Raw genomic sequence first — 72,089 nt, forward strand, 5'->3', positions numbered from 1 at the left:
TTATCGCATATTTCAGTGTCTTAGGTTGGGTTCAGACAGGGCGAAGGCAAGCAAATCCAAAGGGCCGTGGAAATTGCGTGGAGCTCAACCATTGGAGCTTCTTGATGCCTTGATTTTTTGACACCCCCCGCCCCCCTTCCCCAAAGAAACAGACTTTCGCCTGCAATCAGCAATGGGGAAGTCGTGTATTTGTCATCAGTTGAGTGGGTGCTAGTACTAACCAATCAGGCTCTGCTCATTGCTATTTATCCTTGTCGCTGGCCTTCGTGAACAAGAAGGGTGCGGATTGCGGGATAGAGAGATACAAGTTGGAGATGACGTTGCCCTTGAATCTCTAGTGCAGATTCCGACAATTACATAGGATTCAACCTTAAAGACAAAATCGTAGAGATATTAGGAAAAGGAGAAATCACTTGTGCTTCAACGTCCTCCCATTTGAAGGTCCATCAAGTAATTATATATGTTAAATTATAGATTATAGAAACTAGTACGGCCGGCCACCTTCGACGGCCTCTCTCTCTCCCCCTCTCTCTCTCTCTTTATCGTGTGCAAAGGGGCTTTTTTTTGTTTTGGACTTTAGCCTTCAGGTCGCAGATTGCAACACGTGTAAAGGGGGAGCCCTTTCGCTATATTACACGCGTGCAAATGGACTTGTTTTTGTTTTGGACTTTAGCCTTCAGATCGTAGATTGAGACACCTGTAAAGGGGGAGCCCTATCGCCATATTATGTTAGTAGATGTTAGTAGATAGTAGATGTACGAATGTGTCCGTGAGGCAAGCCTCTTGACTTTATCGCGTATATCAGTGTCTTATTACGTGTAATTGCCCACTTCCTTGACGACCACTCGTCCATCTGATTTGGCACTCCATATATATTAGCATCTTGGTATGCAAGTGTCGCTCAGCACGAGCTAGCTAGCGGGCAACGAGAACGTCATGACCCTGCATTTCATGATGAGGGTAGCAACAGTTGTGGGCGGCTTGCTGCTGTGGAAAGCATTTAGAGCGGTTTTGCTAACGCCATGGCTAATTAGCAGGGCTTTAAAGAAGCAGGGCGTGCAGTGCGTGCCTTACCAGTTGTCGCTGGAAAAGCTTCGATTTGTCGAATTTGCGCCCACAACAAGCTCATCTTCTCTCGCCTTGCGGCCTCCCCACACGGTTGCCCCTCTCCTAGCTCCACACTACTATGAGTGGAAGAACTTATATGGTAAGTTCTTTTCTTGTGAATTATCATGTGCGGTGAAGAGGATAATTGAATGAACTGTTGAGTTTAGTTTTCTTTTATGGTGAGGCCTGTGCTTCGTTGTTTGAAGGGTGTGGATGCACTACACCTCCCGTTTTGACTCTGCATGAAGAAACTAACACCTAAGTGAAAGTGCTTGTGCCCTTGAGTGCATAAGGGATCCTTCCTCCTTGGGCGGATCATTCAAGGAGGACGATCGTGTGGTTCTAGCATGCTTAAATCCTAGTGGTCGTGGGGGATATGGTAGATGGCCCGTGTATACCATGTCCTATTGTAGAATAACCTTATACACGGTAATTCTTTAATAAAGATAGTCATTGGGACAGTGACTGCAATTGATTAAAGTTTAATTTTTTTTCTCAAAACTACTCGTCTCTGAAACAGATCTTATGTTTTGAAAATGGGGAGGGCATGCTTGAAACGTTTTGCGTAGAACTTTCTTTCAAGAGGTTAGGGGAAACTGGTCAATTGTTTAATGGTGCTCGATAGGATGTTGTTTTTGGGTCTGACTTTTATCCGATTGCAAAGATCAATACTGCTCTCAAATCGTATTGTATCAGATGGAACATTGAGAGGGAGCAAAGGGGTTATACTGGAGCTTTGTTTTGGTGCAAAACAGGTATCTAGAAATCTTTAAGCAGAAACTGAGGCTGGGGTTTGTGATGTGATGTTTGAGGATGCCACTTTCTATTTGTGGGCCAATAAATGGCGGGTCTATAAGGGGACATCACCACATCGTGAAACCCCCCGCCCCCTCCCTCTATTTAGAAGAGAGTAATCGCCTGCGATTACACATGCAAAAAGAAATCCGGCTTTTGAGCAGACACTGATTTCATGCATACATGTCACTGACCATGCCCACTAGACAGTACACACTCCAACATGCCGCTACACAAAATTTAGTTCCAGTCAGAACCAATGACCAGCCCAAGTAGATAGTACATTCTCCAACATCCATTCACACAACATACAATTCCACAGTGCCATTCTACCTAGTCATCTTATCCTTTTCAATTCTCTAGATATTCCTGAATAGTGATGATCTTAGTCATCACATCCAGTTCTCACCGATCTTTCACAGATGTCTTGATGCAGTAAGATCACTCATGTACTTTATCTCATCCAAGTTGGAACTCTCGATGCACTAGAGATAAATAAATGCTTCACAAATGTGATAGAATGCCATGCCAATGCAAATGGCCACAGATGCATTCACAAAAACATGAATGCGTAAAGCTCCTCCAAATTTGTATGGTACTCAGATTGTAGTCCATCCGCATAGAAGATTTTCAACTCTTCCACATCTGTGTGGTACTCAGACTTTTGTTTGTCCGAACTCTTTCATATATGTATAGGACTTAGACACTCATCTGTCGGCCCAGAAGATATCAATCAGATCCAAACAAGTTCAAGCAATATCGAACAAGTTCAGACAACACCAAAACAAGGTTTCTCGTCAGTTTCCTTCCCCCTTCCTCTTTTTTTGTCTTTGTTTGATCTATTGATCGTTTGATTGGGTGTGCATCATGTGCATTTGTCTTCTATCACAACTTGCATTCGGGTTTGAGTTTGTGGGTTGGGTGTGGTTGAGTGGGTGCGTGAAGCATGTTTTGATAGTGAGTCGGCTGCGGGCACCCAACTTCATGCTGGTGCCCTTGTTTTTGGAGTACAGATGCAGACTATCTTGCTGTGAAGTGCCTATTTTTCAGAGGGAACTGTTATTCTCTCTACTTCCTAGGTGGCCACGGCAGTTTTATTGGATATATATTTTTTATAATCCTGTCCTTTTGTCAGTTCATACAGTTTTTAACAAATTTTCTTGTTTTTGCCTTTGGGCTTGCTTTGTAAACAGCACTAAGAATCGGCACCATTTGGCTCTTCTGAGGGATTTTCTAAGTAAGAAAGGAAGAAATCGTATTAACCTTTGGAGGCCAAAGCTAACCCATAGGATGAGTCAGATACATCCATGGTTACAGTCAGCTCTCTTGTATCTTGTAATATCCAAGGGGGTTTTTCGCTATCGGTTAGCTTTTATGTAATACATAAGGGTTTGTCTTGCCTTTGGACTTTTGTAATTTCATATGTAATATCAAGGGTTCAAGCTCCACTTTTTTTCTTTCCCCAGAGAGAGAGCTAATAAGTGAAGGTTTATTTTCAGGGAATCTTTTTGTCTTTTGGGTTGGATATCGTGCAGTCTTGCCTATAACTAACCCTGAAGACATGAAAGAGATTCTTTATAATAAGTCTGGTCACTTTGAGAAGCCCACTCTAAGGGCGGATGCAGGAGACTTGATGGGGCAGTCGGTTACCTCATTAAAGGGCGAGAGGTGGGCACTACATCGTCGGATTGTTAGCCCAGCCTTTTTCTATGAGAAATTGAAGGTTTGCGTTTGTACACAAGTTTTCCTCTTTTCTCCTTGATTGAATTCCCTTAATGCATCTTTTTATTTGCTTTAACAATCTAGGGCATGACTCCAGCAATAATAGCTTGTACTGAGTCTATTCTAGATAAGTGGGGAAGCCAACTCGAAAACCAGGGTGGCAAAGAATTTGATGTTTATGAGGAGTTCAAGATGTTAACAGCAGACATTATAGCGCATTGTGCTTTTGGAAGCAGCTATGAGGAAGGGAGGCAAGTCTTTAAGTTGCAACAGGAGCAACAAAACGTTGTGCTTGGGGTTTTTCGGTCAATCTATATCCCAGGATTCAGGTCATTCCACTTTCTTACAGTAAAAGTATCTAAAACTTTACTTTGAATGATCACATTTATGAGTGGTTTAAGTTTTATAGTGTTGTATTGCCTTTTTAAAAAAAAAGAGTAGAGACCACACAACTTGTGTTGATGCCAGCGTGACCATGCAATGGCCATATGTGTGCGAGAGAGAGAGAGAGAGAGAGAGAGAGAGAGAGAGAGAGAGAGAGAGAGATTTCATTATCATCCTTGAAGGTTAAGACCAAAAGAAACATATCATGTGGGGTGTATGGAGCTGATAAGTGGCTCTCAATGCTCACAAATTGTGGAAATGAGCACTGCCATAGAGAGTCCACATTGTGGTTGGGAGAGGAATGTGTGTAGGGAGAGCTCATGACTGAAAATGTCTGGAAAGCAAGCTCTAAAGTGATCAGAAGCTGAGCACTCAAGTATAGTGTGATGCTCAAACTCTCGAACTTTATGGGGCATAAAGTGCACAATCGATGAGACTCCTTTCCGATGCCCCAACACCCTTCCTCGCATCATAAAGAATGAGGTTGGAGGCAATAGTGCGGATCAGGTGGGCTCGAGTAGGGAAGGGTGGGTGTGGCTCTCTAGAAGAAGGTTATGTATGTGGGTGAAACATATGTGGTGGAATGTATGAAGCGTAGACCCCCGAACTTCTCCCAAGCCATGATACATTGGCGTTGTGAAAAGCATTATGAAACGAGTGTAATGCATCCCATCTTTCAAACCACTTCTTCATTTTTTGCATCCATTTTGAACTTAAGATTTTTCTTTTGTGCGTCTTTTGGACTTTTTATGTGCTGCCCATGCAATCCTTGGAAGTCGATGTGTTGCTAATTGGACTATTTTCTTATTTTTAATGATTAATCTCTTTTTTAGGATATTTTATTATGTGCACTAAGAACTGTTAAAAAGATTGTAGCTACCTGAACTGCCATCAGGAACGGACAAACTCTGATGCGTCATTTGATGGGTGACGGTAAACATTGCGAAGGAGTTTCCATAAGTTCGATGGAAAGGGCCGGGTTACGAGTACCCCCGATGCGTCACATGATGGGTGACGGGTGCATCAGTAAGGGGGTATCCCGTAGGCTAAGGAGGAAATCCGAACTGAGTAAGAAAATACGCGTAAGAACGCAAGCACAAGAATAAAGATGGGTTCAATGAAGCTTTTTTTACGAAAAGCAGGAATGCTCGCGGGAGGGCAGATGCTTCCCTGTGAGAAGTCTGTGTCTGCATTGCATCTGTGCCCGTAAACTGCACCCGGGGACGCCTCGTATCGCATTGGTTTTTATCTAACTGAGTGGTTTTTAAAGTTTGAACAGGTTCACACTTTATTTAATAAAGTGGCCAGTCACTTTTAATTGACCGGCCCTTTTAATAATTAAATAAAGCAGTGCACTCCAAAAACTTACGTAGAAATAACTCTACGCAAAAAGCACTGTACGGGCTGGCTGAGGGTAGCGATCTCTCTCTCTCTCTCTCTCTCTCACTCTCTCTCTCTCTCTCTCTCTCTCTCTCTCTCTGTGCGCCCCAAAAGCTTTTGCTTTAAGCTGCTATTGTTGCCGGATCTGGGGGCCTATAAAAGAAGTGCCAGCGTTCCAGTTTTCTACACAGCGCAAGGAGCAGAGAAGAGCCAGCGCTGAGAAATTTGGAGCCAAGTTTGACGCGAGAAATCTGCAAGTGTTCGTGCTGACGGAGTACGAGGTCGCTTTTCCGAACGAGGAGCGGTAGGTATAATCTATTGATTACGCATTGCGTGTTGTTGCTTTGTGTGGTTTGTTTTGCAGGAATTCTCCCTTTACGGGAGGTCCCTCACGGGAAGTACGGCTTCGTGCCTAAGTCCCTTTACGGGAAAGTAAGGCTTCGTGCCTAAGTCCCTTTACGGGAAAGTATGGCCTCGTGCCTAAGTCCCTTACGGGAAGGAACGACCTTCGGGTCTAAGATTACAGAACGGAGGGGTTTCCTCGGGTTCTCGTGCTTGTATAAGAATTCTCCCTGAATAAAAGAATACTCTTAATGGGGGGGGGGGGGGGGGGACCAGCCCATCTTCTGGTCCCCAATACTGTGTCGATCTTCTCCCTTCTCTCATGTTTTCAAAGAATTATAATTTTCAGATTTTGTTAGTGCTCGTGTATGCACCCGTTTTGTGACAGTGGTATCAGAGCTCGGACTCCTCTCTTTCTCTGCAAAGAAGGACGATTCCGGGAAGAACGGGAAGAACCATGTCAAGCCAAGGGAGAAGCGTTGAAGAGGAGCTTCAACAAGTGCAAGCTCAGCTTGCGGAGTTGCAACAAATCTTACTGTTGCCAGACGTCCAAAAGCTCTTGGGTGGAATGAAGAAAACGAATGGAACTGATGCAACCAAGCATCGAGACAACACTGTTGGCATGAGACCATAGGAGGCAAGAGAAGAAGAACGTGCCGAGGTGCACAAAGGATCTTCGGATCGAAATGAACGGCCTACTTCAAGGAAAGGCCAAGAAAAAGCGCTCTCTCTGCTAGACGAGAGCAAGGACTTCTCTATCTCATCTCCATCTTACTCTCGTGATTATACTTCTACTTCTCGATCATCTCGTTAGAAGAAGGAAGCCGCTACTACTGCCACTACCCTACATCAACCTAAAGATAAGCCTCGATTCAAGAAGCAAGGTCGCAAGTCTCAACATCGCATGAGAGTCTTCAAATTAGGCGACAAGGACATCAAGTTCGAAACCTACAACGGACGGAGAGACATCTCCAAAGCACTGTCCTTCATCAGACAGTTTGAAGTCGCCTTTACCAATGGGCACTTCACAGAAAAATCCAAATTACGCCATGTGGGGATGCACCTCAAAGAAACGGCAAGTAATTGGTGGTTAGCCAAGATTCTGGAAGGTTCTCATGCCAGAACTTGGGAGAGCTTCAAATCTGAATTTTATGAACAATTTCTTCCGCCTGACTTCGAGCAGGACATACGGAAGGAATGGGAATGGCTTGCCGAGAATGAACATGAAAGAGTGACGACTTATGTGGACAAGTATTGGTCGGTTCTTCTGAAGGTCACTCCCTTCATGAAGATTGCCGACGAGGAAAAGAAAAGAAAATTCGAAGCGGGTCTCCAACCGCAGCTTCGAAAGAGTATGAAGGTGTATCCGCATGATACTCTTCGCCCAGAAAGATGGAGCATAGCACTTACCGTGCAAGGCAAAGAGGGGTCTACGATGACCATGGGGGCCAAGGAAGAAAACGTCCTCCATCTAGAGACGATGATCATTCTAAGAAGCCAGAGGGCACTGGCAAGCGAACTAAGTATCTTTCTCCTACTCAACTTCAAACTTTCAGAGAGGAAGGAAGATGCTTCTACTGTGGCGAGAAAGGACATATGAAACCGGATTGCCCGCTAAAGCAACAACGGCAAGAGCAAGCCTCTATGAGGCAAGAGAAAGCAAGGAAGGAACCCGCACCACCAAGCTCGAACTCAATTCCAGATGTTCAAGGAAACACAGAAACGGGGAAAGGGAAGCGTCAACTTCTGAAGGGCGGGGGGTCTTTGAACAACCAGCGAGTATTGATTCTTTATGATCCAGGATCCACGGATAACTTCATCTCCCTGGATACTGCAGAACGTTTGTGCCTTACACCGGCTCAGCTTGGCACACCGGTTACATCCGGATCGGCATTCGAGGGGTTGACAACCAATGCAACTCCCGTGCAAGGACAGCTCAATCTTCGGATTGGCGAGTACAAGGACCGCGAATCATTTTTGATGGCACCCATTGAGGGATGTGATATCATCTTGGGTATGCCATGGCACTTTCACATGACACCTATTCCCGATTATGTGGAAAAGACCCTCACTTTTGATCATGGGGGTAAGAAAATAAAGATTCAAGCTGATGCAGGAGATTGGCAGTTCCCAATTGTAAGCCATATCTCCATTAAGAAAGAAATGAAGAAGTGTATTTCTGCTTACTTGATTTTTGCACAGGATAAAACTAGTAGGGACTCTCTCTCTAGCCTGGAAATTAAGCATCTTCAATTTATTGAAAAGTACAAGGATTGTTTCACGGAAACACTTCCTGACGAACTCCCTCCGGTACGCCCGGAAGATCACCGCATAGATCTCATACCGGGTAGCTCGCCTCCCAATCAACCCCCTTATCGGGTGAGTCTTGCTCAGCAAGAGGAAATTTTGAAGCAAGTCAACGAGCTTCTAGAGAAAGGGTTAGTACGGCCAAGTGCTTCACCCTACTGCTCTCCAGTTCTACTGGTGCAGAAGAAAGATGGCACGTTTCGAATGTGCATAGACTATCGGTCTTTAAACAAGATCACAATCAAGAATCGCTTTCCGATCCCTCGGATTGATGATATACTTGATAAGTTGCAGGGTGCAAGTGTCTTTAGTCGCATAGACTTAAAGAGTGGGTATCATCAGATACGGATCGCCCCTGAGGATGTCCATAAGACTGCTTTCCGCACAACCTTTGGACTATATGAATTCTTGGTAATGCCTTTCGGCTTGACCAATGCTCCTGCAACGTTCAATCGCATGATGGACCGCATTTTCAGCCCGTATCGAGCTTTTACGGGAGTATTCTTTGACGACATACTCATCTTCTCTAAGTCAGAAGAGGAACATCGGAAGCACTTGGACTTAGTGTTTCAAGAATTGCGAAAGCATGAATTGCATGTGAATGCAAAGAAGAGCGAGTTCTTTCTCTCAGAGATACACTATCTGGGCCATATAGTCTCTCACAATCAAGTGAGTATGGATCCTGCCAAGATCCGAGTGGTAGAAGATTGGCCTATTCCCACTACGGTACATGATGTACGTAGCTTTCTGGGATTATGTTCATATTATCGAAGGTATGTCCGAGGATTTGCTCATGTAGCAGGACCACTTCATGATTTGACAAAGAAGAAGATTCCTTTCAGATGGGGATCAAGACAACAAGGAGCTTTTGATCGGCTCAAGTACTTGCTAAGCCATGGACCTATTTTGATAGTGCCCGACTTAAGGAAACCATTTGAGGTTCACTGCGATGCTTCAGGCGATTGCATCGGGGCAGTGTTAAACCAAGAAGGCCATGCAGTGGCATACGAAAGCAGACGGCTTAAGGATGCAGAGTTGCATGCATCAATCTACGAAAAGGAACTCACGGCTGTGATTCACGCCTTATCTAACTGGAAGCACTATCTTCTAGGAGCGGATTTTGTGATCAAGACTGATCACCAGAGTTTGCGGTATTTTCTTACGCAAAGGAAACTATCTGAGAAGCAGATGAGATGGACAAACTTTTTGTCTATGTTTCACTTCCAGATCCTTCACACGGCTGGGAGTAAGAATGTAGTCGCAGACGCATTGTCTAGGCGGCCAAGGGTGAATGCTATCACTTCGGTGTATCACCAAGAATTAGAAGCACTACCGGAGTTGTATCCGAATGATCCAGATTTCTCCACCATTTGGGGAAAGCTACATCGTGGAGAGAATGAGTTTCCCTATTCCATCCGGGACGGTTATCTCTACCACCACCAGGCCATATGTGTGGCGGAACCATTAAGAAAGAAGATCATGGATGAAGCACATGCTTCGCCTTATGCGGGTCATCGGGGTATTCTCCCTACGACCTTAGCAATGGAAAGATATTTCTTTTGGCCTAGCCTTAAAGCAAACATTGATAAGTATGTCAGGGAATGCTTGGTTTGCCAAAAAGTGAAGTATGATCGGCATAAGAGGCCTGGGTTGCTACAACCTTTGCCTGTGCCTAATGAACCTTGGGAAAGTATTGCCATGGACTTCATCATGGACCTCCCTAGAACTCAGACTGGAAATGACGCGATCTGGACCATTGTGGACAGGTTTAGCAAGCAAGCACACTTTATACCAGTCAAGAAAACGATCAAAGCAGATCATATGGCTAGGGTCTTTCTAGCACAGATCTTTAAGCATCATGGAATGCCTTAGTCTATTGTGAGCGATCGAGATCCTCGCATGACAGGAAATTTTTGGCGTGCCTTGATGGATAATCTTGGTACAAAGCTGAATTTTTCATCTGCCTACCATCCTCAAACGGACGGGCAAAGTGAGATAGCCAATTCCACAGTATTGGATATGTTAAAAGCTTATGTGTCAGACCGGCAATCTAACTGGGAGAAATATTTGCCTCTAGTCGAGTATGTGTATAACAATACCATACACTCATCGACGGGGAAAGCACCTTTTTAGATTCTCTATGGTAAGCCTTTGCTTCCACCGATCCTTTTAACTAAGGATAAGATCTTTGCAGCAGATGAATTTGTTCGGGATTTGGACACCGCCTACGGGCAAGTTAGGAGAGCTATTCTACGCTCTCAGGAAAAGCATAAGAAAGCTGCAGACAAGCACAGAAGGAATCTAGACTTAACAGTTGGACAGTTAGTCTTACTCAAGTTTGAGAAGGCAAAACTTAAGAAACAAGCGTCTCATAAGGGGAAAGTGGTAAAACTTTCTACCCGTTATTATGGGCCGTTTAAGATCACTGAGCGAGTGAATGATGTCGCTTTCCGATTAGAGCTACCGCCTAATTGGAAGATCCGTAACGCTTTCCATGTCAGTTTACTCTGGCCGTATGTGGGACCGCCTCCAAGCTAGCCTAGCGCTGAGGAACCTCCTGAGGTTGACGAAACAGAAGAAATACTCCAACCGGAGCAGATAGTAAGTCATCAGGAGCGGTCTCTCAAATCCGGAAAGATCACACGGAAGTATTTGGTTAAGTTTAAGAACTATTCGAATCTAGATGCTCAGTGGATGACGCAGGAGGAATTAGCAGCTTATCCCGAGATACTGGAGGTATATGTCCAAGCACTACAGTTGAGGTCAACTGTTTAGAAGCCAGAGGGATGTTGCTAATTGGACTATTTTCTTATTTTTAATGATTAAATCTCTTTTTTAGGATATTTTATTATGTGCACTAAGAACTGTTAAAAAGATTGTAGCTACAGGAACTGCCATCAGGAACGAACAAACTCTGATGCGTCATTTGATGGGTGACGGTAAACATCGCGAAGGAGTTTCCGTAAGTTCGGTGGAAAGGGCCGGGTTACGAGTACCCCTGATGCGTCACATGATGGGTGACGGGTGCATCAGTAAGGGGGTATCCCGTAGGCTAAGGAGGAAATCCGAACTGAGTAAGAAAATACGCGTAAGAACGCAAGCACAAGAATAAAGATGGGTTCAATGAAGCTTTTTTTACAAAAAGCAGGAATGCTCGCGGGAGGGCAGATGCTTCCCTGTGAGAAGTCTGTGTCTGCATTGCATCTGTGCCCATAAACTGCACCCGGGGACGCCTCGTATCGCATTGGCTTTTATCTAACTGAGTGGTTTTTAAAGTTTGAACAGGTTCACACTTTATTTAATAAAGTGGCCGGTCACTTTTAAGTGACCGGCCCTTTTAATAATTAAATAAAGTAGTGCACTCCAAAAACTTACGTAGAAATAACTCTACGCAAAAAGCACTGTACGGGCTGGCTGAGGGTAGCGATCTCTCTCTCTCTCTGCGCCCCAAAAGCTTTTGCTTTAAGCTGCTATTGTTGCTGGATCTGGGGGCCTATAAAAGAAGGGCCAGCGTTCCAGTTTTCTACACAGCGCAAGGAGCAGAGAAGAGCCAGCGCTGAGAAATTTGGAGCCAAGTTTGACGCGAGAAATCTGCAAGTGTTCGTGCTGACGGAGTACGAGGTCGCTTTTCCGAACCAGGAGCAGCAGGTATAATGTGTTGATTACGCATTGCGAGTTGTTGCTTTGTGTGGTTTGTTTTGCAGGAATTCTCCCTTTATGGGAGGTCCCTCACGGGAAGTACGGCTTCGTGCCTAAGTCCCTTTACGGGAAAGTACGGCTTCGTGCCTAAGTCCCTTTACGGGAAAGTACGGCCTCGTGCCTAAGTCGCTTACGGGAAGGAACGACCTTCGGGTCTAAGATTACAGAACGGAGGGGTTTCCTCGGGTTCTCGTGCTTGTATAAGAATTCTCCCTGAATAAAAGAATACTCTTAACGGGGGGGGGGGGGGGGGGGGGGGGGCAGCCCATCTTCTGGTCCCCAATACTGTGTCGATCTTCTCCCTTCTCTCATGTTTTCAAAGAATTATAATTTTCAGATTTTCTAAGTGCTCGTGTACGCACCCGTTTTGTGACACGATGTGAAGGGTTTTAACCATGTACTCCATGACTCTCTCCATATACATAACCTCAATGGAGAAGTAAGAGCATGTACGGTGTTTGTGTCTTTTTCAATGATAATTGGCCGGAACCTCAAGGGCAAGGTACTTGAAGCTCTCCACCACTTCAAGCGGCTCTTTACTCTAGATAATGCATTGCTTCTCCTTGTTTAGAGTTTTCACAAGCATAGCCATTGTTTTCGAGCCAACTTTGCAAGCAAAAAAACTCCCAAGACAATCATAAGTCCTTTGTGCATCTGCTAAAGAATGAGCCAAAAGCACTACATCCGCATACAACAAAAGCATGATCACCACATTTTCAATCATAACCTCTTCATTGCCTTCTTGTTGCATAAACTCAAGTACCATGTTCCAATTCATCAATGAGTAGTCCTAAGAGAGCTGGTGAAAGTGGGCATCTTTGCTTGAAACCAATAGTACTTTAGAAAAGTTTTGGAGTTCCCGCGCTCCCGTTTGCACCTCAACACACCTTCTTGTAAATACAAGAAATCGCATGCATATATTCCTCCATACGTCTCCAAAGGTTCTCCCGGGGAACCCTATTAAAAGCTTTCTTGAAGTCCACAAAGCAACATCACAATTCTTTACCTTTTAACCGGATTTCCTCCATGAGAACTCAAAGAGTGACAAGGTGATTGATGGTGCTACGATGATTTCGGAAACCCGCTTGTCCATATCCACGTTTGCCATTCTTTTTAGCTAATTCACTTATCTTCATTTCTATGACACATCCAAACAACTTTGCCATACAAGAGCCAACTATTATAGTCTGGTGGTGGTTTACATTGTTCACATCTACATCTTGATGTAAAGTTTGATCCAATTTGTACTCCAATCATGAGGAATGCGATGCTGAAGTGCAAGGTCAAACACGTCGGTGTTTCCTCGCTTGTCCATTTGAGCACTTTGGGCTTGATACCTTGACGACTTCTGCTTTGTGAATGGCCAATATCTTAAACCCTTTGCATACATCTCCGATGGTAAAGCAGGAAGGCATACATGAAAAAGAACCATGGCATGGCATCTTTTCTACATTTGGTTGCTCGTATAGATCCTTGCAATGCATACACAGGTCCATAAGAGTCCGACCGTCAAAACCCTCAACTTGTTTGCCCTTTATATTTCTCCAAAATTCATCAAATGCTTGAGAGGAGAGAGAGAGAGAGAGAGAGAGAGAGAGAGAGAGAGAGAGAGAGAGAGAGAGAGAGAGAGAGAGAGCCCTGGCTGCAGTGCCTAGGGTTGAACCCCAGAACACAGTTACCCTGGCCTCAGCAGGTTCTACTCCCTGCCGCGTCCAGCTCTGCCGTGTGTCGCTACCCAGCCCTTCCCTTTGTACCAGGTAGAAGGGGGCAAATGAGTTATTACCCAATGGGTAAAATGGGGAGGTATCAAAATATTCTGCTCTCAGCCCTTGGATCTAGACTTTCGTTTGATGGCCAAGATGAGGTGACACATCAAATCAAACCCTCATGCATTTTTCATTGCAAGCTCTTCATTCTTTCTTCATGGCCCTTTCTTCCTAGGTCTATGGGTCCCCATGCTTGTCTTGCCAAATTCAATCGAACCATTAAACCTTTGCAGGTTTAATGGATGAGATTGAAGTACCTCAACTTCAAGAGGCAACCTTGTGATAAAAGTGGCATAGAATTTGCTATTTTAAGTTCTTTTTTGTTGTAAAGGAAAACCTTAATAATGACCATGGGGCCTGTCCCAATTAAATGCTTTGTCATTTTATCAGGAGGTGCTGGTTCCTATTATTTTCATCCATTTTCTTACATAATTCTCTTTATTGTACTTCAATTAAGAAAACATGTTTATGTTTTATTATCCGTGAGTTTCACTGTTGCTGTACAATGCTTCAAGTCTTTGTCCCTCGCATGATTTGTGTCCAGATCTTTCTCACCTTGTGGAGGTTTTATGTTTGTACTTGAAGCAGGCATCTACCTACTTCACAAAACCGGTATGCTTGGCAATTGAAGAAGAGGATCGAAGCAATTGTGCATGACATCATCATAAGACGGGGAAACGATTACAGTGGGAATGACTTGCTTGGGATCCTAATGGATGCAAATAGGGAAGAGCATAGAGGGTCACAGAAAAACTCAACATTGACCTTGCAAGAGATTGTGGATGAATGCAAGACTTTTTTCTTTGCAGGCCAGGAAACAACAGCAACCCTTTTGACATGGGCTTTTTTGCTCCTAGCAAGGCACCCTTATTGGCAAGAGAAAGCAAGAGAAGAGGTGCTGCATGTGTGTGGCAAAGAGCTCCCAACTCATGATTCTGTCCACAGCCTAAAACTAGTAAGTCACTCATGTTCTGATTCTTTCCGGGCAAGTCCTTATAATGCTGCTCTTCATGGTCCTGCATTTACTTACTACCTTTCTGTTCCACTATGCATACTTATGAGTTCACCTCAAGTAGTGCTCTGAATACTATTATAACAGATTGTTATGCTTCCAGGTGTGTGTTTCTCCATGCTGAGGCTTCCATTTTTGTTCTCTTGTATCCCTACTTATTCACACATACATACCACCCATACATGGATCACAGTGTGGGCTGTTCGCCTTTTTGAGGACACTAAGGACATACATCACCATATGGGGAGTTTGTATAACAATTTGTTTTGGACTAATTGCCATTGACATCTCTCTTATTGCCAGGCTGGCATGATTCTTAATGAAGCGCTGCGTCTTTATCCACCTGCTCCCTACCTTTTAAGAGAGGCAACAAAGAAAACAATGTTGGGAAGCATTTCTGTGCCAGCTAAGACAATGTTTCTCCTCCCCATAATTGATTTCCAGTATGAACAGGCTTGGTGGGGTGATGATGCACAATATTTCAATCCACGACGCTTTACTGATGGGATGCGTAGCGCATGCAAGACACCTGTAGCTTTCTGCCCTTTCTCTGTGGGGCCTCGAAACTGTTTGGGACAGAATTTTGCCATGCTAGAAGCAAGAGTAATACTTGCCATGACACTTCAAAGGTTCACTTTTATACTTTCACCAGGTTACATCCATTGCCCAATAGCAAGCTTTACCCTGAGGCCTCAACATGGAATGCAAATCATCTTCAAGAAACTCGAGTACTAGCTATCCTTAGCATATTGCATGTATAGTGCCAGAGACCTCCTAGACACTCCAGTACTGTGCTCGTGATGGCTCGTCCTTTTGATCTCCCTTGGCAGATTTCTTGGTGATGACAGTTTGCATCCTATCTCTGAAGTTCGTCATCGATTTGCTAGTCTTCTCCAGTGCCTACCTCCATGGTTGCAGATGGTATTAGATGGTGGGTTTTGACCCGACCTTGAGCAGCTTCAGAAGCTGGTTCATTTGTCGTTGATACGGCTGATGGCCTTCTGTTCATTGTGAGATTTTGGAGTACAGTCACAAAGAGTCTTTTTTTGGGAAGTTGTCATCCATCTCTTCCTTAGGTGGCCAGGGCACTTTTTACTCTCTTTAGGAGAGCTTTTTTTCCCTGGCCTTTTTCAGTTCATACATTTATGCCATGTGGCTAGTTGTATCAGGTTTCCGAGATATTGCCTTTGGGCTCAAGATGTATGTCAGTTATGTACTTACCCTAATTGGCACCATTTGGGCATTGTGAGGGTTTTAGAGTGATCTCCTTTGCGTTGAGAGAGAGAGAGAGAGAGAGAGAGAGAGAGAGAGGAAATGAAAATGAAATGTTATATTAAACGTCTTCAAAAAGCCAAAATGACCTATGAGACCAAATTGATACAATCTTGGTGGATCTAATACGATGTCTGGGTACAAAAATAAAAATGAAGTAAAGTGAAAAACTAAAAATATCATCATCATCAATGCCCGAGGATGCCCAGCATTGGGCGTTATCCGAGAAAGTATTGCATCGATCGCTGAAGAGCTTCATCAATGTCCGCCCCTGTAAATAGTCGTACTGCACGTCTCCCATGTCGTGCCAGTAAATTCCTGATCCTCTGATGGAGCCTCCGTCAATGTCATGGTTGCCCTCGTAGACGTGGGCGTCTAGCTCTCTTGAGCTCAACGGCTCTGTCAACTAATATTTCTCTGGTATAAGTGGGCTTTGAAGTCTGCTGTGAAGCATGCTCATCTGGTTGTCGAGTCCCTGCTCGTGGCATGTGTAGTGCAACTCTGTCTCTGGCTCCATGTGACATGTCCTGGCCTCTACTGGTACTCCGCTGTATCTACCAGTCTCGACCCGAAGCTGGTGTGAAGATGTACGTATCTGGCCAATATTGCATCGTATCCCATGAGGTAAGTGGGTGTTCATGTATCTGGGCCTCGTCACAAAAGCTGGAGAAGATGCTCTCTATAGAAAGCCATCTTCGTGCCCATTTCTTGCGTCGGCTGCATCCAAGTCCTTTTGGTATCTAGCTGGTCATGGCAGATGAGCCTGTTGATCTCGGACTGTGTAAGAGCCAGAGATAGTGCATCCAATAAGTACTGGAAAGGGGGCAATCTATTCATGCTGAACCCATGTCCCTGAAACCACAATGTCATCTCCCCATACCAGCATGCTGTATCTTCTTGCATAGCTAACTGTCGAGAGGACTCTAGTGCTAGGCGGGCATATCTATTTGGGGAGGTTCCATAAGCAGTGTATAAAGGAGATTGATCTGGTGAGCGCCTCAACCACCAGTGGGGGGGGCAGCTAGCTCTGCTTGAATAATGTCGTGTGGTATTGAAGCCGTATCTCTAATAAGCCACGAGATCATAGAGACCAGAGGCTTCTCCATGCCTCTCCGTCCATCAATGCGACCCGACCTGACCTCCCATGATGGACCGAAGAGCGCCCCCATATCTGAACTCCATAGAGCAATGCGGAAGCCAGGTGAGTGTCAAAAATCCTGAGCTTTGTCCAAGGCTCCTGAAAGTGAATCCGTGAACAAATCCTCTCCAATCCCCCCAATGTTGCATAGGCTCTAGTCAATCTGGTCTCTTCTGCTCCATAATGAAGATGCTGGTCCACCAAAGACACACCCCCAGTTAGGTGTAAGCATCTGTATATTCCACTGTCGCATGGCTGTATGTGAATGCGGGTGCTGCTCTCCTGATCCACTGTGGGGTGGTGTTAAACACCATAACCTTGGTTTTACCAAGGTTGACAGACAAACCACTGTCGTGGGCAAACCTATGCAATGCATCCAAGTGACGCTGCATACCCTCCGGAGAGTCAGAGATCAACACAATATCATCACCATATAGCAATAGTGGAATCCATGTCCCTGCCAGCTATGCCCCTCTATCACGATCTCTCTCAATATAGTTAGAAACCCCATCTACATACATACCAAATAGAGTAGGAGAGAGCGGGCAGCCCTACTTCACCCCGATAGTGGAGTGAACCAATGTAGATAGACCCTCTGGAGTGCATACATGTCCCACTACTGTCGTGTATAATGCCATAATTCCCCAATGGCCAAATCAGCTCTGTGGGTACTTCTGTCACAAACTGGAGCGCATAACAATATAAAATATACTCGGATAAATAGAATTTCACTTAATACTGAAGCCAAAGGATATAGAGAGAAATAGATAGAGAGAGAGAGATAGAGGGTGAGAAGATCGACACAGTACTGGGGATCAGAAGATGGGCTGGTTGTAAGGTGCAGCGGAATGAATGTTGTATTTTCTCAAGATTAGTGATCTTTAAGGTTCCTTTTTAGTTCTTAGACTTCGTGGCTGAAAACTGTGATCTTCTATGGGCTGAATTCGGTGGTTGTTTCGGGGTTGAAAATGACTGTTTCCTTGCTGTGGTTATGGCTGAAAATGACTGTCTTGATCGGGGTTCATGCTGAGGACAAAACGCTGAGAATCTGTACTCCTTTGGCTGCGTTTTTTAAGGCTGATGTACCTGTTGAAAACTGATGTAAAAACGCTGAGGCTCCAGGTCAAAATCTGTGTTCTAATGGGCTGAACATCTGCTACCAAAACGCTGCCATGGCTGAGGTTCTGCTGGCTGGAAAATGCTGCAGATATGATGCTATGTGGCTGAAATTCACTAACGCTAGGCTGTCCTTTTCCTTGCCAAAAACGCTGGTGCTGTGGAGGCACAAAAACGCTAATAGGCTGAGGTTGGGGATCATGGGAAAACGCCAGAGAAAGACACTGCTGGCGAGGACTTGCTGTGGAGGATAAAACGGCAGGGAAGTGGAGTGGGTGGCGATGGTCTACTGCTGCGGGGGGGGTACTGCTGAGAAGTTGCCTGTTGAGCGGGAAGCTCCTGCTGCCTCTTCTGCCAGAAAGTGCTAACTTGGGTTTGCTTATATATTAACTTAGCAAAATTGCCCTACCTACTTTTGTTGGAAAGTCACTTAAAAATAATAAGTGAAAAGAACCAAAAATAGAAAAATAGTCTAAATGCACTGGAAAATTCCCCTAACTGATGCTAATGGTTTCTTATGGGAATTCTGATGATCATGCTGTGTGCAACCGGAGGATATGCATCTATGCTAAGTGACTGGGCATGCACGGTCTACGAATAGACTCACAAAAGTGCTAGATCACTGCTAATCTAAACTTGACTTGACTGACAGGAACCCTGCTATGGTGTAGCTTGTCCACGGACACATAGGGTTGGGATGTGTCACGTGACATCCCCTCCTTTTCAAAGTGAGGTACTGGTAGCGAACTGTATGTCGTCGAGGGAGATCGCCAACAGCATCCGGAAGCGTGGAAGGGACTCTTCGCTGGCCCACTCTGCTATGTGGGTCGAGCGGTACTTGAACTTCATAAAGGTCTGCAACGCTTGCTTCTTTGGGCTGCGCCGAAAGCGACACAAAGTCTTCTGTGGCTTTTTTGATGCTTCAACTTCGTCTAGAGTCCTGCTTGTTTCGTCTTCAAGAATCTCCATTTCTGAAAATACCTGAAACCATCTCCAACACAAAACCATGAACATACCCATTCCATGTAAAGTGAAGGAAAAAAATCTAGTCTTCTCTAAAGACTGTGTATGCAATGTAGATGAACATAGAGACGGAGTGACAACCCGTTCATCAAACACATGCAAACAATGCGCTCGAATCTTTTGTGTTTGATCGAAATCAATCAACTGTGGCAAATCACAATGGAAACGCCCATGCTTGGTGCTCATACTATCATGTGCTCGTTCGGAAACTGTGTCATGCCAAGGAAGAAACATGGAATGTGACTTCCTGACATACAAACTTTTCAACTTTTCATGAACAATCCGCATACATTTGTGTTCATCCATGAGAGAAACGTGCTCAATATACAATATGTCATGCCTAGGAAAAGGGATCACATAACGATGCTGACTAAAATACAGGAAACTTTCTCGAATGAAACACTCGAACAATGCGTGCGTATCAATCATGCGAACACATAATACTTCCTGTGAGGGTTCTTTGGACGAAGGCTCGAGAGCCAAGATCGGTTCGTCCTGAATGATCGAATCGTCCTGTGGGGGTTCTTTGGACCTCAACTTGAAAGCCAAGATCGGATCTTTGTGATTGATTGAATCTACAACGAGGTTAGCTTCGCTAGGAAAAGCATCCACTAACACATCATCCTTGTGAACAATCACATCATCTTCATGCAATTCATCATGTTTGTCTTTTCCATCCAAATCATCTTGCAAATCATTATCATTCAAATCATCATGCTTCTCATAATCATGCAAATCCTGTGTGTCATGCTGTGGAGAAAAAGAGACTAAGAGAGTCTCCTTATCTCGAATCCTTTCAACCTTGTCCTGCATATTAGCAATGAGAGATGGAGAAGGAGCAGTGTCCACTCCATGAAAGACAGTAGGAGAATCACTTTTGGCATTGAGAGTTAAAGTGCTAGCCTCCCAATCAACGAGAGGGTTTATTTCACGAAACCATTTCATGCCTAAAATCATATCACATCCTGAGAGAGGAGAAACAACAAATCTTCTAATGAAGGCAGTCTGTTGAATTGCAAACAACACATCAAGGCACTCCTTCGTGATGAGAGCGTCCATACCAGGACGAAAGCCAGAGACCTCGATAGGAGATCTCGGACTAACTTCGAGGCGGGCTCTCTCAACAAGAGAGGGGCTGATCACATCATGCATACTACCTTGGTCAAACAATATGACAAAACGGTGCCCCGACGTACGACCATAACATTTAATGAGTGAATCATCAATGGAAGGGTCCTGAGAAACTTTGGGCACAATCGTGTTATCATTCATTGCATTGACAGATGTAGTGGGTGCTGTGGGTTCTTTAGATTCATCCGATTCAAGCTTAGGACATGTTCGTTTTATGTGACAGTGAAAACAACAACCTTCCTTAGAATAAGTGCTTTGTTCTTCCGAAGTGATGTACCCTCCTACAATTCCTTGTGCTACCTTTTCATCTGGAGTAAGCTTAGGTTTAGCAGTTGTGTTAGCCTTACCCTTAGATTCATTGGAAGAATTCTTTGATGAGATACTGTTGGTAGATTGGTTAGAAGAGTTATCATTCTTACCATTCTTACCGTTCTTACCGTTCTGAGGAGTCTGCGAGGTACTTGTGGAAGTCTTGTTCTCCTTAGGCTTTCCCTTGCTGTGCTTCATCTCCTGTGCGAGAGCAATCGCTATCGCCTTGTTGAGATCGATTGGGTCGAGTACCTCGACATCGTACTTGATATACTCGTCCAATCCGTAAAGAAATGCCTCCTTGCGCTTCGCATCCGGTTTGCGTAATTGAGTGCCGAGCTGCAAAACACGATTAGAGAAAGACATAACCCGCATACCGTTTTGCTTGAGAGCTCGCCAATCGTCCTTCAATCGTGCAAGGTACTGAGGTGGCATAAACCACGCCTTGAGCTTGTCTTGGAAATCAACCCAACTAAAAGAGGGGGGCGTGAAATCGTCGGCTGCCTCTAGGTGCGCGGCTAGCTGTGCCTCTTGCCATGCCTGGTACCAATTAATGGCATCACCGGCAAGGTACATAGCTACCGTCAAAACTTTGCTATTGCCTGTTTTCTTAGTTGTCGCAAAATAAGCATTAAATTGATGCAACCAAGAATGAATAACAGTAGCATCCATCTTACCGTCATACTTACTGAAAGTCAACTTTTTTGTAACTGGATGGTTGGAATCCGCGTCGTGGCTTGCGCCACTTGACGAACTCCCACGATCTTTGGGTGGTTCGGTCTTCGAGGCTAGGATTTGGGCAATAAATTCTTGATTGCGAAGCTCCCTTTGAGCTTCACGCTCGGCGTCCTTTTCTGCTTTTCGTTCATTTCGTGCATCGTGCTCGTGTTCGAGAGCAAGTCGATTTTCTTCTTGTTGTGCAGCAAGTCTTGTGTTTCTTTCGTCGCGCTCGCGGTCCTTGGCTGCTTGGTCTGCGGCCATTCTTGCAATTCTGTCGTCGCGCTCACGATCCTGAGCAAGGCGCTCGCGTTCTAAAGCAAGGCGCTTGTCTTCCCGTCTATCCATCATGGCCATCATCTGCCTGACCATTGCCTCCATAGGGTCTGGTGCACTTGGTGGCGTAGATGGCGAAGGGGGAGAGTTGAAGAAATCATCTCCGGGTGGGGACGAGTCTTCGTCGCCTCTCTCATGCTCATCACCTATATGCGAAGTATCCATTTCGCTTCGGGTGACGACCATGCACTATGATCTTGTGGTCTTAAGCTCGCGAGGAACTTGGGTTCTTGAGGGTCTTGAGGTCCTTGATTCGTGAGAATCTTGGGTTCTTGAGGTTCTTGAGTCTTGAGGGTCTTGGGTTCTTGGGGTTCTTGAGGTTTCTTTCGCTTGCAAATCGCGTTAGAGAAGGATCTTCTCTTCACCCGAGTTCTACTCCTTTCTGCGGGCGCACCCCTTGGCGGCCTTGCGCTCACACCAAGGTTGCTTTTTCCCACCTCACGTCGATTGGCCGGCCGATAAGTGCACTGTCCGCTCTCAATGAGTGAAAAGAGACACAAGGGGAGGCTGGACAAGCCCTTCTTTCTTGGGATTCCTGTCACTCTTCAACAAAACACGATTAGGAATTGCCAAGCCCAAGTAAACTTGGGCTCGTGCGATTGCAACAAGCAAAAAAATTCTTGTGGTTCTTGTGGTTCTTATGGTTCTTTCCTTGAGTAATGCAGAACACTTCCAAAGCTCTGATACCAATGTAAGGTGCAGCGGAATGAATGTTGTATTTTCTCAAGATTAGTGATCTTTAAGGTTCCTTTTTAGTTCTTAGGGAAGGAGAGAGCCTTCCGTCTTGTAGAGTGCTGTGATCACGAACAAAGTGAGTGGATATTGTGCGTGCAAGTGAATGAGACTGAGAGAAGGAGAGAGAAGAGATACGACACCCGAGAGTTTGTAAAACTCTCCTCCGAAGGCCCCACTCTCGTCGGCGAGAGTGGTCTACTTTGATTGCACAAAGGTGTACAATGCGTATGCAATGGACTGATGCAAAGGGACTATGCCGATGACGACAACGGTGATGACGACGGCGACTTCGTGGCTGAAAACTGTGATCTTCTATGGGCTGAATTCGGTGGCTGTTTCGGGGCTGAAAATGACTGTTTCCTTGCTGTGGTTATGGCTGAAAATGACTGTCTTGATCGGGGTTCATGCTGAGGACAAAACGCTGAGAATCTGTACTCCTTTGGCTGCGTTTTTTAAGGCTGATGTACCTGCTGAAAACTGATGTAAAAACGCTGAGGCTCTAGGTCAAAATCTGCGTTCTAATGGGCTGAACATCTGCTACCAAAACGCTGCCATGGCTGAGGTTCTGCGGGCTGCAAAATGCTGCAGATCTGATGCTGTGTGGCTGAAATTCACTAACGCTAGGCTGTCCTTTTCCTTGCCAAAAACGCTGGTGCTGTGGAGGCACAAAAACGCTAATAGGCTGAGGTTGGGGATCGTGGGAAAACACCAGAGAAAGACACTGCTGGCGAGGACTTGCTGTGGAGGATAAAATGCCAGGGAAGTGGAGTGGGTGGCGATGGTCTACTGCTGTGGGGGGGGTATTGCTGAGAAGTTGCCTGTTGAGCAGGAAGCTCCTGCTGCCTCTTCTGCCAGAAAGTGCTAACTTGGGTTTGCTTATATATTAACTTAGTAAAATTGCCCTACCTACTTTTGTTGGAAAGTCACTTAAAAATAATAAGTGAAAATAACCAAAAATAGGAAAATAGGCTAAATGCACTGGAAAATTCCCCTAACTGGTGCTAATGGATTCTGATGGGAATTCCGATGATCATGCTGTGTGCAACCGGAGGATATGCATCTATGCTAAGTGACTAGGCATGCACGGTCTACGAATAGACTCCCAAAAGTGCCAGATCACTGCTAATCTAAACTTGACTTGACTGACGGGAACCCTGCTATGGTGTAGCTTGTCCACGGACACATAGGGTTGGGATGTGTCACGTGACACTGGTCCCCCCTCTTAAAGAGAATCCTTTATTAGGGAGAATCTTTTTACAAGCACAAGAACCGGAGAAAACCCCTCCGTTCTAATTCTCTGACTCGATGGTCGTTCCTTCTCGTAAGGGAAATCCGAGAGACGAGCACTCAATCCTTTTTCCGTCTGTACTCGGAGTCGAGACTCCACAGACAATTTTCCGAATTCCGTTCCCGGAATTCCCAAGCGTAGGCCGAAGCCTTCTCGCTTCTCCTTCGCGATGAAGTACCTGCAAAGACACGCACAAACACGCGACAACAATTCGTACGGCGAATCCACAATAGATACCTGTCACTCTTGCGCGGGAAAAGCGACTTCCGTGCTTCGTAGTCTCGCGATCTCTTGCGTTATCTGGCGGCAGAGTCTTCTCTTGCTGACGTTGGTAACTTCTTTTTCAGTGAGGGCATGTGGTGCTTTTATGGCTCCTTGACCACGGCACGAATAGCCGCTCGCGTAGAGATCGTGGCCGTTGTTTTTTTTTTTTTTTTTTGCGCTGTTCTACCCTAAATAGAGAGAGAGAATTCGTTGGCTGGTTTTTTTGCTTTATTTTCTAAGTGGCTGCCCACTTATTATGTGGGCGGCTGGCATATTTTAAAATTGGTCTGAACTTGCCCAAAAACTCAATAAAACCTTATAAGTTTTAAACAATGCTTTTCACAACACTTCCCAGGCGTCCCTGGATGCAACTACATGCACAAATGCAATGCAGACATAGATTCCTCGCAGTAAAGCGTTTGCTCTTCCCGAAAAACTCGTTAAAATTTTTCGCTTTTTAAGAAAAGCTTCTCAGAACCCATCTTTATTCTTGTGCTTGCGTCTTTACGCGTATTCCTCTTTCCAGTTCGGATTTCCTCTCGACTATGGATATCCCCTTTCCGATGCACCCGTCACCCATCTTGTGACGCATCAAGAATACCCATCACCTAGTCCTTTCCTACCGAACTTACGATACAATCCCCTTCACGATGCTCTGTTACCCATCCTATGACGCATCAGAGATGTCCGTTCCTGGATGGTCAGATACTTCTTCCCGATGCTCCCTGTCACCCATCCGATGTGACGCATTAGAAGTACCCGTTCTTGGTGGCCTTACAGATACTCCCTTTCACAGTTCTCCTGTCATTACTTTGAATGACGCACTAGGGATACTCTGTACTCGGATGTCTCCAGTGAGAAAAACCCTCTCACTTATAAATCTAGTGATTCGTTCAAAATGATTTTTCTGTCAAATAAAGCCAATTTAGCAACAACTTCCGTCTCCTGTAGTCTGCGCATCAATCTAGCTCTGGGCACTATGTCAAATGCTTTGCGGAAATCCACAAAGCTATAATAGATCCGTCTCCTATGTGGTCTACCCTCCTCAATAATGGCTTTGAGTGTTAGAATGTGGTCAAGAGTAGAGAAACCTCTCTTGAACCCTGCTTACCAGGTTGCATGTATTTCCTCCCTCTTTGCCCATCTACGCAATTGCTATTCAAGAATGGATGCGTACAACCGTGCCAATGTGTGTCCAGTCATGATAGTGCGATAGTTCGCGAACTCCATAGGGTCTCCTGACTTGAATATGGCCAGTTTAGTGTAGCACACATGCCACGGGTAGCAGCCCCTACTCGCTACACCTTTACACCCCCCCCCCCCCCCCCCCCCCCCCCCCCCCCCCCCCCCCCGGCCGCGTCCCCACTCCTCGAGACGCGTCCCATGTGATTGCGTTACACGGGAAACGAACTTTGGCTACATAGATGGGATCTACAGACGCGTTTGCATTGAGGATCCATGGCGACCTCTGGAGGAGCTTACTACTGTACTGACACAGACTTTGCATGATGCAACAACAGTCATACCCACAAACCCAGCCTGAGCAGAGACAACATTCTGAGAAGAGATGACGTTTTGGGATCATGCCCCAGAATAACCGATATGATGGGTGCCATGAGATGAGAGCTAGACTTCAAAGGGAGGTGCTTTTGGGGGAGATCACTCATAGACAATCTCAGATTGCCTTCCGACGCCTAGTGTGGCGGAAGAAGAGGGCGTTTTTGGCTCGACTAGAGCAGGATCAAAACTCAGGTGAGGCATGGCGACTTTCATGAGCACTCCCCCCTCCTACCATTACTTCTACAGAGGCCTAGGGTATGCATCATCTGTGTACACAGTTCTCGGACAGCCGGCCATTGATAGGATGAGGATTGGGAGAGCATATGATCATGATGGTTTAGTGACTGAGCATTTTATACATGCCAGGGATGTGCTCGTAGAGTTTCTAGCAGTGATGTTCAACCGTGCCATGTGTGAGGGCCCGCCTAATACTTGGAGTTTATCTGCTATTGTACCAAAGAGATGGTCATCGAGACAAGGGCATGATCTATTGCCACCCCAACAGGTTTGGGTCCAACTGTGAGGTCTTGGATACTAGAGATAAAGCTCGACTGTGCCATGACATAATCCACTGTGTTGGCTCCATGTCTGTGTGGAAAGCATGTAAAACCTCCCGCAACAAGAAATCTTTGTATGCCATTCAAGATGGCCAGTCCATGTGCAATCCCCGTGTCTATCAAGTGCCGTCCATACTCAATATGCTCCACATCCTGTGATAATCTAGATAGGCCCATCTCTACAGTATCCAGCTCTATCAGCATCTCCTCTGAAGTATCATGGAATACTGTCTGGTGCTGGGCAGTCCTAGCATTGAAGCCCCCCAAGATGATAATGTCACCATTGCACGAGAACTCCCATATGTCATCATCCAAAATAGAAAAGGGGGACTGTCCTTTGGGGGTGGTGCATATATTGATGATGTATTCGGAGGAAAGTAGCAAATAGCAATGTAGAGATATCTGTCTGTCTCTGTCCTCAATTTCACCCACATGTACCTAGCCTACTCATCCCTGCAAGCTATATGTGCCAGTGGCTGCAACTCCTCCCTGAATAAAACTGCCCACCCCCCCGAGCCCCGTCCTCTGTGCTCTAAATCAAGTCTCCTGTCTGCAAGGTGTCTCCCATATGTATCCGTTGAGTTTCGTAGTCTCCACTCGCAAGATGAGAATATCCTACAGACTCCGAGTGTGCTCTGGCTGTATCTCGCTGCTGCTGGAACTTGTATGGACACTTCTGCTGCTCTCGAGAAATCCTTGCCCACTCCTCTGCATCCAATTATGTCGGCTTTGGCTCACGAGCTTTGTATTTGTCTCATGCTTTAGATCGACGATGTGACATCGTTGCAATAGCCACTCCCGTGATCCAATCATTAGAGACTGGATCATATCCCTCTTCTTGTATGTACTCTCTATGAATGGCATCAGTGATGTAATTCTTTCTCTCCGCCTCCTGATTTTTCCAATTCTCCATCATAGAGTGCCCAAACTGCATTGTACAGAGCTGGCGCACCCTGGTCGAATCATAGTTTTGTACTCTTATGAAGTAGGTTTCAATTTGCTTGTATCAGAGTTGCAGTTTGGATCCAAGAGAGTAAATTTGTGGCCCTTCTATACATACAAGTGAGAGTTGTTTTTTTGCCTTAAAAAGTCCACGGAGACAAGAGTTGATCTCCCACATAATTTGCATGGAATTATGTTATTTTTTAAGCTCGATTTAGTTATGAACGAAACCCTGATAAATATCCAGGGTCCTCTACCCAATCAAATACTTTCTTATTTTATCAATAGGTCCTGCTTTCTATTCTTCTTATCAGCTCTTCTAGAAAATTGTCCTTGATAAAATTCAATTGAGGAAGTATGTTTGTTTTTTTCATCCATGAGTTTCCAGTGTTGTTGTATGATGCTTCCAGCCTTCGTGCCTCACGCGGTTTGTGTCCGGACCTTTCTTACCTTGTGGAGGTTTTATGTTTGTATTTGAAGCAGACATCTACCTGCTTCGCGAAACTGGTATGCTTGCAATTGAAGTAGAGGATCGAAGCAATGGTGCATGACATCAGCATAAGATAGGGAAAGGATTGCAGTGGGAATGACTTGCATGGAATCCGAATGGATGCCAATAGGGAAGAGCAAAGAGGATTACAGGAAAACTCAACCTTGACCTTGAAGGAGATAGTGGCTGAATGTAAGACCTTTTCTCTTTGCAGGCCAGGAAATTACAGCAATCCCCTTGACTTGGGCTTTTTGGCTCTTAGCAAGGCATTCTTATGGGCAAGAGAAAGCAAGGGAAGAGGTGGTGCATGTGTGTGGCAAAGAGCTCCCAACTTGCGGTTCGGTCCACAGCGCTAAAAACTAGCAAGTCATTCGTGTTCTGATTCTTTCCGGGCATAGTCCATTTCATGGTCCTTCTATATGGTCTGAGAAATCTTAAACTATCTTGATGATTCTCAGATAACTAACTTCACCATATTGGTATATTGATGCATTGTTTCAATGGGTTGTGTTTCTCTCTATACATGCTTAGGCTTGCATTTTCACCCTTCAGTATCCCTGCTTATGCACACATGCACACCAAAAGCATACATGGATTGAAGTGTGGGTTGTTTACTTTTTGAAAGACTCTAAGGACATACGACACCATCTGCGAAGTTTTTATTGGCATTCTAAAACATGCCTCAAGAGGAGAAGCTTTTTAAGTTTGTAAAAGGGTCCCTGAAGGCCTCATGTGACTTCCTTTTTTTTCTTTGTTTTGGTGAGCCTTCACGTTGTTCTAGTAACGATTCTTTTTGACTGATTGCCTTTGACGTCTCTCTGATTTCCAGGCTGGCATGATTCGAATGAAGCGCTGTGTGACACGTCTTTATCCACCTGCTCCCTACACTACATGGGTGGCAAGAAGGAAGACGATGTTAGGAAGCATTTGTGTGCCAGCTCAGGCAATGTTTCTCCTTCCAGTATGAACAGGCTTGGTGGGGTGATGAGGTACAACATTTCAATCCACAACGCTTTGCTGATGGGATGTGCAGCACATGTAAGACTCCTGTAGCTTTCTGAGTCTCAGCAAAGGGCAAGAGGAGCATAGGAGACTCCAATTGCTGCTGGGCCTCCACCTTCAACTGATGACCAAGCCGGGTAGGCAATTTCTTCTCGAAAACCCGCCAGGGTAAACAAGGTTTTAGCAGGGGAGGAAACCAAATTCCAGTCCTTGGGGTCATAAGGGCCCTTTGGGTGCTGGCATGCTCCTAACGGAGTCTGCGAGGGATCCCTTGGATTGACCCTCAAGGACATGCAAGTCTAAAATATTGAACAGGCTCACTATCCCCAAGGCAGTGTCTAAGGTTCCTTTATGGTGCTAAAATCAGTGACAAAAGCTTCACCTTGCGAGAGTAGGTGGGGCTTAGGCCTGACGGCCTGGCTCGCTAAAGGAAAAAAAAAGTGGCTTTCTGCTCCTTCTGGATGGGGCCTCAAAATTGTTTGGGACGGAATTTTTCCATGGTAATACTTGCCATGACCATCCAGAGGTCTCACTTCCACCGAGTTACATCCATTGCCCAATAGCGTGCTTCACCCTGAGGCCTCAGCATAGAATGCAAAATCATCTTCAAGAAACTCAGTAAAAGCTATCCTTAGCATACTGCATACAAAGTTACATGCACTTATGAATATGAAAATTATTATGGTTGCTTGATATTGAGAATTTTGCAAAAATGAAGGGCTCACTTACAAAACCTGATAAGCAGGTGTTTTATGAGAGGCCATTTAAGCTATGTATTTACAGAGACATTGCTCTCTAACTCTAGTGCACATAGCGCATATAGAATCCTCCCCACTCAAGGGATGTGTACAGTGCAATCAACCTCAATCTTTAATCTATGTGCTCGGCTGTCTAGTTGCACCTGTATGTGTCCATGTATACTGCTCTCCTTATGAAATATATATTTCGATATAGTCAAGAACAGACCTCTATGGTGCAACATCCCAGAGACCTCAAAGTTCTATCCGACGAGTCTTGAACTAAAGACGTGATACTCCAGAGGGAGTTGGGATAACCAATCTACCATGTATAAAATTTATTCATGTTAGCTCCACTTATTCTCTCTCTCTCTCTCTCTCTCTCTCTCTCTCTCTCTCTCACACACACACACACACACACACACCCGTGAGGAGAGATATTTACGTCATAGTCACAATCTCAAGAGACCTCAAAGATTTATTAGACAAGTCTTGAACTCAAGACGTGATACTCTAGTTGTAACTCTTTCATTCTCCAAATGAAGTGTTAGAAATAAAGGCATAGCTAAGTAGAAACTAGAGTGGTTTACTTAATGGAGAAAGTTAATTTTCATACACAAAAGAGATAAGAGACAGAGAGAGAGAGAGAGAGAGAGAGCACACATGAAATACGTGGTTCACCTAATGTGGGCTACGTCCATGGGAAAGCGGCCACTCAATGGTTTTGCACTTCATACTATAAGTAGATTACAAATGGATTATAACCTTAATGGAACTTCTGCTTTGCTTCACTCACCACCTTACACTTACCTTGCTTTACCAACACTATAATAGGCCAAAATGGGCTGCCCTCTCCCATGAAAGACAACTGTGTGTAGCCGCCTTTGTGTAGAGAAATTCAAGTAGAACTCCTCCATGCGGCCATCTGCAGCCGTCCTTAAGTAGACAAGTCCGCCTAGAAATTGTTCATTGGCCATTGAATTCAGTCACCGGCCAAAGACTTCCAACCATCGGCCATCAGCCATCGGCCAATCGATTGGCCGTTTTTTGGTCACTTTTTGATCGTTGTCCGGCCATAATATTCCGGCGGAAATGAATATTCTGGCTACTTAACATGAGGCACATTGTGTGGAATAGAACCTCTGCAAGCATGAGTCAAGTAGCCATTCTGCTTCGATAATATTATGAGGGTCTAAGGGGTTGCTATAAATGATACGTGATAACATCATATTCTGTGGCCTCTCAATCTATGTCCACCAAGAGACTTGTTATGGTACCAAACAACTACCCTATTACTCTGCATGACTAAAGTATTAATAACTACTTCTTCGTTCAGAGTTGTTGAAAATGTGTGTGGTGACACTAGCGCTCTAGCATCACTAGAGTTATATATCCTTCAAGGGGCATGTCTCCGGTTGCTCTTACTATAGCCAAGTGATCTATTGTGTTGATAGATATAGGTAATTATAGCATATCCCAATTTCCATTGAGCGCGAAGTCAACCAACTTGGTGAGACGTGCAAAAGACCAAAAATAATATCATCAGCATAAAGGATAATGTGGACTAGAGTACTAGATATATCCACACCCCTATCCCCAGGTGATCTATTGTGTTGATAGATATAGGTAATTATAGCATATCCCAATTGCCATTGAGCGTGAAGTCAAACTTACTTCCAACTTAATAAGAAGTGCAAAAATAATATCATCAGCATAAAGGATAATGTGGACTAGAGTACTAGATATATCCACACCCCTATCCCCAGGCCTGAAGAACATACTTTGCTACCTCATGAATGTAGAGACCAAATAATGGTAGAGAGACTAGGCATCTTTGAGTCACATCTATCGTGCTAGCAATGGGCTTAAACATGCCACTTGGATACCATACTTGGTTAGTCAGATGCTCATATTGGTGATATATGTCCCACATCACTCGGAAGACACACCAAGGATGTGAAGGTGATAGAAGAGTCTTTCTTATAGGATTGCGTCAAGTCTTGACATCCAAAACTAGCTTGAAAAAATGTAGCATGGCGGCATTTTGTATCTAGAATGACATATTAAGGCTAAATATTGTCAATATAGGACATGCTATGGATTATTAAATTCTACTAAACATGCATGCAATATGGACAAGGAAAGACATTAGGGTGCTTTTGTTGGACACTTAAGGAAATGCATGTGTCATAATAATCAATATCTAATTCTCCTAAATGATTTTCTCATATTAAACTGATCATTTAATGTGGGGAAGTGCCAAGGGAGAAAAAGCTAGAATATTGGTTAAGTTAGCAGACCAGCCACAGTAGGGATCCAAAGGAGGGAAAATAGGGATCCAAAGGGGGGGCCATCTGCAAAAGAGCCATGTGAAACAATGGGCTAAAAAGACCCTAAGGTTCAGCCCATTAAGACTTCCAAAATGCTAAGGTTCCAAAATTCAAAGGTTGTGTCCAAAGGTCAACCTTAGGGAAAATTGGATGCTTAGTGTGTGTCCAAAAAGTCTTTCTACATCCCTACATGGGAGGGGGCGAGCCCCAAAGCTAGGGGATGAGAGAGAAAGCCACACACACACACACAGGCTCCCTTTACACAAAGGGAATGAGGGACACATGTCAGCTCCCTAGGCCAGATGCCCACAAGGTGTGCCCAATTCCTATTGGAAGACCCTTGAAGTGGACCAATGAGAATTAAGCTAGAGTAAATCTAGTTTAATTAATTTAAAAACATTTAATAAAAGAAACCAATAAGAATTAAGTGTCCTAGAAGACTATTGGGCAGTCTCCCAAGGGGTCCAATGAGCATTCAGGAGCCCCATGGCTTGCCTGATTCCTATTGGCCAGGAGGCAAAGGGGTCCAATGAGAGTTTAGTTTAATTATTTAATTACCTAAAGCTCTCACAAAAGGGGAAAGGGGGACACATGTCAGAAGGCTATCACTTATGCTGCTTAATCCCTATTGGCTTGACCTGGGGAGGTCCAATGAGGCAAAAGCCAGACTAACTTAGCAGCTAGGGCTCGCCCAAGAGAGAGAGGGGGCTGATTTTTGCTTGGCATTGACACACACACTCTCACACTTGACCATGTGTGAAGGGAAAATACTCTATCTCCTCCCAAGCTTTAATGGAGAGCTCATCACCTACTCCAAGCTTGTGAGATAGAAGCCTACATCAACACTCTCTTGGCATGTGGATGCAAATCCAACCAAGAGCCAAGCTCCAATGCATGCTCATCTTCTCTACCAAGCTAATTACTAAGCTAAGCTATGCTAATATGAGTGATTATGTGAGGAGATGTACTTCTTTCTCGTAAGATACTTCTTTTTCCTCTCAATCTACTCTCATACCCTGCTAGCTCTCACCATCTTCGAAGGTGTGTGAGGTCTTGGGTCTGAGAACGGGGATAATTCAAGTTGTGTTTGATTAAGTGTTTTGCTTGGTGTATGAAGCTTCCATCTTCATTGCACTAGCTAGTCTTGAAGGAACACAAAGAATTGTATTGTACAATGTCTCTCTTGATGGGAGAAACCATAATACAAAGCCTTTTGGAGGGGGGACCGGCTCCATGCAAATCCGGTCCTCAACTGTTGTCAATAGCTTAATTGCTCTCTCTTTTGAAAGTATTGTCGATGCTATCTAACTAGGTGTTATGCTTTTTGTTGCTCTCTCCACCCAAGCACTCTTGTAATTCTCATTAGGAATCAACTCTAATGAAATGCTCACTATGTTCATGCTAATTTCCGCTACACATAAGATTTTAGGCCATTAAATGTTACAGCATGGCACTTACAGAGTCCATAGTCTTGGCATTTTTATTTGTATTGGTGAGTATTCATCAATAATTTTTCACTAGTAGATGCCCACGTGTTGTGATTTTTTTAGCCACTATCTTTGATCTTGTTACAACGGAAACTACAACAATATAGTGTCTACGCTCTATTGCTTATAGTTTGGATACTCTACTAGGTTGTTTGTATGGAGAGTGTATGGAAGACCATGGCTATCGGAATTTATGCCATTGTTTCTTCTTTTCTATCACTTAAATGGTAGTGTCATTGTCAATATCATTCACTTGATCAATACATGTTTTTCTACTCGGAATCAAGGCAATAAATCTATCATTCTATGTTTGACGGACATGTTTGCATGCTCTAACGAATTATAGTTGCACTTGCATTGATTATATATTGAAATCTCTCTCTCTCTCTCTCTCTCTCTCTCTCTCTCTCTCTCTCTCTCTCTCATAGGTGTACACACACATACATGTGTGCACATACGCATCTATATGTGGGTATGATATCTACACACTCATGTGTGTGTTTGCGTGCATGTACGTTTGTTTATATATATATATATATATATATATATATATATATATATATATATATATATATATATATATATATATATATATATATATACACACACACACACACACACACACACACATGCGTGCGCGCGCGTGTGTGTGTTGTATTAAACTTAATACGTATACACAAAAGAAAAAAAAAATTTAAAAGACAGTTGGCTTCAGAAAAAGGACAAAGATTAGAACAAAAGTGACTTAGTCTTAGATTCTTTTTCGCACATTACACTCAGAATGATGCATCATTCTAGTATTTTTATACAGATAATAGTAGAGTTCACAAAGTCCTATGGGTAAAGGCGGCCAGGATCTTCAATGTCAAATGATAGCTAAGCCAAAACGCTCTTTAAGTAAAGATAGAATTCTTACATGCATCCATATAAACAAGACAACATATTTGTTGGCCTTGAATACGTATTACAGGTGTCGATGAACCTATCAATTGTTATCTTTGTCCACTTCAAAATATTTTAACTTAAACTACTATCTAAAAAATATTTTTTATTGTTATGTGCATTTAGTAAGCATCAGAAGGCCATCATCCATTTGTGATTCAATTTGCATAACAAAATTTATTTTTGAGATCTTATCTATATTTTATTTTTAACTTCCAAATTTAATCATGTTGAGTTCCCATTTAAAGTGTTTTTTGATCAGTAACATAAATCCAACCTTAAAAGTAAAGGTTTATTAAAGATCTCAATTTGACCACAGTGCATAGTTTATCAAGCAAGGTTTTTAAGAGATCTACTGGCTCTACTTTCAGTTTTCATTACATAGAATCTTCCCAAGATGCTTTAGCATCTCCAATGCACTCACGATTTAAAACCATTGCTAATGGGTAAGATTTGACCTCAGCACGTAGGAGAACAAAGGCTCAAGCTTAACCACTAGGCTATACGCCTACGCTGCCCTTTGGGGTCCCCTTAAGCATTAAAAAAAACCAATACTCCTCCCTACCCTAGCCCCCCCCTACCCTACCTCTACCCCCCCCCCCCCCCCCCTCGGCCTTCTTTTCCCTCACCCTTCCCTTTTCCTTTCTTGCGCCCCCTAAACTAATTAATGGCTTCACTAAAAAAGGACGTTTTGGGGACCTACTAGTATCCATCTAGTATCATAGTTTATAATAGTCAACATCAAGCAAGGTTTTAAAGAGATATAGTATCCATCTCTTCAAGAAAATACTATTGTCATAAGAAATCCCTGAGCCGAAGATAATGAGCAAAATTTCCAGATTATATAATTTCTAGTCTAACCTAAAAATAACGTGACATCTTGTATAGCCAGCTAATCAGCCAGATAATGCAATATATCAACACAAAAAGAGTCCAAGGTGTTAATCTAAATTATCGAACACCCAATACATGCTAGAGAAGTAAAAACTATGCCCAACAATTAGTTAGATGCATGCCATAATCTAGGCTTTACTCCAAGTAATTTATTCTCAAATGGCCAACTAAACAAGAGACCCGAGATGAGTAAGCTACCAATGCCCATTCATTGATTGTAAATTTAATCCCAAAATTTTTTTGTAACACATTCCAGTGAAGGAGTATCCAAGAAAACCAAAAACATATAAGCACCAACTGTTTCAGTATTATGCCACAATATGGAACATATTTTTTTCAAGCCTGAATCATATTTTTAGAAGGAGACCTGCAAAGAGGAGGCATCCACCATATCCTCCATATTGAAAACAAAGTTGTAAAGCCAAATGGGTCACCGCACTCTCTCATTCTCTCTTTTAAGCAAGACTAGAAGACGTAAGTAACAAAGGGTAAGTGAGGCCAAATTTAATCATGTTGAGTTCCCTTTTAAAGTGTTTTTTGATCAGTAACATAAATCCAACCTTAAAACTAAAGGTTTATTAAAGATCTCAATTTGACCACAGTGCATAGTTTATCAAGCAAGGTTTTTAAGAGATCTAGTATCATAGTTTATAATAGTCAACATCAAGCAAGGTTTTAAAGAGATATAGTATCCATCTCTTCAAAAAAATACTATTGTCATAAGAAATCCATGAGCCGAAGATAATGAGAAAAATTTCCAGATTACATAATTTTTAGTCTAACTTAAAAATAATGTGACATCTTTTATAGCCAGATAATGCAATATATCAACACAAAAAGAGTCCAAGGTGTTAATCTAAATTATCGAACACCCAATACATGCTAGAGAAGTAAAAACTATGCCCAACAATTAGTTAGATGCATGCCATAATCTAGGCTTTACTCCAAGTAATTTATTCTCAAATGGCCAACTAAACAAGAGACCCGAGATGAGTAAGCTACCAATGCCCATTCATTGATTGTAAATTTAATCCCAAAAAAAAATTGTAAATCAATTTAGTGAAGCAGTATCCAAGAAAACCAGAAACATATAAGCACCAACTGTTTCAGTATTATGCCACAGTATGGAACATATTTTTTTCAAGCCTGAATCATATTTTTAGAAGGAGACCTGCAAAGAGGAGGCATCCACCATATCCTCCATAGTGAAAACAAAGTTGTAAAGTCAAATGTGTCACCACACTCTCTCATTCTCTCTTTTAAGCAAGACTAGAAGACTTAAGTAACAAAGGCTAAGTGAGGGATATAAATGCCTAACCCTTTAAATAGAAAGATGGTAGTAAGAGGCTGTAGGTTGCCACCCTATCCAATCACCTCATCTGCATTTGTAAACCATTAACCAAGCATAGGACATATTCCATCTTACCATTCTCTTGTGTAGCATTGTAGGTGATAGGAGTAATCCATTCCATTTCACAAGGTACTTGTAGGTAGGCATTGACAGCAATAGCCACAGAGAAACAAAGGACTTTTTTTTATGCAATCAAATATAGCAAAGAGTACCCAAATCAAGGTAAGGATATGACACCAGCACAACAATTAAAGGAGATGGATAGTACTCACACTTGGAAAAAGAGATGGGCGTTGAATTCGAGGGGGAGGGAGATGGAGCCATCCACAACAGAGTGAGCGCATTGAGGAGGGAGGGTGAATGCACTATGCAGCAGCTCGATGAGAAAAGAAGTGCAAGCCCTCAATTGGGGTTTTAAACGTAATAACATCATCATAAAACGATCCTTGGTGTTTAGTAATCAACATAGTAGGAGGCCACTCAAGGGTCACTCACAGTAAATAGCAAGGGTGTAGAGAGACAAGGAAGCGTCTACAAGAAAAAGTACAATGATAGAAGTGTGTGTTCCTTTAAAGAAAACATGCAATGGCAGCTAGAAGAATGTGGCTAGATGAAGCCAAATAAAATGACTCTGTGTGTGTGTGTGTGTGTGTGTGTGTGTGTGTGTGTGTGTGTGTGTGTGTGTGTGTGTGTGTGTGTGTGTGTGTGTGTGTGCGTGCGTGCGTGCACGCACACGCCCTTTCCCAAGCACCATACTCAATGAAAGTAAAAAAGTCAAGTCCAAAGCCAAGCGAGTTTGTTATATTCAAAATCAAAGAAGAAAGTAACTCCTAAATCATGCTTAATAGACTTCACAAGAGTGGTTGGTACTGAAACAATATCCAATAATGTCTCTATGAACATTATACTCCAGTAGGAGTTTTAAGGCTTTGTGAGCTAGTAAAATACAGTATGGAAGACTTTCAAATTCTTTACGTGAAACAAGAGAGAAATATATATTAGATACAAAATCTAATAAGAGTAAGTCTAATCGGATGCTCCTATTTTATGCAACGAGCCCAGTCAAAGGATCAAAAAAGTTGTGTATAGGAACCCCAGTCTTAGGTTAGTGTCCAGAACACCTTACAGCTATCAACCAAAAAATATTTACCAATGGTGGACGTGTGAGAGACCAAGAGAATACATTAGTCCAAAGCCAGCATCTTGGCCAACCTAGTTTACTACGAAGGCCTTGTGTTTAGGATGTGTGTGTTGTTGTATCAAGATACTACTTATACACAAAAGAACATTTTGTTTAAGAAACAACAAGTTTTAGACATTAGGAAGGTGGTTTGCACAAGAACAATTATGCATTCAACTCATTTGTGTACAGTATGATCAAAATTGTAGGGATTTCTACGGTGGATACACACTAGAACCATTCATTGCATGAAGACTAGTAAGAGAGAGAAAAATACACGTATGAGTAAATAGAGCTACAGAGCTTAGATTATGAGAAAAATGGAAATTGGTTACAAGCATGAGAGGAGGTCCTCTTATGTAGGTTTGAGGTGGAGTTCTAGAGAGTTCTAGGTAGTGTTCTCGCACGGCTAAGTAGAGAGTGAGAGCAACATGTGTTTACCCTTCAATCTCCCTCTTAAACACATGCTTGAACTTCCTAAGGTTCACTTGCAAGAAGAAATGCGGTTCATGGTGGTTCTCAATGGATACAACACCTATGACCAACATTGATACAAAAGATTGGATACAAGATCAAGGTTCAAATGTGATGATGGTTCTCAATGGATACAACATCTATGATCTACATTGATACAACATGATGGTTCACAAAAGATTAAGACTTCAATACAAGGATCCAACATAGGAGTTGGGAAACTACAAAATGTCATCATATTCAAAGACTTTCAATGAGCCATGTTTGGAACTCCCTCTAGCATGTTTTTTATTAGAAGTAGAAGCAATAGAGATGGTTGGAGAAGAGGATGCGGAAGTAGAAGTAGATACGGGAGCAATAAAGTTGACTTGTTCACCTTCATCACAATAGCCGCCATCACTTTCATCATCATCACCACTATTTGTGTAGTGGAGATTGTTGGGAATGCTTTTACCTCTTTGGTTGACGTTGGAGGTATTGTTGGTGTTGGGGACTCGAGTGTTGTTGTTGCAAAATTGAGGTGCATGCCCCGTTTTGCCACACTTGGTGCACTTCTTGACTTTGTAGCAATTGGGGGACAAATGGTTTGTCTTGCCACAATGCTTGCATGGAGAGGTGTGCTTGGTAGATGATACATAAAGTGCATTATTAGCAATTACCTCTTGATTTGTGTGCTTCTTTTCTTCTTCTTGAAGTGAATGTACTATGCTTTCAAGAGAAGGAATGGGCTCCTTTTCTTTAAGCACCGTTAAAATATTATCATAATGCCATGGGAGTGATTTAAGTAATAAGGCTATCTTGCTATCATTCTCCATTGTCGCATTGCCATTTGCTTCATTGTAAAGGGTTAGACACCATCAAGAGAGTCTCTTGATAGGACCTCCCTTGCATTACAAGTTCATTGCCACACACATCATGGGCAAAGACGGAATATGGATGTTTCATGGTGTAGGTTTTCATACATGGCAAGTCAAGGTGAAAGGTTATCTAATGAGAAAGGGCTTATGGAATGTAATCACCAAAGAGGGGGAAGATGAAACTCAACTCACTCGTGCACAACAAAGGGAATTGCAAATTAAAGATGAAAAGGCATTGGGCATTCTCCTCACTAGTGTAGCGGATGATATCATACACCATCTAGATCAAGCTACCTCTTCTAGAGATGCATGGGAGATTTTAGAGAGAACCTTTGGTGCTAAATCAAAGCATTCAAAAATATCTCTAAAAATGCAATTATATGGGCTTACTATGCAAAATGATGAGAGCCTATCAAGCCTAGTAAATAGGCTTAAGAGCATTTGCACTCAACTTTCATATATCCAATGCAACAGTAGGTTTGAGGTGGAGTTCTAGAGAGTTCTAGGTAGTGTTCTCGCACGGCTAAGTAGAGAGTGAGAGCAACATGTGTTTACCCTTCAAGAATGACATCACAGTTTAGTTATCCTATACATCAGGACTAAACCATATAGTGAGGATGAAATACGCCTTCATCTCCGAGGTCGGGGACTCTAGTAAAGGGGACTCTAGTAAAGCTGAATTTTTTTAAACCAAAGATAGATTCATCATATGCATCTATATAGACAAGACAACAGATTCTGTTAGAGTTGGCTATGTATAAGAAGTGTCAAAGGACCTATCAGTTGTTGTTAGATTAGGCACAATCCTATATATGCCAAATTTTAAAAGCAAAAAAATGAACCCATTCTTGAGCTTAGAAACACACTCCTTTCCTTTGAAGCTTCTTGCTCATCCAAAAAATAGTACTACTAATGTTCTCCTAAAGAAGCAATGAACCTTTTCATATAGATTCTATTCATCATAGAATCCAAGTTACCAAGTCAGTCATATGAAATAATCCAATCATATTTAGCAATCAGAAATCCAATTAGATGTATCTTACTCCAGGCAGGGAAAGAACCATGTTAGATTGTGTAGAAAACAAAAGTTAGAATGACCCAACTTATCAAAAAGTAAGCATCCGGTTTTAATTTCAAGTAACTAGGAAGGTCCATTGCAAAAAGACGTCCTATCAGGAAAAATGATACTTCAAGCACCAGAACTTTCAAAGTATGGAAGACTTTCATTTAATAAGAGGAAGTCTAATCGGTTGCTCCTATTTTATACAACTAGTTTGTACACTAGAGTAGCAACCAAAGTAGCCCCCAAGTAAAGAAGCCATTTGTTCAAAGCTATGAGAAAAGGTCATTGCCAGCAAAATCAATCAAACACCAACTATGAGCTTAGAAATCTCTTAAGGTACTATTCATTATATCAAGAAGAGTTTAAAGAGAGAGAAGCCATTACGAGGAGGCCAAGATTCTACAAACTCAAACCAGCGACGTGATTCAAAGACCAATAGCATACCTGAGCCTAGGTCTTAAAACCACCAAGCTATACCATTAGTAAGCTAGGATCAAAACATTATTGATAGCTTTTCACTTGAGGCTTTCAAACTGTGTATTTGCCAAACAACGCTCTGTAATGTAGTGAGTCGGCAATAGAAACAATATTATAAAATAAAAAAACCACATATTCTATGCACAAGATTTCAAGAAGAGGCCAGTAGCTCATTATGAGAACACTGTCTTCATAAAGTAGATACCCCAGCAAGCATTGTCTTCATAAATCAGATACCCAAGCAAGCAAAAAGATTACGTATAGGTAGTAAAGTAGAGAATGTTGTCTTCATAAATCAAATACCCAAGCAAGCAAAAAAAAATAAAATCAGGTATAGATAGTAAAGTAGACAGTAGCTAGTAGGTCATCAAACATAAGATCTTCTTCCTGAAAAAACATCACTTCCTTTTCTTAAGGCCTTAAATTTAGGAACTCAACTGTAAAAGAGCATCAGTAGGGTAAAACGCCCACAGATCACGAAGGTACCAGCCCACAAATCATGAAGGTACCACTCCACAAATATTCAAAAGGCAATAAGTTGATCCTTATCAATAAAAATCAGAAGCATCAGAGTGCCATGGCTTCATCTAGAAGTATCACAAGTAGATAAGATGTGTGAGATGTAAGTAAGAGTACCTAAAGGTAGCAAAAACCTAGTGTTGGGTTCACGCCCTTGTCGACGTGTCTGAGTCATATGGGATCAAGCGCTATGGTTAAACCACAAGTTGATGTGGAGTTTTGCATGGGAAAGTTTGCATGGCAAACCAGTTTTATATATGTAATCTTTTTAATCAATTAAAGAATTGTGGTTATTTGAGTCGACCTTTGCTCTCTCTCTCTCTCTCTCTCTCTCTCTCTCTCTCTCTCTCTCTTATCTGCTCTGCACTCTTTCCTTAAGCAACCATCGTAGCTTCTCTCTGTTATCATCCACCCTAGTTGCATCTCCTATAAGTGGTATCAGAGCCCAGGCGAGGGCCCTACGCGCTGGACAGAGTGGTGTTTTGAGACGTTGTCACTAGCTATTGCCTAAGGCACGCAGAGCCATATGATGTCTAGACGGTGGGTGTATAGGAATTGGCATCTCAGAACATCGTCACTTTTGTGGTGCAGAGCTTTGGATGTCGACAAGGTGGCACAGGGGGGGGGGGGGGGGGAAGAGGGGGCTTAAATGCCACTGTTTTTTGTTGGCTGCAGATTGTCGCTAGGTGAAGGCGACAATGGCATTTCAAAACGTGTAGTGCAGGAAGCTAAGCACTAGCCGGTTGCAGTAGAGGTCATAGTTCTTTGACAAGCATTCTAAAAACATTGTATGCAGAGAAGGTGAACTCAACAAGCAACATATCAAAACGCTAATTGTCTAGTTCCCTAGGCAGTGATGAAGAATATTTCAAAACTCTATTGTAGGAGTTGAACTGCTTCTCAACACTCTTCAAATGACCATCGACTACGGCATATTGAAATGCTATCAATGGTGGTACTTTCCACCTACTACAAGCAGTTGTACCAAATGGTGGGTAATGCCTTTGGCAAGCCTTGGTCTTGTCAGCCACAAGGTAATAGGCAAAGATATTCAAGGTTACGGCTCGCGGTTGCAATCAAGATGATGCATTGACATGTTCAAAATTCCAAGGAATATTTACAACACGCTCGAATACATTGACAACCACAAGTACAGAGAATATTTTTTTCCAAAACCTTACCCAAATCAAAAGTCTACTACAACAACCCGGTCCTTCAACATATGCAAAGTTTCGATGCTGTTTTTTGAGTTCAATGTCATAGTTTTGTTCAAAGTTTGTCTTTTGTCAACGAAATTAGTCAAAACCTTATTTTAGCTTATCAATTGTCAATTACAACCATGTCTCACACATTGGTACAGGTTATAGACCTCCCATTTTTATTTAGTTGAGTTCTTGTTGTCCACTCTGATTGTTGTTTGAGGGAAGTGCACACACACACCTATGTTGTTGTTGTTGGGGGGGGGGGGGGGGGGGGGGGGGGTTCTACCATGGTCTATATCAAGTCCATTGTTGATGGTTCGGGCTTGAGGGGGGATTGTTGGGTTCAGACCCTTGCCGGTGTGTTTGAGTCATATGGGATCAAGCTCTATGGTTAAACCACAAGTTGATGTGGAGTTTTGCATGGGAAAGTTTGCATAGCAAACCAGTTTTATACATATACTCTTTTTAATCAATTGAAGAAGCATGGTTATTTGAGTCGACCTCCTCTCTCTCTCTCTCTCTCTCTCTCTCTCTCTCTCTCTCTCTCTCTCTCTCTCTCTCTCTCTCTCTCTCTCTCTCTCTCTCTCTCTCTCGTTTTTCCTACTCTACACGCTTTCCCCAAGCAACCATGGTAGCTTCTCACGGTTATCATCTACCCTAGCTGCATCTTCTACACCTAGGATAAAGGTCCACCAACATAATGAAAATCAGAGCCCAAATTTTGTTATCTATCAGATGGGTCAAGATGCAACCTTGTACCATACCCTTATCTTGGCTCAAACCCAAGCACGTACTTACCCTAATCTCGGCTCAAACCATAAGTAGTAAAAATTCAAGGATTAACCACAACATATTAGTCTACAAGCCAATGCCCTCATAAAGAAAACCAACCAAGATGAAGCATGCATATCATAGCCACATCATCCCAAATGAGCACTACCATATGCAAACCATTTTAGACCAGATACTTCATCAATGCCAGAGTAAGAAATAATAAAATATAGGACTCTATGCCAAAAATCATAGTATCAAGAATCTATTTAGATCAATATAGTAGATCAGAGCTAGTAAGGTAAGAAGTTCAGCAAGTAACATGCCCCATACAATATTCCTACTTCATTGTAGCCACAACAATCAGATATATTGATAACCATTATTTTGAGCCCCAACTATCAGTTTTTAGTACAAGTCAAAGTGCTTACAACGAGCACCAACAAGTAATTTGAAGCATCACCTTAGAAACCCAGGCAAAGGCTATTGCAAGAAAAATTTAGAGATCAAAACCTTTTGGTGAGGTTAGGGTAAAAAAACCCAAAAAATTAAGCCATCTAACAACCAATTAAAACCTTAGATGACCATCAAATCAATATGGTAGGCCAGCTAACAACTAGTAATATCTCAGATGACCACCACATTAGTGTGACAATTTAGATTGGGCCAGTATTCCACTTCAAAAATAGCGATTGGTTACTTGAGTTCCATCCAAAAAAATCTAAAAAGATCAGGGTGTCAGGATATTTCCGAAAGCAAAAAAAGATCTTAGTAGAAGCAACAGTTCATAGCATGGAGACCAGCATACAATGAGACCACCACCACACAATCTTAGCAGGAGCTAAAGCTAGTAAAGCTTTTTTTTAAAGGGAGGGACAAGAATCCCCTCTAACAGCCATACCTTGTCAATTTTACTGAATCTCAGCATCACCATATGCTTTATCAAGAGACATTATGACCAGTAACACAAAATAGGATGAGACCAACCAAGTTATGTACAGTCAAGTATACCAAAGCAAAGAGAGTTGAAGAAGAGTCCTTTTCCCCTTTATTAAAAGTGAAGCAAACAAAATGTTCAAAAGTCATCAATTATGAATTCCAATAGCCCACTTACAAGAACTTCTAAGTGCATTAAGCACCGCGGACATCAAAAGTCTGAACCAAAATAGATTGGGTGAGAGGAAATATATACCCTGTGATGCTACAGTGTTTATCAACCAAAGTAAAGATCAACGTTAGGTGTTCCCACAAAATCTTCACCAAATGTAAGATCAAATGATTAATTCCACACACCTCCAAAACAAGTAGACCATCATGACATCCTTCAAGTTTTTTTAAAAGAATAATAAGCCTAGTTTATGCAAGTTCCAACTAAGTCAACTAAATAGGCAGGTAGAAACCCAAAGTAGAGACCCTCAACATCTTTGCACAATAGAGGGTACCATCCTCCTATAAAACCATCAATTCTAGGCACCTTCAACACAAGAAGACAATTATGGCAACCTTCAACTTTTTCTAAATTTATAACCCCTAGTTTATACATAGTAATTTATCAAAGTGAATAACGACGGGTGGTGGTTAGGCATTATCTAGGTAGGAGACACGGGAGAGGCCAAAAACCAGTAACCAAAAGGCCAAAACTTAACCACCATACAGTATCCAATACATGAGAAAAAACTTAAAGCATCCAAAGCAACAGATTTGAGCAAAAAGGGATCTCAAATTCTTCACACAAATTGAATCTCTAGTCCAGAAATCAAGATTTTGTTTAATACATTTCAGGGAGAGGTAGAAACTATTAAGGAAATATACCCTCAAGGTACAAAAGAAACTAGCTAAATAGTTTTAGCAACAAAGCTAAGTTAAAGGGACAATATAATCATAAGCTCCAACAAGCCTATCATAGGCCAGACTCTCCTACAGAGGAGAGTAAAAGTAGCTATACATGGTGTTTATCAATAACACATAGGGAAAACAGATAAGCACTTTTCTCAAGCCATATGGCAAGTCCTGTCTAGGCAGGTCATTAGGTCAAGACAAGTATAGTGACAAAGTAAGTGTGTGTGTGTGTGTGTGTGTGTGTGTGTGTTAATCTATATACCTTAATCACAACTTGAACCATCAAATTCAAAAAGAGAAATGACAAAGAAGTGAGTACATACTTTTTTTTCCCCTTAAATATATGTACATTTGAAATAGAATTTTTATGTTTTATTACATCTAAGAAGTAAAAAATGAAGTAGTTGCAGAATAAGTTTTCCTCCAAAGAATGGTTGAAAAACATTTGAATTTAGAGATAAAAGAAGTCGGAATCCTAACCTACAACCATCATCCAAACAAAAAAATCATTAGAATTTTTGTTTAGGCATGGAATGCAGGTATAGGACGGACCCGCCAGCAATTGTTATCTGTGTCCCTCTTATACATACCCCCAAACCCCAAACAACCAGTATCAAAAAAGTTCAACAATAGTACGCAGTCAGGGCGTACCCTCGAGCTCCCAATTAGCCAGTATTTGCGCGACCTGTATCAAGTTAGGCGAAACGTTTAGTAACAGGTAAATATTTCAATACCAGTAAACATCTAGAGTATACCCCCATCCCCAAAAGATTTTTTTGAACAGTATGCAAACGTAGTACGTCTTCTATCCATGAATTGAATCATCAGAGTATTGTAGTGTCAAGCCAAGCGAAAACAACCACTAGAACGTACCCCAATATTTAAGGTATAACTTAATCAAACCGATGAACAGTTTACGCAGAGCTACTCAGAACCAAAAACCAATTGCGGGATCATAGCTTGGCCAAAAGTGTTAGCCCATTCAACCATTACCACATACTGTCAAGCATAGCCAACCCACACAGTGGGCCTTACCAGGCTAAGCGACGGGGATCAAGATACATCTCAAACTGTCAAGCAAAACCAACCAACATAGTGGGTCTTACCAGGCTAAGCAACAGGGTACACCAACCAATAAGCCCGGTTGTTTATATTATCCTAAGACAAGTATAAAAAAGGAGAGAAAAACCATAATATCAAGCTCAGTAAACAGTAGCCAACCTGTGTCGGTTGAGTTGCAAGCTCCATGATTGGTACAATAGAGAGTGAACAAACACACACAGTCCTAACTTTTTATGCAAGTAAAACACACACAAGGCTAAGTGAGGGGCAAGATGTGCCCTCACCTCTTTAAATAGGAGAAGGTAGATCATGATCACTCATGGTGAGTAGCATGCAGAATCGTTATCATCCCAAGCACTAAGTAGGCTAGGTGCTACTCCTCCTGGAGAAGCCACAACATGTAGCCGCCTCTCTGATGCGGTCCGTCATAGTAGAGCAGAGCAGCCATTGCGCCTTTAGCAAGGCAGGGTAGGTCAGGCCCAGTTATAGAGTAAGAAATTTTTAACCACATTAATAGCTGCCAACTAAGGACTTCCAACCATCATAACCCTATAGGGGTTCCTTCCCACAGTGGATACCGACTTAGTGTAGCTAGGAAAGTTATAAATCCATATTTTAAGTGGAAATACATAGCCAGGATGACAGCAATAGGGGGTAGTTTAGTTTTTGTGAAACCATAAACATAAAGACAAGTACCAATGTGTGTGCGTGCATGTGTGTGTGTGTGTGTGTGTGTGTGTGTGTGTGTGTGTGTGTGTGTGTGTGAGAGAGAGAGAGAGAGAGAGAGAGAGTGTTGGAAATGAGGCTATCCAAGCTATGAAGGCATACACCTGTGCTGGTCCCGATGAGAATTGAAAAAACCTTCGTAAATTCTGGAACCCGTACCACAAAAATTGGTCAAACCAAATGATTGAAGAGGAACAAATTGGAATTTGGATCAGCTCGTTTGCATTGGCAATTGAGGAATGGTCTATAAGAATTCCAACAATTTTTCAAAAACTATTTTTGATCCTTTGCTCTGTCCAGAAGAGAGAGTCCCTTGGTGTGAGCGATGATTGAGGAGTTTGTTACCATCCACATTGGATAATTTGACCTGCTTAAGTTCGAAGAGGACATCTTGTGATAAGAGGTGTTTCGAATGTAATGCAAGGGTTTTGCATTGCTCCACAATGTCTGTGGGTATGCTACAAGGCAATCCTAGAGGAGATTGTAAATGGTGCTCGATGGTTCAATATTTCATAATCCCAGAGCTTGTGTCCAAGCCGAATAGCATCCAATTCAACTTATCTGGGTGGTAGTAATGGGATTACTTTTGAAAAGAGTTTGGAAACTGCTATTTCTGGGGATAAACTATTGGCATCAGCTAGGAAATTAAGTGCTTCTTTCTCTTCTTCTTCAAGAAGGTCAAGATCTAGAAGGGGATTGATAACTTTTTTTGAATGCTTAATTTCTATAGGGACAGCAGGGAGGTTATTGATAAAATACAACTTGTTCACAATAGTGGGTAGAGAAGTGAAATAAAAATCAAGATCTGAGCTATCTTGTGCATCAATAAAGGGTAATTTGGCTAGGAAGGTACTAAAAGCCTCCAAAAGCTTGTCTTTTTCTTTCCTAGAAAGAATCGGTAAAGAGAGCCAGTCATTGATAGAAGTTGTATTTAAGACCGATATAGAGTGGGTGATTATAGCTTGTTTCTCAAAATCAAGCAATATTTGTGAAATTCCACACCTTTGAAACAAGAAATAATACATTGGGTACCAAATGGTGGAATAGGAATGTCTTCTTCTATACCATATCCCAAACGGGTGAGAGATGGAATCCAAGAAGCCTGAATCAATCAGCATACAAGTATTAAACAAACCATTATAATCATACCAGTATTAAGTTATCTCAATATATGATGGATACCCGACCAAAGGTATCCTGGGAGATTTTGTGTGTGTTTGAATTTAAAATCCCATCATTCAGAATCATATACTGAGAGACTTAAATATTGTTTGCAAAAAGCCAATTGTGCAACAAAACATAGAAGAATTTCTTGATATATACATTACAAGATACTTGGATACATAGCAAAGTAGGAGTTATAGCCGGAATTCCTACCAGATGAGAGCAGGATCTTTACCTGCCAACCAACCACCAGTATAATTAATTAGAACTAATTTGTACTAAATGGGTGATAGGTATATCAAGCAATCCCCACTGCTTGTTATTGTTGTCACATCCCAAAACCCCTGACCATACTCCTAAACATATATTATGTCTTCTTTAGCGCCTCTATGTAAGTAGGTTCCATTACGATCTTTGAAGGATTTTATGGGTTTACATGGTTTTGCAACAGGGTCCCTAATTGCTATTGGCTTTTGTCTATTATGTGCAGCCATATGCTTGTCCCGAATTCGTTGGAGTTTAAGTATGTCCTGAGTAATGCTCATCCTAGTTGTCTGCCTGTATCCCTGTTTGTTAACAATAATTAAACACATGTATGTTAGTCAATCCCGTTATGTTTGGAGCTTCCCCTTATGTCCCTCTTTCTTATGTATTTTAGAACCTATGCATATATCCTTTTGGGATGTCCATACTTTTTTATTACTATGATATACAAATCTAATGTGTTTTATTTGAAAAAATCGTGTTACATTTAGCTATGTACTAATCACCCTAGATTTTGAAAAATTTTGGCAGCATTTCCTTTGTACCACTGCTCTTTTTTCAAAAAAAAACCATAAGCATTCATTATATCACACATCCTCACATGAGGTTTTCATAGCCCCATTGCTTAACTCTCAATCCAATTATTTCTGCTACTACTTATATCTATAATATTAGAGTGTTATTTTTAACAACCCTGCATGTTTGATTTGTGTTCATAGAAAAGTTATGTGCGTAATCAAAATAATAGGTAGCTTGGTACGTGATCCGCACTTGCCGTTGTCATTTGTGTAGTCGTAGGCAAGTAAACACACCAACCTCTTTGTTGTACCAAAACTGGTAATACGCATGCCGATTAGTATTATGTCGTAGATATGGTACATTGTACCTTTATTCATATGTACTTGAATACATGTTGCTATGTTTTTTTCACCCCTCCTTGGGTAGTTCGGACCTTGTGTGCATCCTCATTTGTATATGCATGTGTGTGAGATGCAACCTTGCTATGCCTTTGCTTTGAAAACCTTTTTATGAGTATTCCCATGATTGTGAGTGTGTTGATTTCAGTATGAGTATGGATTTTGCTTGTGTGAGTACTATTTCTATTGTATCTACTTTGCTATGCTTTATAGAAAGAAGACAGTTCACAATACTCTTGTGTATGAAAGAGAACAGACGCTATGCTTGTGTGTTCGATTATGAGTATGCCTATGCTTTTCAGTGTGCACTACCCTTTTTGTGTGTTTATAGAGCAAAAAATAAACAGCCTAAATGCTCAATACTGTTAAGCTTGGTTATTGAAAAAACGGTTTTACTTACTATTTAGCTATGTTTATACATACTGCATCCTAAATACAAAGTATTGTATATACAAAAAATGATCTTTTTACCTTTCGTAGAGCTAATATGCTGCAGTCCGTGTACAGTATGTTGCAAGGTGCCGTTGAGCACGCGTCAATCACGGTGTGGTTTCCGAATGTTTGTTGCGGATGGCTCTTGAGTACGCACCCTCTCGGTGTGTTAGAGTGAATTCAGAATAGCATGCGATAGGCTGCATAAGAGAGATCGCTAGCGTGTGTGTTTGTGTGTGTGTGTGTGTGAATTGCTTGCGCAATTGCTTGTGCATGGAAGCAGATAAAGCCTACGCTATTGCTTACTCATGGGCCGCATGCCTGGTGCAACTCTTGCTAGCAATTAGAAAACGTATGCTGCTTTGTAAGTGAGCCTTGTGATTTTTGCCTTTGTGCTACCTACTTTTATCATCGCTGGCTTGCATGCGGTGCCTTTAAGGCTCCACGCTATGTATAATGCTTTATTTGGGGAGGTTGCAGTACCAACCATGGACCTTTTAATTGCCCATCTTGTTTGATCATATTCCCCCTTTTTTAAAAACAAAATCTTATATTATCCTTGTAGAAGTGATTGGATAATTACCAATTGTATTATCTAATAAGGGCACATCTGTATGGTTTATATAAGACACCTATTATCGTAAAAGAACTTGAAATTTGTGCAATACTTGTGTATACCCATGCTCAGGCAAGCATCTAGTTTGGAAAAAAATTGTGTATTAATTATGAACCAACCGTGTCCGTGTATTAATTACGCTTGTTTTACTTGTGCCAATGTATCCACCACTCGAATTTTGTCAAACAAACTTGTTTAACAGGATAATTGACGACACTAGAAATTACTTATTCAATGGTTTGTACATGATTTTGGTGAAAAAGAAAATTACAAATAAGAGACTTTTTTTTAATGAAGTGGTCGTTCCTCTTGGTAAAAAGACCATCATTGTGTCCTGCATTGGAGTCCTTCTTTCTTCCATCATTCCTCCGCTAACGAAGTAGTAGCATGTGCCATGTCAAATGATTATTAGATTACTAGTGGTGTGTTAATAAGGTGGTGTTATTTTTAGTGTGTGTATGTGTACGTGTGCGTGTTCATGTGTGTGTAAGTGCATGTATACGTATTGTTGATTATATGTGTCATGTGTTCCATATATTGTGTGTGTGTGTGTGTGTTCCAGTAACAATATAGCATAAACACCAAAGAATCCTTTCAAATTACAAAAGACACTAGAAACTATGTCAATGAAAAGGTGGTATAATTCCCATTTATAGTACAGAATAGACTTTATACACAAATACAAGAGAATCAAGAGCCTGAAGATAAATAAGTCCGCCATCTTCAAGCCAAGGAACTTTGAAAACCACAGTTGAGAAGGTAACCCTCACCTGAGATTGAGTCGGAGCAGCCAGCTCCACAATGGTCTACCTATCCTTGCCCTTTGCCATAGATCCAATACTTAACACTACCCTTTTGCAGGTAAAGACATACACAGTGCTAATGTATAGACTACTACACCCAAGTACACACACGCGCCACCAATTCTAAGTGAGCATGTAAAGCCCACCGTTTTATAGGGTTTGGCGTAGGTAGCACCTTCCTTAACAGTCGTAAGGCGGGCCCGACTTCAAGAGGTGAATGGTGCAGCAGCTCCACCAAGTAGAGAGAGAGAGAGAGAGAGAGAGAGAGAGAGAGAGACAACCAAGTAAAGAGAGAGAGGAGGGGAGAGAGAGATAGAGAGAGAGAGAGAGAGAGAGAGAGAGAGAGAGAGATCATAAGGAGCTAGTGGCCACATTCCACCATCACAATAAGGGGGGGCCGTCATCAACAGGCAGGGGTAAACAACAGCGCGGCCTCATATAGAGAGGGGAGGGAGAGAGCGAGAGTGAGAGATAGGGAGAATGAGATAGCACTTAATGGTGCAGTAGCGCAGCCTGTCAGGAGGGATCCACCATGGAGTTAAGCGGAGCATGATAGGGTATACAGTACCAGGAAACCCATCAAATGCTCATAACCCCTATCAACTACAAGGGTTAGGTACCATTAAGGTACCACCCTCTAGTAAATTCAAGCCATTATTCACCCAATGTTTCTAGACCTATCCAATCATACCAAGAATATAGCAAGGCAATACATCCACCCCAATTAACAGCAAGGTTTAGTTACCATTAGGTACAACTTACTAAAAAAAAATCTAGCGAATTCAAGTTGGTTATACACGAAGGGCACCCCTGGCCAACAGTCCCAGCACAATATACCAAGGAAGTATTAACCTGCCAGAAAAAAATCTTGTTAAAAACAGCCCAGTCCAACTATCCAGAATTATGTCATATTTAGCCAGATGATCAATAACAATCATAAAAAATTCCACCCGTTTTGTGCTTAAGACATACTATAGTTAGTTAATGTTTTAATCCTGCTAAACCATAGAGACCTAGTGAGCAGAGCCCCCTGGAATATATAAGAAATGTTCTCAGAATTTCTCAGTAAAGCCACAACTCCTTAATGTTTTTTTGAAAAACAAAATTAGATTATCAAGTGAGCAAGTCTAAACTTCCATCAACAACCGGACAACCAGTAGCCAGTCAGTCATCATTCTAAAAATGCCACCAGTCTTGCACACCATACTCACCATAAGTATCAAGTTAATGCAAAAAAGGCCCAATTTTTCATAAGTTTCCATGGTAAGCCACTACTTCAAAGAGTAAAAATGAGCAAGACAAAAGCCCTCACAAAAAACCAGTGTTCAACAACTAATCCACCTCAGTAGAAGTAATAAGCCAAAAAATAATTATGGTATCATTTGTGCCAGATATGTATTATAACCAGAACTTGCAAATTTACCATTTGAGTGAATTACCCCTTATCCTCCTATATCAAAATATTAACCATTCAAAATCAACCATCTTTTAAACATCAAAGTAAAAGGTCCTGTCAAACTTAGATTAGTGGTAAAAAGCCAATGTGGTAAAAATGCATAGTACACACTAAAGATGGTGAATAGAAAACCTTTGAAGTAGAAGCATCTAACAATCAGCACAATAGCAACGGAAATGTGTTACTGCAGAGCCAAGCATCAACCTTTCTTGCATATTCTCCTCTACACCAAGAAAGTTTACACCAAGACCAAGTCTAAGTGAAGGGAAGAGCCCCTCACCTTATATGGTAGAGGAGGCAGGGAAGATCTCCAAAAGTACTCAGTTGTGGGGGTGTTGCAACAGCCAAGCATTGATTTTTCTTAATATGCGTGTAGGAAGAATAACAACTACACATCATTCCAAGTGAGGTAGGCAAAGAATCCGTGCCAAGCAACCCTAACCTCCAGCGTAGTTATCAGAGAGGGATTGTGACGCGCTATGCGCGCCGCGATAGTGTGATTTAATAGTTGAATCGATTGAATCTGAAGCCTCCACATTTGCCCAAGTAAGGGACCAAAAAAAGGGAATTAAGTGAACTTGGTAAGAGCTAAGGTAGGGGGTGATACCCATATGGTAACCACTGAGCCAATGCTCCAAAACAAAAGGTTCATACTAACCCAAGCAACCTAAGAAAGTAGTGTAGGTACGGTTAGATCCATAAGGGGTTGCACCACCTAGTTAGGTTTTTTTGTGCAATTTATTCAGCCATGCTAATCAAGATAGCCTAGTAGGTCAGCGACGAGGAATTAAGTATCAATTAATTGATTTCATACTCAAGGAGGAGAGCCTTATGCTAAGTGTATGCTGCTTGTACTCGAGCAGCAAAGGCTTAGTCAAACCGCCAGAAGAGTGTTGGGTACAGTGTTACCACCATACATAGTTAGGGTACTAGTACCAATAGGTAGAGTTAGTGTACCCAGAACTAGCTACCCTGGTCAGTTTTGCAGTGACCAATTGTGTGTGTGTGTGTGTGTGTGTGTGTGTGTGTGTGTGTGTGTGTGTGTGTGTGTGTGTGTGTGTGTGTGTGTGTTTGGGGTGGAGAGAAATCTCTAGAGAGATGCACTTATGGGATATCAGGTATGAACTAAACTTGTTGTGATAATAATCAAGGTTTACAATCATTAGTGCCAAGAAGAAGCTCAAGGATGACACCATAGCTTCAAACTCATTAAGTGCTAGTTCCCATTCTAGGAAAAAATTAAGTGCTAACAACCCTAAAATGTGGGAGCCAACACTCCTTACCAACTGGAGCAGTCAACTATTAGATAAATTTGATGGTAGTACAACCACAAGTCCCTTGACAATCCAGTCTAATCGGCCCATCCAAGAGGTATACACACACTAAGGAAGGAAGCAATTGCAAAATCCCCCTCATGAATTGCAAGGAAGCCAAAGGTGTATCAACCAAAGTATCTCTCACATAGAGAACAAATACGACAATCAAGATAGGTGCTAATGCCAAAAGCACTAGGTCAAGCACAAAAGCTGAACGATGGGAATGAAAACACCTTTGTAGATAGCAAAGTAGCAAGTTCTAATGTGTCCAAAGAGTGGATGACTACTTAAAAGTAATTGACCACTAGAGGATTCTATGACGGACAAGAAATCTTGTGGATATCGAGTGCCATCAAGTAAGAAGGTGATGAAAATCTAAACCTCAACAATGGTCATGACAATCTAGCCAAAGGCACCAAAAGCATACACCATCTAGTAAAGTTGTGAACGTTGTTCCTTCTAAAGCACGCTTCCACCCTCAAAAATGTTGGGGTATAAAGCCCAATGTGGTCGCCCAGGTAAGTGGGCGGGCCGCCAGGTATGTACACATATTCTTTTGTAAAAACCTAATAAGAACTCACTATGCTCTACATATTACAGTAGAGCGAGTTCACCATATCGTCGTACTCTTCTTCTCGCACTCTCTCTCGCGTCACACTTCCGCTCGTACTCCTTCAACTGGTATCAGAGCTTAGATCGAGGCTCGGGGCAGCACTGCAGGAAGCTAGAGTCACCTGCTCAGATTGGAGTGAAATTCGACAGGCGAATACACGGCCCCAAATCTTGTGGGACAGCCCAAAGGGCTGGGTGTTCTCAGAATTTCATTCTGAGGTCATCTCGGCCACCGTTCGGCTTCGACAAAGTTCTACGCATGCCATTTTTGACTACGTGGTCTCAGCGGGTGCAAATCCAACTCTGCAAATTTGGGGTTTTGGCCTATGACTGCAGGTGCTGAGGATATCGGTACTCCCAGAGTGTTGATTTGTGGCTGTCTACACATCGAAGGACGGCTCACAGTTCTTGGAGGCGTGTCACATACGACACAGGCGCATCTACACACAGACTGTAGGCGACATCCACTAGTTCATCAGGTATCTTGTGTTTGCTGCTTGATATTCCAGATTTCATCCTGACATTGCAGGTACTTCCACATGGGATGTATTGTAAGAGATGATGTATGTTTGTTGAGGGTTTGCTGGCTGTGAGTCACGCAGGAAACAACCGCCGCAGCGGTTACAACATATAGTGGGAAATTTGTGGATGTATGACTTTGTGGGAAGTCTATGTACTGTCAGATTTACTGCAGCCTTTGTTGAGGGTCGAGTGAGGTTTTATTGAGCTGGGGGATTCTCGAATGTTGAGATCCTTTCGGTGATACAGGTCTTGGAGCTATCCCTCGAGCACCCTTAGATAGGCAACTAGGATGTATTGACTGTGAGTTAGACAGTTGGGATTGCATCTTTGCTTTACTGCCGTTGAGGCATTGTCACAGTCTATGCTTACAGGACAGTACAGGTGCATGACAGGTTTACCCACAGCTTACAGTGTTAGAGAGACAATGGTTTTTTGAGCTATTTTTTGGTCTGTTTTTTTAGTACACCAGAGCCATTTTACAAAGGAGACTCTGCGGAAATTTATGCAAAATCTGAATCTTCCTTGGTTCATTTGACAGGTTGATATTGGTTCAGAGGTCAGTTTACAGGGGAAACTCTGCCGAATTTTTCCCAGGAAAGTAAACTACTGTGAAGCGTAGCTATGGCTGGATCACAGGACACTGCTCTTTACAATATCAAGAAGCTGGATGGAACCAATTTCCCATTGTGGAAGAAGCAGATTTGGCATGTGTTGGTACAAAAGAAGCAGATAAAACCTATAAAGCTCAAGGGGATAAAACCAGAAGATATGGACGAAGATGAATGGAGCGAAATGGATGAATTGGCACTTTCTACCATTATGCTGACTTTGGCAGAAAGCGTTTACTTCAATGTAGCAGACGAGATGTCGGCTTATGAAGCATGGACAAAGCTGAGTGATCTTTATGAGAAGCAGAGTGCAGCTTCACACGTATACTGGCTTAAGAAGCTTGTTGACTTGAAGATGAAAGAAGGGACACCTATGTCCAATCATCTGAATGAATTCAACACCATCTACAGTCAGTTGTCAACTCAAGGTGTCAAGTTTGATGAACCTGTTAGAGCTATGTTCCTGTTGATCACATTGTCGGAAAGTTGGGACACTTTTCGCACAGCTTTGAGTAATTCTGCACCTCCAGATGGTTTGAACATAGCAGGTGTAGAAGGAAGTCTGCTTACTAAAGAAACCAATAGAAAGACAATGGACAAAGGCAAACGAACAGCCTTAGTTGTCAGGGGAAGGACCAAAGAAAAGTACAAAGGTGGAAAGAGGAATCAGTCTCGTAGCAAGTCCCGCAGTGCTAAAGGCAAGAGTGACATAGAATGCTACCATTGTGGCAAGAAGGTTCACATGAAAAGAGACTGCAGAGAATGGAAAGCAGAAAAAGGCAAAGAGAAAGCTGAAGACCATGGTGAGAAGAACAAGTCCTCAGTGAAGATTCAAGAAATAAATGTGACAAACACTGTTACAGAGGATGACAGTCTAGTGTCAGGAGACATCTACTTCTTGAAGAATACAATGGACTCAGCTCTTCTTACAACATCTGATGGAAATGCAGTGAGTGACTAGATTATAGACTCAGGGGCATCACTTCATGTGTCTCCAAACAAGGAGTGGTTTACCTCTTATGTGACCACTAAAGATCATGTTCGGCTAGGCAATGGGCAGACATGTGAGATCTTAGGTGTTGGAGATGTTCAATTGAAGTTTCAGAATGGCTCTTCTTTCACGCTGAAGAATGTGAGACATGTTCCCGTTATTACAAAGAGCTTGATCAGCACAGGTTTACTTGATGATGCTGGCTACGTCACCACTTTTGGACAGAACATGTGGAAAATATCCAAGGGTTCTATGACAGTAGCACATGGAGTAAAGTCTGGAGGACTTTACATGATTTATGTATCAAATGTCTCTAAAAATGTACTCAATGTAACCGAGCAGCCGAACGTTTCTTTGTGGCATAGCCGGTTAGGACATATGTCCAAGAAGGGAATGGAAATCTTGTCTCGTTCTGGTTATTTGCCTAGCTTTTCATTTAGTGATTTTGAATTCTGTGAACATTGTTTGTATGGTAAGCAAACACAGCCGCCACATAAGCATAGAAACAGTAGAAGAGATACACAGTTGGCACTTGTTCATAGTGATTTGTGTGGACCTATGCCTAACCTATCTCTAGGGGGAGCTTCTTACTTTATGACATTTATAGATGATTACTCGAGGAAAGTATGGGTTTACTTTCTCAAGCACAAGGATGAAGCGTTTAGTGTTTTCAAAACGTTTGTGACACTTGTGGAGAATCAGAGTGGCAAGAAGCTTAAATGCTTACGCACTGACAATGGTGGAGAGTGTGTTTCAAAGGCCTTTCAGGAATTTTGTGAGTCAAAAGGTATAAAACGTGAACTTACTGCTCCTTACAATCCTCCTCAAAATGGTGTTGCTGAGAGGATGAATAGGACCATACAACAGAAGGTCATAAGTATGTTGTCTAATGCACAGCTGCCAAATGGGTTTTGGGTTGAAGCTGTATCAACAGCTGTTCATCTTGTAAATAGATCTCCTAGCAAGGTTTTGCAGAAGGATTCAGTGCCAGAGATGGTATGGTCAGGCAAAATGCCCTCATACAAGCATCTCAGAGTCTTTGGCTGTGAGGCATATACTCACGTTCCAAAGGAATTTAGGAACAAACTTGAACCAAAGAGTAGAAAGTGCATCTTTCTAGGCTATGGTAATTCTGGTGAGATGGGGTACATACTTTGGGATCCCGAATCCAGAAAGGTTATCCGTAGCAATGATGTTCACTTTAATGAATCCAAATATCATTCTAAACCAAAGAGGGTTGAGGAGATTAGAAGATTTGTCTTCCAAGAAGATGGACCTGCACGTGCAAGACAAAATGTCATGCCTCAAGAGGAGCAAGGACAGGATAGATTGGAACCACAGGTTGTGGCTGAGCCTGAGACACCTATTGTGCATAGATCTGGGCGTATCACGCGACCTCCTGATAGGTTTGTTCCATCTATGAACTATGTCATGTTGACTGATTGCAATGAGCCTTCATGTTACAAGGAAGCAGTGCAAATGAAGGACTCCGGGAATTGGAAATTGGCCATGCAGTCAGAGATGACAGCTTTGCATAAAAACCAGACATGGAAGCTAGTTAAATTACCACAGGGCAAAAAGGCTCTACCTTGTAAATGGGTTTATAGGTATAAGATCACCGCTCATGATAGTCAGTCAAAGTACAAAGCAAGGCTTGTTGCCAAGGGCTTTAAGCAAGAACAAGGCATTGACATTGATGAAGTCTTCTCTCCGGTGGTTAAGATGACTACATTGAGATGCTTTCTTGCATTGGTTGCCATATTAGATTTGGTGTTGCACCAAATGGATGTGAAGACAGCGTTCTCGCATGGTGATTTAGATGTGGAAATTTACATGCAACAGCCAGAAGGGTTTGTTGAGAAAGGCAAGGAAGATTTGGTATGCCAGTTGTTAAAGAGTCTTTATGGCTTAAAACAATCACCGAGGGCATGGTACCATAAGTTCCACAAGTTTATGCTTTCTCAAGGCTACAAACGTAGTGAGTTCGATCACTGGCTATATACAAAGAAGGCTAAGGATGGCAGTTGGCTGATCCTTATTTTGTATGTGGATGACATGTTGATTGCTGGCAAGCACTTGGAAGAAATTTCAGCTTTGAAGTCAAAGATGGCAAAATCGTTTGACATGAAAGACATGGGTGAGGCAAGTCATATACTTGGTATGCGCATTGACAGAGACAGATTAAAGAAGTTGATTTGGTTATCTCAAACAGAGTATATTGACAAGGTTTTGCAACGTTTCAATATGGAGAAGGGAAAGGCATTGAGTGTTCCATTGCCACCATATGTGAAACTTAGCAAACAAGATTGTCCTGTGTCTGAGGAAGAACAGGCTGAAATGGATAAGATTCCATATGCTTCTGCAGTGGGTATTTTGATGTATGCAATGATTGCTACTCGCCCAGACATTGCATTTGCAGTGGGAGTAGTAAGTCTATACATGTCAAACCCAGGCTAGAAACATTGGGAGGCAGTAAAAGGAATATTGAGATACCTGAAAGCTACAAAGAGTATGCGTATATGCTATGGGAGTCAGGAGCTAAGTGTAAAGGGTTTTACAGACTCAGATTATGCAGGTGACTTAGACAACCGAAGGTCTACGTCAGGGTATGTCTTTACATTGGCTGGTGGAGCAGTATCATCGCGTTCTAGATTACAAGATTGTGTTACTCAGTCTACTACACAGGCTGAATATGTTGCAACATAAGAGGCATGCAAAGAATCAATTTGGCATAATCGACTAGTAACAGATTTGGGAATCAAAGAAGAGATGCCTGTGTTATATTGTGATAGTCAAAGTGCTATACAATTGGCTCGCAATCCAGTTTATCACTCAAAGACAAAGCATGTGGATGTGAAGTATCATTTCATCAGGGAAATGCTCGAGGATAAGAAACTTCAGCTTGTCAAAGTTCACACCACAGAAAATCCTACTGATCTACTTACAAAAGGACTTCCCTCAGAGAGCTTTGCGCATTTTCGCAAGCAGTTAGGTGTAGGATAGTACATCACTTCTCTACATCTCTTGTATAACATCTCTTGTATATTAGCTTGTATAGTAGCTTCTCTCACACTTAAAGTACCACATTGGACTTTAAGTGGGAGGTTGTTGGGGAATAAAGCCCAATGTGGTCGCCCAGGTAAGTGGGCGGGCCGCCAGGTATGTACACATATTCTTTTGTAAAAACCTAATAAGAACTCACTATGCTCTACACATTACAGTAGAGAGAGTTCACCATATCGTCGTGCTCTTCTTCTCGGAATCTCTCTCGCGTCACACTTTCGCTCGTACTCCTTCAAAAAACATATGGTGCAAATTTGGGTGCCCAAGGATCTCCTCATGGCACAAGGCTACTATGAAGGCTAATGGAAACTTTGACTACTAGTGACAAGCGCAACAATATCAAAGTTGCACAAGATCTCAACACCAAAGGGATTTTTGAGGGAAAAGGTTGTATGATGGAGATCAAAATATTCTCAACCACAACTACCAAGTCACACACCCAATGTGGAATGCTCATTCAAGCATGGATACCCAAGAAGCCAACCAAAAGATTGAAGTCGTCTTCACCTTCATCCATATGGGAATTAGGGTCAACAGCAACAACATAGATCAAGAAGCTAGCGAACCCTTTATCACACAAAAAATCAAGCACAGAGCTAGAGTTGTTGAATCTTTACTCCATTGTAAGATCAATCTACTATAAAACCAAATTGTCAAGCTACAAAAGAAATAACAATCAAGAGTCAAGTAGTCCATAGCCAAAATGTTCTTGGATGTTAGATCTTGTATCATATCTATTATGTGTAAATAGTTTGCATGCACATACTTCTTTTTATTTCTTCTTTTAACACCACTCCTTTTGCTAGGTGATTTCTTTAAGTTCTTTTAAAACATACAAATACTTAGGTTTCCCATCTTTTCCAAGTCTTTAGAGAGACTCCCTTCTTAAGGTTGTCTAGCAATTTTTACTAGGAACCTCAAGCGAAAGAAAAAAAGCCAAGCAAATATCAGCATATGAATTACCGCATGATATTTTGAACATTATAAGCCTAAATAATCTTTTTCCTTTTTTTGTCAACTCAAAAGAAAACACGAGGCAATAAGAGCCATATATCCTTGCTATCTTTAAAAGCATCAAACCAAAAGAATACTCAGTTAGCTGGTGCAAATCACAATCAATACTCCTTGAAGTGATTAGTACAAAGCTATACTTATCAAAGCAATTATCAAGATTCACTGCTTTAATAATAGTTTATTGGTAATTCTTGGTAAGAAAATTCAAATCAAGAATTTTTGCTAGCAAGAGTAGTATCGTCAAAGGTGGGCATGAAAGACAACCATTCTTTATCATAAGCATAGAAGTGAGAAATTTTAGGATAGGATAAGTGGCAAAAATCAAAATCAGTTCACCTAGAATGAGTACACCATAGGTAACTCTAAAACCAGAGTTTCTCAAAAAATCAATTCTGAGTCGATATGAAGCAACAAGGATTAAGTCATGAAAGTTATAAGTGTCAGCATATTTTTATGCATGCTATACTATTACTAGAAAAGGTAGGATCCAAGATCCATAAGTGAAATCGGTTGTCCAAAAATTCCATAGATACCCAACAACAAAATATTGTCAAAGAAATATCAATATCAAGAGGGAATCCATACCGCATCAGAAAAAAGTGCATCATGAAAGTTTCCCATTTTTTATCCAAGATGACTGTAGTATCAAACTACTCCTGAGAGTCAACCACTAGAACTAAGCCAGGTTTTACATGCAAGCACAACAATAGCAAGTGCCAAAATCTAGCAGATTCTTCATCAGAAGCATCCTATGTCCAAAGCACAAGGAGGCAACAGAGAAACCATAATAAGCTAGGCTTAAGAGTTAGACCTTAAACTCACATTGCCCACATAATTTTATATGAGATTAAGGAGCTAGAGCATAGCATCATTCTATCATTCAAGGCAATAAATATCATTTTTTGAAGGAAGTAATCAATAGAAATTCATGCACTAAACCCACTCCATTTCAAAAACACTACAATTTAAAATAATTAGTCTTTCTTCTATTTCTATTTCGAGTCTTGTTGAAAGAAGAAAGAGCCATTAGTAGTGCTAAGCCTTAAATCAATAGAATACAAGGGGAATTTTTGTGATTAGTGAAAAATCTATACCTATGGCCAGAGGTTAGAAGGTATCAAAACAAATTTAAGCATATCATCAGTCATTTCGGGCTAAAGCACATGAAGCCTTATCTAGGTAAAGCGGTGACCAAAATGAGAATAAAAGCAACTTGGGACGAGGAAGCATTCTCCACTAGTTCAATAGTAGCAGGAAGAAGGTAACTTCAACTCAACTTCAAAGATACGATGGAGATTGCTCACAAGATCTTTTACCTCTCTCTCTCTCTCTCTCTCTCTCTCTCTCTCTCTCTCTCTCATTCTTTATTAAATAACAAAAACAAAGAAAAGGTCCCAAGGTTGAGTGAGGGATGAAGGATCCCTCACCTTTTTTATAGAGGTGGAAGGTAGGAGGATTTAGGCAGCATCACATTCCACTTCATAGATGTTGTTATAAACATTAATTCAAGCCAGGATCAATCATGCCATATACTATATTCAGAGAATCTAGAAGATGAGAAGCCCCACAATTACATTGGCAATTTATTCCTTGCATTTAAACACAACTAGTAGAGTAAACCGGGTAATCATTGGGCGTAAGACATGGCAGGTCTACAACCTTAGCATAGACACAAATTACCATAGTAAGCAAAGGGTACCATTTTCAAATCAAGGCATACATCCCTCATGTCGACAGCATCCATCGTGCAACCAATGACAAGAGGGAGACAGTAATCAAAAGTTCTTATGTAACCATAAATGTCATCAAAACAAAAAATAAAAAATGCCTAATGGTAATGGAACACTAGATCGGATCCATATATGGATATCTGTTGTGTGCAGTCCTTATGCCGCGAGTAGAGAGCCTATCGCCTAGCCATGCAGGGGATTTAGTGCAGTAGTCCAGAGTTTTGATAGAGGGAAGAAGAATTAGTGCGAGGCACAACAGGGATAGAAAAAGAAAGTGGTGGAAATGAGGCTCAACTTAGGGAAAAGCAAGTCAATTAATATGTGAGAAGGGTAGGTAGTTAAAATGCAACGGGAGATTTCCACAATTAGGGAATATTTTTTAGTAATATCCCTGAAGGTCCTCCACGGGGGAATTAGAGATAGCTTATAAATAGGGGGCCAATCAAAAGGTTTAAATTAGAGGTTTACATAATCGGGAGAGGGTTTAGGATAGGTTCTATTGCACATTAGGAGAAATATGAACCTTGCATGGGCCTTGTAAGGAATCCTAATTTTTAGGGATTAAGGCTAATGTTGTGTGGGGTTTAGGGGGCAAGGGCATTGAAGAAGGTAGTTTTGAGTAGGCTTTTCTAGCCTTTTTTTTAGACAAATGTAGGATGTGGACCTAAAAGGTTGCTTTCTCTCTCTAGCTTTTTTTAAAGTGAAGGATGCATAGGGGTGTGTCCACATCAGCAATTCCGTGGGTCAAAAAGAGTCAAAATTTGACTTTTTTTAAAAAATTATTTTTATTTGTTTTTTACTTAAAACTCCCTCCCAACATATATACATATCCAAAAATCATTTTTTGACCCATTTTTTAACCCACAAGCTTAGAAAGTCCATTTTTTCAAAAATCTTCTCCCCCAAAAAGTAATAAACATTTTGTTCTCTCATCCTCCTCCCTCCTCCCTCCTCCCTCCTCTCTCCCTCTCCCTCTCTGCCCCTACCTTCCTCCTCCTCCCCAATCTCTCCCTCCCCTCCCTCCCTCCTTCTCTCCTCCCATCCTGCTCGGCCTCTCTACCCTTCCCCCTCTATCTTTTCATCATTTGCTTCCTCACGCAACAGCTTCCATGGTGCTCACGGACATCACAAATGGTTTGCTTCCACCACCACGTACTCCGCACACCAAAAGCATACATATTCGCTTACCCACGGCATTTGCACCGAAGACCACTAGTGAAGGTGATCAAAGGTCATCACAGGAACGTCGCACCGCTTGTGAGACCAATGTTGACATTTGGGTGGATGGCCATTTGTACCCTTACGATCCTATAAGCCGCTTCCATCCACCGTTTAATAGCCTTTCCACATTTCTTCAATTTCTTGGGAGGGGAGAAGCAGGCTTGTTAGGCTATTGCAAGCGGCTGTGTATCGGTGCAGGTGCTTCTTTGCATATGTGGATGCACGAATGTCAAGCTCTTCACCTCAAGACGACGGCATTACAAGAGAGTGTTGCCTCTTCGGAGAGGGTAGTTAAAAGTCTTGAACAACAAATGCAAGAAAAGGAGTCCCACATCCAGAAGCTTACCAACACCATCACATACTTGAAAGAAACACCCCTTGGTGCAAGGGAACGCAAACACCCGTATTCATCCATTGAAACTCTTGCACATTTCGGAGGAGCACGCAAACGACGAGTTACAGCCACAAGGTGATTTGGTCTTTACTTGCATGCTGCATTCTTACTTCACACTATTTTCTAACATTTATGTTTATTTGTTGCTAAAAACTTCATCCAGGAGGCATGCGGTGGAACAAGCCAAGATAATCGAGTCAACCTTCTCACTAGTTGTCTCAATACCGAGGACGTTATTTCTATCTTACAATCACCTGGAGGTAAGCACATTAAGGATGCAGTCACCAAGGACCTTATGCGTAAATTAAGAAATGTGGTTAATGATGATGACGTTCAACAAGCTTGTGATGAGGCTGGAATCAGCACCAAAGCCTATCAGGCTATTTTCCAACTCCTAAAGGATTCCCTCAAAGAACATGGCATTGTGGAAAACCTATTTCCCGTTCCTCACAAGGTCAAGCTCGCAAAGAAGGCCACAAACAAAGATGTGTTCTCCCGCATTGGGACATACCTACACATTGAGGACACAATGCCAACTTCCCTTTATGCTTCGTGCGCAACAAAGACAAGGGGAAAAGGTAAGAAACAATCCATAAGACCTTCGAATAAGGGCTTTCCTTACACAATGTGGAACAATATTTTCGTGGATCTTAGAAGGCTTCAAGGAGCCATGCTTAGATTTTACGAGTTACCTGAAGAAGGTGACACACTTTACTTTTTTCTTTGGTATTATTCTTTTCATAGAAGCTAAAGTTTAAGGTCTTAGCACTATTTATTTTGTAGTGCTTGGCACAAAAGTCGCTTTTGTGCTGAAACTCGATGAGTGTCAAATAGTGAAAGGCCGAAGGTTAGAGAGGCTAAGTGTCACTCTAATGAACGAGGCCCTTCTGCAAACCAAGCGAAGGGATTCAGTCGAGCCATATCCCACCCTATCTTTTAGCGTGCAATCAAAGAAAGACATTTGGTGGTTGGGTGCTATTGAGGTGCCCAAAGAGACCAATGGAGTACTTTCGTGGATTTTTGAGAGAACTCCATGGATCACAGAAGTAATACACTCCCAAATTGCAGGTCAGAAGTTGGAGATTGAGGGCTTTGGTAGTTATGATGTGGAGTGGCACTTAGGTGGGGATTTGAAGACCATAAAGTGTTTGCTTGGCTGCAAACAAGGGGCTTCTTCTCTCATGCCTTGTCCATTTTGCACTGGAGGGTAAAAACCTAATGGACAAAAATCACATAAGAGCACTGCAAAGGCCAGTTACATGCTTCCATGGCAAGGGCACGGAGAACAAGGGTTAGATTGTCATGATGTCGGAGATGAAGGTAGAGAATGGGAAGCGTCTATTCTGAGATGTCCCGTGCTCAATGCCCCAGACCGTGATCAAAAGGACCACACTTGGAATCCAATCTTTCGATTTCCTCTATCGAATGTACATTTTTGTACATTACACGCATTCATGCGTATTTTTGATAGGCTATTGAAGCTCCACATTGACTATGCTTTCACAATGAAACCGTTGGAAAAGTCCCAGGAAGCGATCGAAAGAGTGGAGGTACTCTTGAATTCCATTGGCTATCATGGTGGAAATGTGTCTATAGTTGCTGCAAAGAACACAGGGGAGGCCCATGAAATTGCTCAACAAGTTTCAATGAGTGGACAAAAAGCTAGACACTTTTTGAAGAAAGTTTCCCAAGGAAAGCCAAGTCGATATGATGCTCAAAGCAGCTCCAACCAGCAGGCAGGTAACCTTTGGGAGCTTTGGAAGGAGTTATGCAAAGCTACTACTGACAATGATTCAAATGGCGAGCTTGCAAACAAGCGCAAGCAAGTTTGGGCCCATTTTGATAAAATGGTCAAGCTTATGAGCCTTAACAGCACAATAGAAGAACAGCAGCAATCATTTCAAGAAGCTTTGGCGGATTTTACCAAGGTCTTCACCCTTTCTTGGGGTGAAAATAACATCACACATTACATGGTAAGTCATTCATGGTGTATTCATTACAAGGGATTGTTTTTATTTACTAATGTGGATCGTTTGCTCATGTGAACAGCATATCTTGTTTGCGCATGGTGCATTTTTTATGCACAAGTATGGATCGCTTGAAATTTTTAGCACTCAAGGCATGGAGAAGTCCCATTATCGAGCAAGGGGAGTGTACTTCAAAAATACTCGACATGGTGGTGGAATGGTGCAATCCAATTATTTGGAGGAGATGTTCAACTGGTTTTTTTCGCACAACATTTGCTCGTAAGCTCACAATGGAGCGTGCGCGACAATCCAAGATTGCTATTGAAGTGCGCAAATGGAGTCGTCAAGAGCATAGCAACAAGTGGCAAATGTCGCAAGGTCCCACCAAGCATGCTGCATGGCGGCGATGCAGAGTGCGACAAGGATCAAAGTGGATACTGCGCGAGTCACTAAACGTGAACGCAGGGTCCAACTCTTAGCGACATGTTTATTTAAAAAATAATACTTCTTTTAAAAAAATTAGTGTGAACAGGGCCCTTTTTAAATGGGCCCTTATAAATATTGCATGCTCTCATAAATCACTCATTTCTTAAGAACAGGTGAGCTCTTACCAACGAAATGGCGCGCACCAAACAAACCGCGAAAGAGCATCCGCCTGCCAACAAAAACACCCTCCAAGGATGTGAGAAGTCGTCATGGCTTAAAGGCACAAGAAAACGGCCACGAACACCTGGCCGTTCCAGGAACTCTTCTGGTAGTGGGCATGGTGGTAGGGCACGAGAGTCATCAAGGACTGTTGAATCTCCACCTCCTCAAGATATAACACCTAGAAAGAGAATGAAGCAACGTGCCCAGCGCTGGAGAGAAGGAGAGGGCCAGCAAACATCAGAGTCCGATAGGGAGCAGCCATCGCGTCCCCAATCACAAGCAGGACCATCCAGGACTCGGGTGGTCAATACAGACACCGAATCAGAGAGTGAGCCACCATGGCTGCGAGAAAACATACCGCGCACACATCGGGTGGCCGTTGGGGGAAGACATTGCCTCAAGGCAAGGGAGCTCTCCCCACACGACAAGATCGGCAACCAAGGGAAGAGGAAGAATCAGAACAGGCTGCAGAACCAGCCCCTAAGCATGTAAACAGACGCAAGTCTAAGTTTTTCAAGAAGCCTTCACGCCGCCCGCCAACAAATGTGCAAGTGCCCCCAAGACAACCGCAGCGGCGCTGAAAAATAGCAAGGGCATTTGCAGAAATCCGCCACTACCAGAAGACGACGGAGCTCTTGATTCGACGCGCCCCCTTTGCTCGCACTGTGAAGGAAGTGCTTCAAAGCTATGGAAATCAGTATAGAATGCAAGCAATAGCGCTAGAGGCTATTCAAGAAGCTGCAGAGGCCCACATCATTTCAGTGTTGGAAGATACCAACCTATGTGCCATTCATGCAAAGCGAGTGACAATACAGCCAAAAGATATGCAGCTTGCACGACGATTGCGACGAGACTTCGAGCATTAGCCGAAGTTACCCCTCTTTTTGTATTGCACACCCTTATCTTTGTAATGATTTGACTTTCCAATGACAATATGATCAACAGTTGTGTCTACTCTGTCTATTATCTTTGTAATTTCAAGTTCTATATGTAATTGTAGTCAATTTCAGTAAATTTGTGCATTTTAAGTAACCTTAGGGGTAGATAAGCCTACAAGGGGCAGAAAAAGGCCTGGCCACAAGGGCGCGTAAATGGCCCATCCAAAACTGATGGATGGGCCATTTGCGCGCCCTTGTGGCTAGGCCTTTTTCTGCCCCTTGTAGGCTTATCTACCCCCAAGGGTACTTAAAATAACCAAATTTACTAAAACCTATTGGTTTTGCATCAATATTTTATATGGATCCTTATGGACACCTTTTTTTGGTCATTTCAAGCTTTGAATTCCTTATAGGATATCAAAACTAATAACATATTGTGAAACCAAGTGTCCAATGTAATTTGACTTTTTGGTGCAAGGGTGTAGTAGGTAGAGCTAAAGCAAGTGATAGTTTGCTGGAAACTTCATTTCATAATTGATTTGAGCTTTTCTAGTGTCCTTGAGTGTGAACGTATACTGGAATTGCCACAAAAGGTTGCATTTAAATGAATGATGCAAAACCAATCCATTGCAATAAATTTGTGCTTTTTAAGTACCCTAGGGGGTAGATTGGCCTATAAGGGGCAAAAAAAAGCCTGGCCACAAGGGCGCGCAAATGGCCCATCCAAAACTGATGGATGGGCCATTTGCGCGCCCTTGTGGCCAGGCCTTTTTCTGCCCCTTGTAGGCTTATCTACCCCCAAGGGTACTTAAAACAACCAAATTTACTAAAACCTATTGGTTTTGCATCAATATTTTATATGGATCCTTATGGACACCTTTTTTTGGTCATTTCAAGCTTTGAATTCCTTATAGGATATCAAAACAAATAACATATTGGGAAACCAAGTGTCCAATGTAATTTGACTTTTTGGTGCAAGGGTGCAGTAGGTAGAACTAAAGCAAGTGATAGTTTGTTGGAAACTTCATTTCATAATTTATTTGAGCTTTTCTAGTGTCCTTGAGTGTGAACATATACTGGAATTGCCATAAAAAGGTTGCATTTAAATGAATGATGCAAAACCAATCCATTGCAATAAATTTGTGCTTTTTAAGTACCCTAGGGGGTAGATTGGCCTATAAGGGGCAAAAAAATGCCTGGCCACAAGGGCGCGCAAATGGCCCATCCAAAACTAATGGATGGGCCATTTGCGCGCCCTTGTGGCCAGGCATTTTTTTCCCCTTATAGGCTAATCTAACCCCCTAGGGTACTTAAAAATCACAATTATACTCAAATTGACTGCAATTACATACCTTGAAATAACAAAGTCAAAAAACAATTCATATCACCAATTGAAACAATTTTCAAGATTGACAAATCAGATTGAAAAGAATTTGCAATATAGAGAGACAATTTCAAATATTTTTTATTCCTTCTAGCACGGTGATTTTACATCATGTATCTGAGGAGTTTAGAATTTTTTTGACCATTTCCTGGCGCCTATTTTGCGCGTAAGGCAACTCCCCAGTCAAGAGGGACTGCGCTATGGCATTTGGGTCAGTTGAGCCAATGGAAGCATGTATCCCTATCTGGGCAAGCACTTTACCATGAAAGCCAGTGCCAAACGTTGTGCATACAAGGGATCTACGCACTAAGAACACTTGATGCGCAGTTTGAGCAATGGTACTCAAACACAAAAACTTGCTCAAAGCTTTTAACAACCAAGTCATAAAATGGGCTTGGGGAGTAAATTCATTATGGATAATGGCCACATCGCCAGGGGGGAGTTGTCCGAGGTAATGCGCAAGGGAAGCTTGAGGTCCAAAGCCCGTCCGCTTGCCACCCGTCCTTGCAGCAAAATCATCAACCTCCACAACATCCTGTCATAAACCGATGAAGGTTGAGAAAAAAGACAACGAAGGATAAAATAGTAACATGAAAATTAGGATACAGTTTACCTCCTGCTCCTTGTCATCCTCCTCCCTGTTGCCCTTTGCATCCAAGTCAATGGTCCCATGCACCACAGATACAAGCTTTGGATCATCAGATGGGAGGTTGCATAATGGCATAGGCATCCTAGCAGCCTCAACCTTGGCTTGCGTGGCTTGGAAATCTTCATCAGCCACGTGCAACTGCTCTGCTGCCAGGACCTCCGCACATACAACTGCAATAGTGTCAGCAACAGAGTCCCCATCTGGCAAGAGCTTTCTTTCTAGGGCATCTGGCGTATTGTCTAAGGGACATTTGCTGCTGTTGCATAGCACGCTCAAGCATTCATCCATGCGCAGGCCAAATGCTTTTTCCAAATCATGCAGGAACACAAACTCCTTCCCATCCACTAACACTGAGGAGAAGCGGCTAATTTCTACCTCTGGGATAGCCACATCCGTCAGTGGTAGTGGCACTGGAGTGTCACTAGGGCCAGCCGCAACTATGGATTTCTCAACCACTTCCTCAAGACCCCTAGGGTACTCGAGCTGGTGTGCTTTTCCTTCCGCTGCAGGGTTCATGGGGATAACCTGCTGCTCCTTGGTGTCCTTGATAAAGGACCCAACTTGAAGGTGTGGTAAGCGGAGCTCCTCCAAATCAGGTTCCTCGCTCACCAAGAAGATAAATGTTGCGAGCCGAGAAAGGTACTCCACCCCCAACTTGCGCTTCTTGAGCGCTGACACCCCAGGGGCTTGCTCGTCCAAGTAATGGCCTGCATTGGTTGCAATTTCTTGGAATCGTTGCAACCGCTTGGCGAATGGGCGATCACCTTTGTGTATATAGCGCAAAAGATCGCAAGGCACCCAGATCCCTGCATGTGGGGGGATAGATACAGAATATTTTATGATGTGCTCCTCCATGAACGCAGAAATCTCCTCAAATGCATCCATGTGAAGGGCAACTGTGGCATCAAGGTCAGGGAGACGAGTAAAAAAGGTGTGGAGGTCCAACTTCCCTTTGTATTTGGTGTCCTCGAGGAAGAGGATGAAGCGTGACAAAGGGGTGGATGTGGGTACAGATGCAGAGGCTGTGGCAGCATCCATGTTTAGCCTGGGGTGTGGATAGAGAGTGGAGGAGCTCAGGAGTTGCAAAAGTGAAAATAGTGAATGAGTTAGGTGGCCTCCCTTTTATAATGTACCCTTTTTTTAAGACATTAAAAAAAAAAGGCACTTTCACCAAAAAATGATTTCTCATCCCAATGCAAAAAATTATATTCAAAGGCATGATTTGCCGAAGCAAACCATGTTGATTACAGCGGGGATCGATATGAAAATTGCAAGAGTTACAAAGTTATAAGATCGATAGCATAGTTCCATCTATCCCCCAGTCCTCCTCGACCTTCAATTTGTCTTGCATTCTCTTCCCAATCTGCGGACATTCATTACAATAAGCATCTAATGATAGACAAACCATGATGTATTGAAAATGTGGTGGAAGGATTCTCACCTTGTGACCTTGTAAACGAAATTGTGCTTGTTGAAGGGCCTCAAAACCCATAATAACCAAATGTTCTCGAACATTACTGAGAGTCCAATGCTTGTTCACTTGGACTGCCTCCAAAGCATCGTTGGGCATCTTCACTGCAATGTCAAAGCTTGCAATAGCGCCGTCTACACTCTGTAAGGGAGTCCACACTCCAAGCTTGCACATCCAAGGATCATAGTGAAATCGTATGTACAAGGAGGTGCGGGATTTCAAATAGCGCATTCCAATACCTGAAGCTCCAACCTTACAACGGTACCGGTCCCTGTTGTGCATGCCCTCCACAAAACCCCAGTCCTCTTCTAAAAGCCTTCCTAATTCCTCGTAATGCGCATCTTTACATACAAGCATTGTGGTAGTCTCCACAAATCCAAACTCTTTAAAAATGTGCACAAAACAATGAATAGGCAAACACCAGCTCAAGCCCACAAACCTAGAAGCTTTAGAGTATTTCAAAGAGTTTTGGACATCCATTATCATCTTTTGCTTGAAGGATGCTACCGACCACAAATCTGGGACCGGCCACTCCATACTTAATAAGGAAGTTACTTTGATGGGTTCAAGTGTTCCAAATGCTTGTGTAGAAGTAGGGACAATATAGGAGTGAGAATAGAAGAAAATCCTTCTTTGAACCAGTTTGGTTGGGCAAAGATGCGGGAACATTATTGCTCCAATATCCGCATGTATAGCATTGAATGTGCCGGAGAGACTATGTAGTAGCTGCTCCTCCACCAACGTGGATGGAAATATGACTATAAATGCATGACAAATGTTAAGTATGAATCCATAATAACATTACACTGTGATTTCACACCTAGCTTTGTATTCTCAAAACATGTACTTAAAATGTGTTGGAAATCGAGGTGGTTGTTGCAAGTGCATGGTTGACATTGAGAAAACATGTTGCACAATGGCTATGGTCCCCTTGTCTTTGCGGTTCTTGAAGCCAAGGAGCTTTCCTTTCCAATGAAGATCCAAGTTTGCACGATTCCGCACACGATGAGGGCCAACAGCAAATGGTTGCATGTATACCCAAGCACCTTTGGTGAACTCTTGTGGCACCCACTCATCATCTACACCTCTAGTGTTGTGGCATGCAAGTGCTGTGACCTCATCCTTTGGTCGCCTTTGCGAAGTAGAGTTGGCCATGGTTGAGCAAAGCAAACTAGGAGGAGGAGAAGAACCTTGCTTGTTGCTACAATGTAGGTGTGATAAAGTGATATGAGAAAATGGTCAACCCTTGTGGCAATGGGAGGAGAAGGTGGACAACCCTTGCTTGGTGTGGCACTGGGAGGAGAAGGTGGATAAGCCTTGCTTGGTGTGGCAATGGAAGGTGGTAGGGGAGGAGAGAGGAGCTTCCTTGCTACAGCAATGGAGATGGTGTAAAGAGAGAGAGTGTTGGAGTAGAGGATGAGTGTGATGGTTGCAACCAAGGAGGGGTTGGAAAGGGGGTTCTAGAGAGAGAAAATCCCTTTTTGCCTAATAACTAATTTTGGGGGAGCTCTGGATAGCAAAAAAAGATTTTTTTAAAAGTTTTTTAAAAATTTTGAATTTTAGGGTTTTTGGATGCACGTTTTGACTTTTTGAGATCAAAATATGCTTTTTTGACCATAAAATAGTTTTAGGGGGGTTTTCAGAAGATGAAATTTGAGTTTTGA

General features: G+C 42.4%; 1 protein-coding gene across 2 annotated transcripts; it reads left to right on the forward strand.

The window, feature by feature from the left end:
- The first annotated feature begins 840 nt into the window (after positions 1–840).
- Positions 841–29,296, forward strand: LOC147417599 (cytochrome P450 734A1-like). Of its 2 annotated transcripts, none has more exons than XM_086507233.1 (5): positions 841–1,207; positions 3,402–3,625; positions 3,709–3,953; positions 14,091–14,457; positions 14,818–15,777. In XM_086507233.1, the coding sequence occupies exons 1-5, from the start codon at positions 937–939 to the stop codon at positions 15,247–15,249; spliced, it is 1,539 nt and encodes a 512-aa protein (XP_086363359.1). In that variant the 5' UTR covers positions 841–936; the 3' UTR covers positions 15,250–15,777. The 2 variants fall into 2 exon arrangements, with proteins under 2 accessions (XP_086363359.1, XP_086363360.1); XM_086507234.1 differs by lacking the exon at positions 14,818–15,777 and adding an exon at positions 28,222–29,296 and having other exon boundaries at positions 843–1,207.
- Positions 29,297–72,089: the final 42,793 nt, after the last annotated feature.

Source organism: Adiantum capillus-veneris, chromosome 30, assembly GCF_014529385.1.
Source record: "Adiantum capillus-veneris isolate H3 chromosome 30, ASM1452938v2, whole genome shotgun sequence".
Classification (NCBI taxonomy): Eukaryota; Viridiplantae; Streptophyta; class Polypodiopsida; order Polypodiales; family Pteridaceae; genus Adiantum; species Adiantum capillus-veneris.

Excerpts from the sequence above, each read along its gene's own strand:
- LOC147417599 (XM_086507233.1), top strand. The coding sequence starts at position 937 with ATGACCCTGCATTTCATGATGAGGGTAGCAACAGTTGTGGGCGGCTTG. Across the intron at positions 3,626-3,708 it reads TTTTCTATGAGAAATTGAAG|GGCATGACTCCAGCAATAAT; the intron begins GTTTGCGTTTGT and ends TTAACAATCTAG. Across the intron at positions 14,458-14,817 it reads CTGTCCACAGCCTAAAACTA|GCTGGCATGATTCTTAATGA; the intron begins GTAAGTCACTCA and ends TCTTATTGCCAG.